This window comes from Varanus komodoensis, unplaced genomic scaffold (assembly GCF_004798865.1).
Source record: "Varanus komodoensis strain SLA01 unplaced genomic scaffold, ASM479886v1 scaffold9, whole genome shotgun sequence".
Lineage (NCBI taxonomy): Eukaryota > Metazoa > Chordata > Lepidosauria > Squamata > Varanidae > Varanus > Varanus komodoensis.
In genome coordinates this window covers 26572783-26644871 of record NW_025336598.1, presented here as the reverse complement: position 1 = coordinate 26644871, position 72089 = coordinate 26572783, and the positions used below count along the sequence as shown (strand labels likewise).

At 43.1% G+C, this 72089-nt stretch overlaps 1 protein-coding gene across 3 annotated transcripts; it reads right to left on the bottom strand.

The window, feature by feature from the left end:
• Positions 1-44114: 44114 nt before the first annotated feature.
• SP3 (Sp3 transcription factor) lies at positions 44115-68474 on the bottom strand. 3 transcript variants are annotated; one of them, XM_044417792.1, is made up of 7 exons: positions 68346-68474; positions 67760-67899; positions 67386-67487; positions 53742-55095; positions 46617-46809; positions 46098-46294; positions 44115-45838 (listed from the first exon to the last, which is right to left on the bottom strand). In XM_044417792.1, the coding sequence occupies exons 1-7, from the start codon at positions 68350-68352 to the stop codon at positions 45522-45524; spliced, it is 2310 nt and encodes a 769-aa protein (XP_044273727.1). In that variant the 5' UTR covers positions 68353-68474; the 3' UTR covers positions 44115-45521. The 3 variants fall into 3 exon arrangements, with proteins under 3 accessions (XP_044273727.1, XP_044273728.1, XP_044273726.1); XM_044417793.1 differs by lacking the exon at positions 67386-67487; XM_044417791.1 differs by lacking the exon at positions 68346-68474 and having other exon boundaries at positions 67760-67909.
• Positions 68475-72089: the final 3615 nt, after the last annotated feature.

The following is a 72089-nucleotide window of genomic DNA, read 5'->3' as shown; positions in this document are numbered from 1 at the left end:
TTTTGAGAGAGAATTGGATTCTGGGCGACTTGAGGTCTTAGTTGAATTGGACTTGGAAGGATGGAAAAGGGTTCACTTTGCTTTTTGAATGCCCCAAATTTGAGCTTAGACCCCACAAAAGACCCTCAGTTCTGAGCATCACCTCTGCTTAAGCCCCTGATTGGAGCATCACTTTTACTGAACCCCTCAAATGTAAACATTGCCAGAAATATAAGCTCCATGATTTCAGCAGCAGTGCTTGGTGACTGCAAGTCCAGGGTTACAGAAATAATTTGAAAGGATCAAATACAATTCTATGAAGAAGCCATGCAATGTATGTATACTTCTTTTTTCAGGCTTGGTATTTAAAGAGGAGTAGAGCGCCCAGCCTGCTGCACAATGCCTTATCTTGCTAGAGGGAGCCAGCGCTGGTTCCAGGTTTCTGAGGGCCCCTGGCCAACCTGCCCTCCAAGGGGCCCCTCCCTCCATCCCCCCTCCCTCTTCTCACTGCCATGTTCTCCAGCCAATGTTGCTGCTCCTCCTCCTCCCAATTGCTTCCATTTGCTTGATTGACTGGCAGGGAGGGAGGGGCAGAGAGTGGGCCACTGCTCTTATCTGTGCCAGAACAAGCAGGTTGCCATGGTGAAGAGGAGAAGCAATGCCAAGGGGCCCCTACCAGTGGGACTCCCAGGGCATGCCCGGCCACCCCTATCCTTGCAAGGCAGATCTCTGAGTGCTGCCTTAAAGTCTCTCTTTAACTAGACCAGGAAGACTGGAGGTTCTGGATGAGGGCCATCAAGTCCTAAAGGCAAGACTGAATGAAGAAAGCATTTGACCAAGTAAATAAGGCAGTGCCACCCATATAAGCAAGCTGGCACTGCGGGATGGTGGAATTGTGAAAACACACAATTCTGGTTCTTTCCTGATAGGAAATATAATGCCTCATTTCCCCCATTCTAAAATAATAATTAAAAATGGCATGAAAATGCTTAAAGAGAACCATAACAATGAGGCATAAAAATAGCACAATGTTCGGGTAAATGTTTTTCTTTTGACTGGAACTCATTCCAAACTGCAGAAGTTCCAGAAGCCCCTGGCTGAGGAGGTTTCAGACCCCAAAATGGCTCTGGCCACATCATACCAAGGCTTTCTGGATTCTGCAGAGTGGCATGATTTGATCTTTGTCCAGAATAAAGCAAGGAATTTCAATGAGCTACCAGTTCCACCTCTTGTTATACTTAAATGTTATACTTGTTATCCATCTCTAGAATGCGGTTGCTGCATTGTTCTCCAAGATTGGCTCCCCACATGAGTACTTTAGGGTGAATGGAAAAGAGGGCGAAGATAGCTTTTGCTATCTAGGTGACTAAGAAAACATCAGAATGGACATGACTTTAAGCATGCATTGGAATCTCCTACTTGCAGCTGGTGACATCTTTGTGTAAAGGAGCTGTGGAGGAGCTCCAGCTCAGATTAAGACCACGGTCCAGGGAAAGAGCAATTTAATCTTCATCAAAGTTGCTTCTAAGAAGTGATTTTCAATGGAGGAGCCATCTAGGGAAAAGGGTGGCATCCCCTTGCAGGGCTGTTCCGGCTCATCAGAGGCAGAATAAACCAGAGAATGCTCACACAGCCACTTGGATGGACAAGTTGACCTCACTGAAATGGCTGCTAAAAGGGTCAGAAGTTAAAAGAAATGAGAATGGGTATGTGGGTGATTATACCTGATAAGTGTCGTGCCCGAGATGCTTGGCAACCCTGTTTATCTTCGATGCAATCAAGTAAATGTTTTGGATTAGACCCTCCACAATATCAGAAAAATTGCCACTGATGCCACGGTCCAAAGAAGGTTTAAAGGTCATTTCATTCCTGTGGAGGATGAGCTGCACTTCAAATAGAGGAGCAGGCCTTGCTCCTGCCTCGGTGCTTTCAATCAGATACTGGAGAGAACACTTGATAGCTCTAAACAGCCCATCTGAAACCAGGCGATCTATATATGCAGTGTAAGCTTTCCATTCTTCAGAAAGAGGATCCGCCTGAAGGAGGCCTAGATTGTCCTAGAGAAAGCCATTTAGAAAACAAACAGCAGAGTTTAGAGTCGCACTCCCTTATTCCAACTAATTGACTACTTCAAAAAGTACAGAAAACTTTTCTTTGAGAGGAAAAACTCCCCACTTCTTAAAACATAATAGGCACTTGAATGATGCTCAAAGGAAAGCAGGGTAACACCAACCCAGGAGGTCTGATGGGGGCTGCAAAGCTGATGCAAGTTGTACATGCCGAATTAGTATTTTTCATTTTTGCTGCACCCAACAATTCAGAGCCAGCGAAAAATAATTGCTGGCTGAGATGGAGAAGCAAGTGGCACCCCTTCCCATCAACTACACAGAACACAACAACACCAACTTCTTGACACGGGTACACCCCAACGTCTGCCTAGTAACTAAGGGGGGGGGGGAATCTAGCAGTAGCACATGCCTTCCACACACAACAGAAATAAGCAAATGCACTAATAGTTAAATAACTCATAAGACCACAGCCTTATTTGCCCATATTGCTGTTAAGTAATTGTTCTGGACTCTTGTAAGCAAACTTATATAGGCTACCACAGCCAATTGGATTTAAAGGCAGGGAAGGTAAATGAGCCTGAAGAGTGCAAGAGCAAAGAAGAGTTCTGAGTGGAAGTCTAAGAGGGGAGAAATTCAGGAGCAATCCTTTAATGCTGAAAGATGAAAACTCCATGCGCACTGAATCAGTATGTTTCCCAGTTTCTTTCATCCCATTGACTTATTTCCAATGGTGAGGTTTCCTTCCTCTTTCCTTCCACCTGTAGCCTCTGTACCATCCAAAAATCTGCCCTAGAAATTTTCCCAGCTCTCTGGAACAGATTCTGATGGTGTGGGACAAAAGACAAATCTCCTCCTGTTCATGGTTGCATCAACAGAGCTCCTGCCATCAACCAAATAACAACGTTGGACGCAACCCTTCATCCCCAGCCTTGGGCAGATGCCGCTTTTTGTCTGTTGTGCATTTCTGTTATTAATGTGATCAACCACCTTCTTTCCTCTGTGTCTCTTCTATATTTTGTCTGAAATATTCCTATCTGGAGCAGCCAACCAGAATATGGGCAACTGTTTCTCAGCCCTTCAAAGTCTGTAGTTACTCCTAGGGCCGAAGGCCTACTGGAAGTATTATTTTTAAAAGGGTTACCTGAACTAACTGATGGATTTTTTCACCTGCCTCTTGAACCATGCCATATAGCTGGCCAATTCTTTCACTGTTATCAAGACACAGCAATGAAGAAGTGACACTGGTTTTCCGAGCAAGAAAAGATGTTTCTCCCAGTCTGAGCAGCAGGGTCTGGATCAATTCCACATTGCTCTTGGCCTTCTGGAGCCTGCTGCCTACATATTGAACAAGCTGCCTTGTCTGTGCAATATAATCCCACAGGTTTTCCTCCTGCCAGGTCAGTGGGTCAACAGCAAACTTTAACTGTTGATTAATTCTCCCAATCTCCTCTGTAATGAGCTCCGCTTCCTCAGGCAGAATTGTCCTCCGTAACTGGTTGTACTGATTAGTAATTAAATTTAAATTTCCAAGGTACTAAAGAGAAAGAAAAAATAACAATAACTACAACAAGAACAACAGGTGATAAATTGATGGAAACTTCATCATTCACCATGATTCTCAGAGTTCTCCTCGAATAGAAATATCTCTTGCATTCGGATCCTTTTATCTGACAGTTGATGCTTACCTTCTGGTGGAAGGGGCAGGGTTGTAGGAGACAAGGAATCCACGCATAGATTTGCTTTGAAACACTGATATGATTTGAACACCCATTCTTGGTATGGGGGATCCATGCATGCCACAGAGTCTGCCAGGTCAAGGGAATTATCTCTAGCATGGTGATTCAGGTGCAACACTCATCAGCCTAAAACTACCCAAGGAAAATAATACAGAGGAAGATAAAAGCAAACTTTGTTCCACACCCTTGAGGGTGGGTTATTGTGTTGCCTGAACTCAACCAATACTTTTCTTCCTGAGCCAGGCACTTCAAGAAGAAAGGGATTGTAAAGGGGGCTGGATTCAGTGTTAATCCAGTGCAAACCACAGAGTTGTGCTGATCCCAGTCAGCAGATTAGCTTGGCTACTCCTTGGCAACAACAGTTTTGGCACTAATCTCATCTCAAACATTGTCAGTGCTGGGAAGATGCCCTTGCTGGCACCTTCACTGAGAGAGCTCACCGCCATCTTGCTGCTGGCCGTGGATGCCAATTTGATTACCTTCTTTCTTTGGGCACAATCCACACAGCTGCCCAGAGGGAGGGAGAAGGAGACTGAAGGCTCTGGCCCCGTTTCCTTAGTCTTGTCACTGCTGCCTTGCTTAAAGAAGCCAAAACAAAGACAGCAAGGACCGGAGGACTCCCTGGAGCAGAGGTGTTCCCCTCACACTGAGGCTCACAGGGATGTGGGCATTGGCCAGTGCCCAATAATGCCTGCTCCTTGTTCTGGCCGTGAACCTCTGCTTCCCACCCCTCCCCAGCCTCCACAACTACATTCTATACTGAATGAGAGCCAGTGTGGTGCAGTGGTTAGAGCATGGGACTGGGACTCAGACGATCTGGGTTCTAGTCCCCGCTCAGCCATGGAGCCAACTGGGGGACTTTGGGCCAGTCACAGACTCTCAGCCCAACCTACCTCACAGGGTTGTTGTTGTGGGGATAAGATGGAGGAGGTGATTGATGTAAGCTGTCTTGAGCCCTTTATAGGAAAAAGGCAGGATATAAATCAAAAAATAAATTAAAAAAAACGCATGAGATGCCTTGTGTGAGAAGTGGGGCCCGTACTGGAGAGGAAGAGTGCTCCTTGCTCCTTGCCCTAACCCCAACCCTTTGCCCAATTCTGGGGGACACCCCTCTCCCCACATCAAAGTTCACCCCATCCTGCCCCTCTACATAGAATGTTCAAGGGACTATAAAGGCTACTTTTGGAAGTGGAGGAAGTCCACTTACATCCATGCAGTTGATCCAGCTTAAATCTGGATCCAAGTCCTACTTCAGTGCCAAACTAGATGCCCAGCACTGCAGGGCAGCTGCCAATCTGAACAGAACCCTACTGGGCAACAGTGAGATTTGCAATGAGCGCTGTCTTCCATCAAAAATCCACAGTCCATCAAGGCACTGTCCATTCTCCCACCTTTTGTGAATTCTTGGTTTGAGAAAACTGTTTTCCTTCCTGTGCTTTTATTGGAGGAGTGAGAGAGGAAGGAAAGGGGCACCCCCAACATGTTCTTTTCTCCAGTACCTTTAGAGAAAAGGAAAGTGTGGAGACCCTAAACGCAGTGGAAGTGCTTCATCCTCCCACCCCCTTTGTAATTTGAACACTGCTATTTTGCTGTCAATAGGACTGCAAACTAATTCAACAGAGAGGGGAAGAGGGCCTTTTGTATTCAAAAGAACATGTAAGCTTGCAGTAAGACTGAAATACAAGATTAACTACAAACTACAATATAACCACCATCCAGCTGACAAAATAATTAGAAAAAATAGTTGTGCACTCTTTGCTTTTGGTTTAGGCGAGTTGAAGACTCAAACAGATTATGGCAGTTATGTCAATTTTCTTCCATTTCTTTATATTCGCACACATCTTTCATACCCGAATCACTCCTATTTACCTTGTAAAGCATTTCTCTCTTCGAATACAATTGCACGGCAACCTCGGGTATATTAGGATGCTTTAAAACCTCAAGGTATTTCACTTCCCGGAGGATGGCAGAGAGCTGCAGTGGAGAAGATGTAAATGGCTTTGTTATGCTACAAGAAGCTAATATAAAACTTCTTCACCTTGAGAACAACTTCAAACTTCCTTCTAGAAAAAAATCCTCCAGCTGCTACAATGCCTGGTTTAGTTCTGATGCCGACACAGTTATTCCTCATTCAATTAATTGATTAATTTCAAATGTCTTTTATGCTTCCATAAGGGTGTATGAGATAAGGCAGGGTACAAGTTAAAAATACCAAACAGCCCCACAAAGTACAACTACAAAAGCAAAAAGTAAATACTCAGTGAAATATGATGAAAACACTGTAAAAACAGATAACACCAGTAAAATCTGCAGCCCACAGCTTATGGAAAAGACCAGTGAAAACAAGTGGGTCTTTAGAGTTTTCCTAAAGACCTACAAAGAAAAGGCCTGGTGAACCTCTGGTAATAGTTAATCCTAGAGGTATGAGGCCACCACCAAGAAGGCCCTTCCTTGTATTCACTACTCTTTGGTAGTGGACAGATGAAAAGGACCTTTGCTGATGCCCTGAGAACATGTTCAAGGTGGTGCTTCCAAAAACTTGGGAATCAAATCTTTTAAGGCTCTAAAGGTTAAAGCCAGCACTTTAAATTGGGCTTAAAATGGCACTTAACCCCTCTTTTTTTTAATTACAAGTAAACACATAGAGCCTGGATCTGGATTCTGGATCACCACATGTAGGCAGGAAGGGTTTGAACCTCCTGCCAACTGCTTGTTTTCCTAAATTTGCTTGGCCACCCCCATGCACACACAGGGGCTGTTTTCAGTTTCATTAGACTCACAGTAAGGAGAGGGAGAGTTAGGAAAGCAAGTGGCTGAGAGGGAAAGTTTTAAGCCTCACCTCCACATTACAAAGTCCCCCATGGGACTGGATCTGTTATATTTGACTCGGGGCTGCCACAACTGTGGAAAAGGCCTGTACAGCCTAGCAGTTAAAAGTGGTAGGTTCCCGCTCAGCCATGAAGACTTTAGGCCAGTCACAAGGATGTTGTGGGTACAGAATGGCAGCCTGACACAGAGGCAGCATCAAACCGAGTAAGGCACTTTGACTTCTCTACAGGAAAGGTGGCTTATAAACATAATTGTGCATAAATGAATAAAATAGAAGACGGACCACGATCCCAAAAAGCAATGAAGTGAACACTAGATAACAGATAAAAGGCAAAAGGCAAATCATAGAGGACAGTTGGGTCTGTATTTTTCCCCAAATACATAAAACTGGAGCATGGAGAGAGGCTGTATCATGAAAAGGCACAACTGTGTCAGGATCTGGGCTGCTCTGGTGGCCGGAACCAGAAGTGTATTTGCAGGATCAGTCCCAAGCCCCGCTGGCACTCTCATTGTACATGAGATGAATGCCAGCTGGGAGTCCTGGGGGACAAGTGATATGAGAGTACGCTCTTCCCTCCAAAACTGGCCTCAGGAACATGGCTGCTCTGGCTCCAGAGCAGCACAGGTCCTCTTGCCTGACAGCTTTTGCTCCTAGTGCCTGCTGCGTATTCTGCATCTTGCTGTGTCTCTTGCCTTGCCATGTTGCCTCAGCGGCACAGGTCCTCCTGCATACTGCTGTGCCTGCACCTTGCCCGACTGCTCCTGCCTTGCCTGTACATCCTGCTTGGCCACATTGCCTCAGTAACGCAGGGCTCCCGGTGAGCTGTGGCTCAGCTCCGGCATCTTGCTTGACCCTTGCTGCATCTGGTTCCTGTTGTCTTGTGTATCCTGCCATGCCATGTCTCCTGCCCTGTTATTCTGTCCAAGGTACCTGAGCACTTATTTGTCCTCCTGGTTCTCGTCACTTGGCGTGTTCCTGAGCACGTCCTTGTTCTGCCCCATGCGTTCTTCTGGTGCCTGACCTCAGCCTGTACCATGACTTTGGTCTGGACTTTCCATTGAACCCTACTTTTGGACTCCATCTCTCCTGAAATTCTGCTGCCCTTGTTCTGGTGCCTTTGTTGCTCTTGTCTTGCCTTGTCCCTGGCCACCCACATCCCAGCCCTAGACCCTGACAGATTGCAGGAAAAGTTGAAGCTTGCAGGAACTCTGGCGTTCTTGACAGGGATCATAAACAACAGGGGACAGGGGAACTATAAACTTTCCTGATGTTTAACCTGGCTTCAGAACATAAGAAGGGCTCTGCTGGATCAGACCAAGCATCCATCTAGTCCAGAATGCTATTCACACAGTGGGCAATGAGATGTCTGCGGGAAGCCCACAAATAGGACCCGAGGTCCTGGTCAGGCTGTCAGTGAGACCGATGTTCCCCACTGGGTCCTACTGCAGTGGGCTCTGAACTAGGGCAACCCAAGATACTTTTCTGTCAAAGAAGGAGAAGATGGCACCTCTTGCATTCCAACCGTGAAACCTGCCTGGACTGGCTGTTGGCTCTTCGCTGAACAGTGCTGATGAAATAGCATCCTCCCCTACACCTGAGGGCAACAGGTTAGTTCAGGGAGCGCAAGGAAGGCTTCCTGGGTTGCACAAGCCTGTCCTTCCATGAAGAGGGATGGGCAGTGGGCTGCCACCCCTGCCCTTGTGCGCCACTGAGCATCCATGGCCTGAGGCAGCCGCTTCATCCTGCCTCATAGCAGGGCCAGCCCTGGGGCTGCATCGCAAAGGCAATTCGTTGAGGCCCACCAGACGGAAGCACCTCATCACCTTATGAAGTCGCCACGTTTAGTGCCCCCCCCCCCCCCGGTCTCCTGAAGTCCATCTTGAGTGACTTCATCCATGGTGTGAAAACAACCTTAATGAAACACAGATTAACAGCCGGGTACCTTTTCATTAAAGTTAACTTCAAATGATCCTCCATCATCGTATCTGAGAACCGGTTGACTGAGATGTGATTCACAAAGGAGACTGAGATCCTGTGCCCATGAGGTATAAATGTCAACGTCATGTTTATCCAGTAATTCCAACAACATTCCACATTTTTGGAAGACAAAATTGATTTCCTCTGACTGCGGAATCCTAGAGAAACAGAAAGGTTTCCCCCCTCTCAATGTCATTTCTAAGTACACAGTGGAAGGTGTTGTGGGAAGCGGTTAAACCCTATTGTGCAATTTTTTATAGCAATACTTACAGATGATTGATGTGCCTAAAATGTGTTCTGTGCTTCAGCAGCCTCTCTCGTAACTCCTGAGACCATTTTAAATTGCCTGCAGTCACTGGCATGTTTTTATGAAGTGCGTTGCCTCCATTCCTTAACTTAAATAAACAGAAACTGTTATGATGATGGACTGTCAATACACCACAGTAAAAGCCGCAATAAAAGCTCAAGAATTCTCCCATTGGAGGTGAATGGAAAAGTTATTCACCAAAACAGGCAGAGGTGGCAAATCTGAGCCTACTGACTCAAAATTAAATCCCACAGGAATCAGTGAGACTTACTTCCAAATATAAGCTATTAGTACAGGAATTACAGCAGTAGTAATGTTGGAATTAGGCTGCTATCTTTCCCCAGTAAGCTCTGCTGAACTCAGTGGCTGGGTTCAGACAATGTGAAAAGCTAAGGCACAGTGGGACAATGTGTTGTCTGTGGCCAGCATTGTTCCTGCCGCGGGGCTCGTCAGTCAGCCAGGACTGGGGAAGGGATGTGGGTTGGTTTCCACCCACCAGTACCCCACTGTGGCAGTGGCAGGTGGGAAAGAGACACTTGGCTTTCCTTCCTGGAAAAGGGACGCAGGCAGTGTCATGAGCCAGGGTTCCTCCTTTGAGCATTCAAAAGGCACAGTCTATTTTCCTTGCACTGCTTTCTTTATCGACCCAAAGTACAGGTCACCCTGAATGAAACTCTGAGCATGCACAGAGCAGTTTGTTGAACCCAGTCCAGTAATCACTTTCAGGAGTTCTCCTTATGAGCATGCCTGGGCTCCATCCCTTCGGGGCAGGCCTTCTGAAAGCGAGCATGTCTCCTCTCCACACTCCAATCCTCTAATTGGGCCAACCCTTCTCTGCTCATTCCACATCCTGGAATCAAGAGCCAGGGCAGCCTCATCAGGGTCTGAGAGACTCCCCTGCTTTGGATCCCTTCCTGCTAGCTGTGCATCTGGGTTATTCCCAGGGGCTGGGATTAGCATCTCCACTTCTCTCATCCCAGAGTCTTGGTGTGGCCCGCATTCCCAGGCTTCCCCCAGTTCCACTTCACATCCTGATTCTGATTCTTCTGAAGCCCAGCCAGCAGCCCCCGAGAACGAGTGTCCAGAGCAGCCCTCCCTCCCACTCCCGTCAGGCAGCTTCCAGGCTGCTCAGCTGAGGTGCCTCATGGCCAAGCAGCGGGTTGCCTCGTGCAGCTCTTCTCAGCCCAGCGCAAGGGTCCCCCTTCCCTTCTTGCCCCCACTCCAAGCACAAGGCTCCTGCTGGTGCTGAGGGAGCCAGGTTGCTCACAAGCAGTCCTGCTTTCCCTCCTTAGCAGGAGGACGAGGCCGGGAAGCAGATGGCAAACTATTGGCCTCTGCCATCCTGTTGTCCTCACTGGGATACTGCAGAAGGAGTGAGTGAGGGGCAGAGGGACAACGCCCTGCCATGCCTGGTCATCTGTCAGACAAAGGGGAATTTTACCATAGTGCACAGCTAAAATTCCCTGAGTGAACCAGCCCAATGGGGCTTATACCTGAGAAGGTATGTACAGGGTATGGAGTTCTTTCAAACTCCCATCCTGTTAAAAAGAATAGTAGGTTTCTTTTGAAAAGTTTAGCAAAGTGCTTATCACTAGCTACCGTATTGGAAAATGGCAGCACCATGGTTGATACTTAAATAAGTAATCTTGGAAGGAGGAAAGTGCTGCCCTTGAAACAACATTATTTTAGGGTCCCTGTAACTGGAAAAGTATGGGCAAAAGGCCTAAGAAAAGTACTTTACAAGGGTGCTTCCCTCAAAGAGAAACTTCAGCTGATCTGCTAAGGATCCCCCACAGTCTAAGAATGGAGCAATCGAGTAATTTTGAATTCACCAACATTCTCTGAAATGTGGTCTCCTGCTTTCATTTTCAGTCTGTATTTTGAATGGTAAAAGTGTACTTTTTGAAAGGGCAAAATTTGAATTCCTCTGCTTATTTTTCCAAAGTGCACAGTTTCTCCCACCCTTGCATTGCCTGAAGTATAAAAATTTGCATTTTAAAAAAGTAACATTTTTAACAGTCACAAAATCCATGGATTTGTGAACATTTATCAGAAAGCTTTCTTCTGCCCATGCTCCTATGAAGGATCAAGAATAGCTCTTGGTCTCAGAAAGAGGGGTCTGAGGAATGTGGACCCTGGGAAGCCTTCCAGGGAACATTTGATTGTCCTCTGGATGTATTTGATGACCTATTTGCACTTTTAGGGTTAATATTTTAATGGTGTTATATGTTGTAGCATTTTGCCTCCCTGGGATCCTTGCAACAACAACAACAACAACAACAACAACAGCAATAATAATTCAGATGCCTTTTGAGAGAGTACCCATACTGTCATATGTCTTATGTTATTTTCTCCTCTTTCTTGTTTGTGTGTTTTTAACTTTTGCTAACTGCCCAGTGAGCCTCAGCTATTTAGCAGTATAAAAACAAAACAAATAAATAATATGGACACAGAAGACAAAAAATTTACAGACTGAAAATATGTGTAAGAAAATACATGATGAACTTTTAAAGCTTGCTTTGTTCAGTTTGTCCTAAAAGACAAAGCTGTGATCATCTTGACTTCACACAACAGCTATTCACCAAGGCAAATATAAAATGTATGTCTCCACAAATAAGTAAATAATATGCAATAATAAGAGTGCCAAAGGCTGTTACCCACTTTTTCTATTTGATTGTCAAAGATTTGCTTGCAGCAGGTAATTTCCTCATCAAACATTGAAAGAAGAACAGCAACGTTTGGATAAAAGTGAGAATATATGACAGGCCTCTCCAGAAGTTTTCCAAATATCTGCAAAATCTTTAAATAATTGTTTAAGAAAACTAATGTGAACAGTAGCCTAGGTGTCAATTCTCATCTCATATTTAAGGATGCAAAACTTAGGTAGTTTGATTAAAACAGAAAGGGTAGAATAATTTATCTGTATTGCATCTTCTATTTTGTCTGGGTAATACCATTTTATAACCAAAGGCTCAGTCCTATGCAGGTTTAGCCAGAAGGTAAGCATACAACTCCCAGCATGCACCAGCCAGCAAAGCCCAGTTTGCTTGGTTTCATATATATAAGTGCTGCAGTAAAAGCATTTGTGCCAGATGTAAAAACAAACCTTCTCATGTTATCTGGCTATCCATTGTAAAAAAGAAGTTATCTGAGTTGTCCACAAAACCTTGAATACCGATTCAGGATTAATACAGCTGGTAATATAACAGGGATTCTTGAAAGGGTTCTTTCTGTCCAGCTCCCCAGAAGGCTCTAAAACACAGGCCTGCAGCAGTTTCTCCTAGAAAAAGGCTAGATAAAATGTGGTGGTGTAGATTATGCACAGCTCCCTGGTCCCCTTAAACCTTTGCAAGTGGAAGTCGCAGGGAAGGGAGAGCCTGTTTGAAAGCATGGCATGGGTTGGGGGGGGTTAACCCTTTCAGAGACAAAAATGGATAATTGTTCCATTAGAGAGAGAGGGAAAAAATGGCATGAGAGGGAAGGTTTAACTGCTTCAGTTGCTACTTGCAGAAGTTTAAGCCTTGGAGAAACCAGTGAAGTATTCCTGCATCTCCATTAATCACACACATCCTCGCTCATGCCCAGTGTGGCTCTGATGGCAGTGTGGGCAGCTGGCGGGGAGGGGGTATCTGAAGGCAGTGCTCTGTTTAAGGGGGCAACTACACAGATCGTTGGTGGTGCTTGAATACACCAATTTGGCAGACAGAAGGTCTGTGTTCCTTTGTATACTCTGAAGGACCTTTTATGTGAGATCAACGAATACAGCCCTCAAAATGTAAAATGCAGGTCGTTTACAGACAAACTCAGCAAATAGAACCCCAAAGTGTATAGGGACGATTTTCTTTCAATGACACCATTGCTTTATTTGAATACGAACAGCGGTGGTTTCTGCTGGTGCTTGTGGTTAAATACCCCATGGAAGCTAACTCACTCCCTACCATTGTGAACTCTCTACACGCTCATGCTGACAGCCCAAATTACAGCATTCTATTATATTGCATCTTTGCTGTGTGTTTTATCTCTGTTGTGTCTTCCCATTTTTGGCATCATTTCAAGCCCTTTCACTGTATTCCCCTGCTGTTTGTCCTTCTGGCAAACTGTTGCCTGCCTTTTAGAGTTTGTTTTGCTGGGTCTGTGTGTATTTTAAAATTATTATTATTACTCATTTTTCTCATTTGCTACAGAATTTATCAAGATGGATGCATAGACAAATGTGCTAGATAACGCACCCATTATGTGACTATCTCACTTATCCCAAACCATACCATACCTCTTCCATGTAACCCTATAAAATATTTTTATTGATCTGAAATGCCAGTCTGCTCAAAAGCTCTCGGGATCCATGTTGCATTTCAGATAAACAAGCATTGCCTTCCATGCTGTAGCTTTTGAAGGAACCATATTATTCTGAATGTTTGCATGGGCATTTGCCTGAAATGCCTAATAGTGTTCTCTTCTTGTAGTGCAGGGCCAACAAAGCTGTGCCAGGCAAACCCCTGAAGCATCCAGTGCAGAGCACGATGTTGGAAAGCAGGTTATTGAGGAAGAAGGTAGCAAGGAGTTGATGAAAGGCAGCAAGAGAAATAAAAGCTGCAGAGGAATATGTGGCTTGGTAAGAGCAGGCAGAATCTGCAGGACCAAGGATAGTTCTCAGGTGAAATAGACATCGTGCTAACACAGAGCGGAGCTCAGCGGAGCCATTGTATGTCGAGGCCAGTTGGCTACCCAGATCCTACCCGTGAACGCCGAGAGTTCATTTCACCCTTCTTTAAAAAATCAGGGCAGCAGACAACAAACAAGATAATATGTGAGCTGAGCGAGCCCATCTCCCCTGGACAGCATCTTGCAGGCTATAGGGTCATTGATTCCTAAATCCAAGGTTGAATAAAAGCTCCCACCTCTGGGGATCCGTGCTTGGATAGCCCTCCCCTCAACTTGCAGCCAGTGCAGAAGGAATCACACTGGCTGCTTCTCCAAGGTTGCAAGAATTATCTCAGAGAAGGGAGGGGAGCATACACACGGACAGCACCTCTGCCTCCTCCCCTCCCACTCCAAAGCACCATGGTTAGATGCATAACTACTTTATAGAGAGGGAAAGTACGGAGGTGACCTTCTTCTACATGCTCTTGCCATATGCATAGGATGCCCATAATCCTCCAAATGTAGAAGGCTATGGGCAGCCCCACTGAATTGCACCCTTAAAAATGCATACTAGTTTGATTCTCTAGTTTGTTGAGATGCTCTGACATAATTGCTCATGTGTGCTATTGACAACACCTTAGCACCCTCTTATCTAATAGGTCTTTTGTTCTGGGAAAGGCTGCATTGATAAGAGGCATGTGGATGCTAGGAGCAGAAGGATCCTGGTGGGAGTGTGATACCTACCTGACTTTAAACTCATGGGTTGCTATTGTCCTCTGCTGTAACATAATAAGAGTCACCCTTGTGTGAAAGATAAGCAGTGGGAATGCCGGCTCAATGCAAACACCTCCCTTAGTCCAAGTCATCATCCAAGTCAAGTAAGCCATGAGGTAACTCCAAATTGGCTACTTAGAGATCTACCATCTTCATCATAAGATAAATCAGTAAATTAAAAGATCACTGTGGTATTCTTCATGGAGTCGTATATTCTTGGAACCTCTAACCTGTTTGACCACTTTGTTCCACAGAAGTCTAATTTTTGTAGTTACCAGTTGGCCAGCTAATTCAGCAAGATGTTGGGAGCCTTAAAAAAAGAGAGAATTCTGCACATTCTAGGATCCAAGTCACTGAATCCTTTGTTTAAAACCAATCCTGCCCTCAGTACCTCATATTGCTGCCTACATTAGCTGTGGGTGCATGAGAACAAATGCCCATTATTGGAGGAGTTGCAGTTTGTGTGGCTGGAAGATGTGGACAAGATGTTTGCCTGAGTATGTGTGCTCATTTGCCTGTTGGATCATGGCTGGTGAATTCTGCCCAAGATTCCCAGTAGCCCTGAGCTGCTTGGATAAACAATGCTCTCAGTGGGGTTCCAAGTGACCGTGACCAACCAGGAAGTAACACACTCTGCATTTGGTTCCTCTGAAACATTAAATATATCCAGTCCATTTTCATTTTAGTTTCTTACTCCACTTATCATTCTAAATATGCTGGTCATATCCCTCACATGGGTGACCCCTTCCCACTGAAACTTGGGGTACTCATTGTGCTTGGACCTCCATTTTCCACCTCACTATTTCCCTGGTGCTGTCCCCACTTACAGCTTCCTGCCTCTGTCTGCTGACACTCTATTACGAATGGGAGTCCCAAGGGCATAGTCTGCTGACCCAGTGCTAGTGAGTGGCATATTATGCTAATCAGTATGTTCCTTCTGTAAACATTTATGGAGCAACCAAGATTTGCACCATGTCTCTGCCAGAGAGCCTAATATTCCTGTATCAATTAAGGAGATGTGTATAGATGCAGGTTCACATACGCGTGTGAATGAGGGCACCAGGTAACACTTAGCTGTAGTAGAAACGATGGACTTTGGAAAAGAGGGTTCTCCAGCCTCGGACAATGTATTTCTGGTCTGCTTTGTGCTGTCTGTTCATAAATATCCTTTCCCTCTTACATTCTAAGTATCTTTATCCTCCCATTTGTCCTCTTCCCCTGCTCCTGTAGGGCACCATGGAGATGTAATTTTCTCACTTCTCTTTTCCTACTGTCATCCTATTCACCCTTTGCTCTGCCTCTTCTCCAGTGCATATGTCAAGTCTTTTCGTCCTACCTTCTTGATTTCATGATACATTTATTTCTATGTTTATTGTATTTGCTTGGATGTTTTCTTACAGAGCTGATGGTAAAACTCTCCTGTCTCAGCAGGAAGCTGTTCCTCACAGCAATTACACCTGCTGTCTTCCTTTTCATTTTCCTTCAGCTTTGATGAAATTGTATTTTCTGAAACCCTATGCATTCTTTTTCAGCCTCTTACCTAACTCAGTGATTCAACCATCTCCTTTCCTCCCATCTCTCTTTTCCATCAGCTTTTCCATTTTGTAAGATATTTTCCTAATTTTCTCATGTAATGCTGTTCTCTGATACTTTAAATTTGGTTTCTTCCACTATACAGATTGTCACTTGCCTTTAGATTTTCAGAGGTTTTGCAAAAGACCTAGTCGTACAATTCCCACTGACTTAAATAACCCCCATTGACTATAATGGGATTTGTGCAGCTAAATCCCATGCAACTTGTGAAAAGTATAGGGCACCATAGTTAGGATTTTGTTTTCCCTTTCTTCTTTGTAATGCTCCCAAATCTTTTCTTCAGAGCAAATAAGCATGATGGCTCCATTTGCTTTTGTCTTTATCTATTTGGAACAGTTAAAAGAATGTGGATAGAATCTCTCAATGTGCGCAGAATACATAATTTGGATATGGGAGACTGGACACTAAATCCAGTGCAGCTGTGAATTACTGGGTCATCTTTGGCAGAGCAGCCTCATTCAGCCTTGGCTTCCTGTTTGTCAAATGGAAAACAATGATCAGTTATAGTGATCCAACCACTAGCAGTCCAAAATGTTGTCTTTGGATGCACCAAACATACTTCTGAGGCCAAATAATGCTACAATTTTGGGGTTTCAGTTACCATGTGAAGCATTATACTCCTGACGCCATGCAGTGTGCATAAACGGGAAGTGGAAAGTCAGAAGAGCTGAGGTAAGTGAGGAAAGAAAATGACGTGAAGCTATAAATGGAATGCGCTCCCCAGAAAGGTCCGCCTGGTGCCGTCATTATATGTTTTTCGGTGCCAGGTTAAGACTTTTTTACTGATCAACATTTTAATAAGTTTTAATATTGTATTTTTACCATTATATTTTAACTGCAGCCAGAGTGGGTCAATAATTTATTTATGTTTGGTGATATTTGTATTTTATCTTTGTAAGCTGTCTTGAGGCTTTTGCAAAGGACTGCATATAAATATCCTAAATAAATAAATAAGGTAGTGAATGCAGAATGTGGTGGTCTCCATAATGATTCCATCATTGCTTGCAATGGATGCCACTGAAATCAGTAGTGCTGGCCATAAACATATTTGGAAACAATGAATAGATAACCACTTTACACACACAAGTATCTGAAATGTTCGCAAGTTTAGGGAACACAAGGTAGACATCAATAAGACTGATGGATAGATGGGCACACTTTAGTCCCATTTAAACCAATAGAGCTCACATTAGTTATAACTCATTTGTCCCACTCTCTTGAATGGGACTAAAGCATGGCAAATGTAGTCTGAATCTACTCATTTTAACAAGATTTACCTTGAAAGAAGATTCTAGTCCCTTTGACTGCTGAAAAGCAAGATTCAGTATGGTTCCCAGCCGGTGATCAAAGTCATTAATCTGCCAAATATTTCTTGTGTAGTCAGACAGAAATTCCTGTGTAGGTAATGTAAGATTCTAATATTAGCTCGCAGTCACAACCTTTTGTCTAGAAGGCACAACTAGATCATTTCTTTCAAGCCTACTTCCACCATATCAACATACTTGTCTGTGTGCCTGGCGCAAGCATTGGTTTTGACGTGACGTTTCTATGGACGCCAGAAACACCCTATGTCTGCCCATGTAGACAGTAATTTGGTTGGTGAGAGCTGTTACTTGCAGAAGGTGCTGGCCCTGCTTTGGGAGGAGCATGTGGCTTCCATCTCTGACATATCCATTTACAGGGTTCAGGTTGGAGGGGATATGAAAGGTCAGTTCCTGCTTCCCTGGATGCTGAACCACTGCCAGGCAGAATAGCTCTGGGGTCTCCAGTGTGGGGCTCTTGGGCAGCAGTGGGCAACTTTTTCAGTACCTGTCAGACTCTCTGCCCCTTCTGAATTTTGATTTCATTTTTTAAGGATTTCATTTTTAATTAAGCAGGAGGTTAGAGATTGCGAAGCAATTTGCCAGCTTCTAGTATTTCCAAGAATCTTTGGGGCATTAAGTGGGACTCAGAAGAATATTTTTAAAATAAAAATGGTGGGTGGTAGAGCCTTTTGAAGCATCCCCACTCTTCCAGAAAAAGAAAATAGTAAGCTGAAAGAGTGGTAGGTTGAGTCCCGGGGAGAAAGGGGTGGATATCTTTCTTTTGGTATGTTATGCATCTTGCCTCTCTCCCTTTCTAACTCTTTCTGTATGTGGTACATGTTCAACTGTTCAGTTCTTTTTGGTGTGGAAGCATGAGACGTGTATGTTTTGCCTCTGTGTGCATGTATGCTTCCATGAATACAACCATTTTGCCTTCTTGAAATTTATATGGTGCTTTGTGGGGGCAAATATGTGATCTGGGGATTAGGACTGAAACATCACTTCTGCCTTGCACTTACATTCTTTAAGTGCCTTTCTTATGGTCTTACTAGTTGACTTTCAGGGTTCCACATTTTGTGACTGGAGAAACTTCTCATGGCAGTCATTTCATGAAAGGGCAAACCATCCCAAAACAGCCATTTCCTGAAAGTAAAAGCTTTCCCATGACAATTATTTTGTGAGAGTGGCCACAATTCTTTCTCAGCATTCCAAGCTTTCTACCAACTTGAAAAGATTGGGAAGGAGCCCTGGGAGCTGACAATACTGGGATCTTTGGACAAACAGTCTGACATAGGCAAGTTATCAAATTTGTAAGATCCCTGGATCCAATAAATTAAATGGATTAAATGGGAATAGAATTGAGCATATTCACAAGTTCACATTCAATACTTGTGTGCTTATTCTTCATAAGCCTCAAATAGATATGTGTAATGTGAATGATCTTTATTGAAAAGTATTGTGTTTGAATTGATATTAGGTTATTCATACATGCAACTCACCATTTGGTGGGTACATCAGTGAGTGAGGAAGCGTGTGTGTGTGTGCCTGTGTGTGCGTGCATGTGCATCGTCCCTCAGAGTTTTGTGGTATCAGTTTATACCAATAATGTATCATGAAGTGTAATAGAAAGTTCCTCTCAGTTCATGGAAATGAACCAGTTTTTGCAGGTGGAAAGAGGGAGGAAGGGGGGTTCCCTCCCCCCACTGCTTAGTTTACAGAGTCACCCTGTACACTGCCCCAAACGGTTCCCCAACCTTCAAAAGCACATTTTCATGGAGCGTCACTCTGCCCAGCTCTGGACCTGGCCCACTCTGTTTCTCACCATGTGTGCAGCAAACAGAAATTGCTGCCGCTGCCGCTGCCAAAATGTAGCATCTGAAAAGGCCCCCAGTGGTCTTGCTGGTCACATGTTGCTGTACAATGGCTACCACTGCTCATCCATGATGTATAGGTGAAGCAGTTCACAGGAATATTCAGTGGCTGAAGACCGGGTGTTGCCACCATGACTTTAAATGTCACATAAAGAAAGATTTAGGGCACAGCCCTGTGCATGTTCTGGCCAAACAAAGCTCTACCACTTCCAGAATGCCCCAGTCAGCAAGGCTGCCTGAAGGATGCTGGAAGCTGTAGGACTTTTTTCCCCTAAACATGCATAGGATTGCAATATTGGATTAAAACTCCAAAAGCGCAAATTAATTCAATGAGAAAAACTGATGCTATATATTCATTTATGCCAGTGCTGCTGTAATTCTGTTCCATAGTTTTACATATTTGAGAAAACAAAGCCAATACTACAATCCTGTAAACACCAATCTTGCCTGAAAAACTTGGACTAAAAATATAATTCATTGATCCATAAAGGATAAGAATCTGATGGCTTGCTCAGGCTTATGTCAGTTTGCAGCATCCATGGGCAGCTGCTGGGCCCGGTTCTGTCAGATTACAGGGCGAGTGTCCCCACTTAGGAGAAGACTGCCCACCCAGGAGAGGGCCCAACAAAAGCACTTTACGGAGAGCCTCCCTAAACCTGGATTTCCTTATTTGTTTGGGATTATTTTATAATCCACCCTACCAAATTGAATTCAATTGCATCCTTCCATATTGCAATCATTTATGAGGAGTTCTGGCAATCAAGTTAGAGGAGAAAGCACAGGTGCAGCACCAGTTTGCCTCCCTGGGCCTGCCAAAGCCTAAAGGTGGGCACACCTGCACACATGTGTAAGTTCTGCAGTGGGTCTCTCTGCTCACCAGAGATAGTGATATTTACCTGGTTATTGTAGTCCAATGGGTCATATTTACTTTCTTGTAGGGTCTTCCAGCTCTCATTAAATTCTTCATTCATGCAGTGAATTTCCTTGTTGAGAATCTTTCCTTTTGGGCCACCAATCTCAATTTTTTCTAACATGAGAAAGTCAACGGCTGCTGTAAAAACCTCCTTTAAGTTAAAGATATAGTCAGTCAGGACTCTGGTTCCATATATAACATACTACTCAAATGCCTGTTGATGGGCATGGACATGGGTATGGATATGGGTGATATAGATTTTTTTAACATTCATTTAAGATCTATCGGTAATGTTTAACAAAAATAAACGTGGCATTTAATATACAGCAGACTTCACATTTTATAGCACTGGGAAGAAAACATAAGACTGAACTTTATGGTGGAAATTTTAATTTCAAAAACTAATAAACGGTAGCCATTTAGTAATAAACTGACTAGTTTATGAATTATGTTTTCCTTTTGTAAAGGAACAATATGATCCTAACCCCCAGATCTAGTTTCCTGTAGACCATCAGAATTTCCTGTAGACCACTCCTTTCCTGTGGACCAAAGTAACCCTCTCCTGGCATGGGGTCTACTATGGCAGACATGCTTGACTTACCGGATGGAAAGCTATTAATGCCGGTGTTCCCACCAGCAGGAGGCACTTCAAGGGCAGCGTCTGAAAGCCTTGCAGATGCTCTAGATCACACCTCTCAGCTGGGACAGCCTGGAGCTGCATAGTAAAATTTCCTCTTTCTCCATTGCTTGCAGCAGGAGGAATTTAAGAATCATCCCACATCACCAGAGACAGAAAGGGAGCAGAACTACCTGTCTGCTCTGTGCCCTGGCCTGCAAGAGCCAGCAGAATGGGATGGTGCGGTGGATCCTGTACTCTGCTGTGTGACACCACTCAGGCTTATGCTGTGAGGCTGCAGTTCTATGCATGTTTCCGGGGGACTTTCACTAGGGACGTAGGGCCTCCTATTAATGTTTGCAAGTCATAAAGAAATGCCTTGCTGCACACTTGAACATGAATGCAAAAAGGAGTGTGCCTTCTCCAAAAATGCTAATAAATCCCCAAATTTGTATTCATGCTCAAAAAGACATTATTTTTTAAAAATGCATATTTCTACACCTTTTTGTCACCGGAGGGAAATACTTTTTTTGGAATTCTTTTTAAAACATTCATTTTTGCTATTCAAAATGTACACATTTCCTGTTCACACAAAACAGAAACGGTGCACCAATAAGCATGGCGATGAGGTGAGGTTTGCTTCAGAGTGATATTTGGAGAACCTGAAAAGTGGCAAAAATCAATTATTTGCTCATTCTTAACCTTTCCAGAGACAGAAGAGAGATTAAAGATGAGCATCCAGCTTTTCTGCCCTGACTTGCAGGATCCAGCAGGACTTGGGATTCCATGGAGGATTTGCTGTTCTGCTCTTTTAATCTTTAATCTATGAAACCCTTTTTAAAACTTCAATGTTAAAAAATTTAAATCTCTAAAATGTTTAAACTGGATGTGATGCTGGTAGTTTTTGAAGAAACAAACCTAGTTACGACTCCTGCCCCCCAATGTAGGCTGGATTCTAGGAGGCACTTTTTGCTGTGGATCTTTCTCACTGATAGCATAGTCTGCTCACAAGTATCAATAGGATCACTGAGAAGCAATGGGGAAGTATCAGCATCCTTAGAGATACTCCAAGGATTTCAGAACTCAAAACAATTTTAGTTTAGAAGAAAGAAAGAAAGAAAGAAAGAAAGAAAGAAAGAAAGAAAGAAAGAAAGAAAGAAAGCAAGCAAGCAAGCAAGCAAGCAAGCAAGCATTCCAGCCCCACCCCCAGCCTAATGAGGACTGACAATGTTCATGGGTGTTTGTTTAGGGGAAGGGCAGGAAATGGGTGTGGAAAATTAAATAGAGTATCTTGGAAGAGGCCATGCATGGCAGACCAATTTACACAGTAGAACTTTAAATAAATGCATCCTATGCTGCTAAATTATGTCACAGGATGCACTTGTTCAAACGTATTGATTAGAAGTTTGACAAAGATGCCACATCTGCAGGTTTTAATAGAAATTATCTGGTCAGATCAGGTGAGGTTCATTCAGTCCCTGGGACCAAAGGATCAACTCTCATTCATACTACTACAATCACTTCTCTACATGAATTTCAAAATACATTTAGTCCAGTGCCAACAGTTGAAGATTGTAATCCTTCTTCTTTTATATTGTTATTTATTTTATATTGTTAGTTTTATATTGCTATTTTTGTATTATATTTTATGTTGTGAGCCGCCCCGAGGCTTTGGCGAATGGGGCGGCATAGAAATGTTTTAATAAATAAATAAATAAAATAATCCTATCCATGTCTACTCCTCAGAAGGAATCTCATTGATTCCAGTGTTTCTTACTTTCAGTAAGTAGATACAGAATTGTACAACCCTATGGCTGAGGGACTGCAGGTGACACAGTGGTTTAAACCGCTGTGCTGCTGGGCTGGTTGATCGAAAGGTTGCTGGTTCAAATCTTCAAATGGGGTGAGTGCCCATTGCTCCGTCCCATGCAAATGCAAGTAGATAAAAAGGTACCACTTCGGTGGGCAGGTAAAAGCGTTCTGTGCACTTCGGTGTTTAGTCATGCCGGCCACATGACCACGGAGACCGTCTGCAGGCAAACGCTGGTTCCCTCGTCTAGGAAACGGAGATGAGCACCGCCCCCTGGAGTCAGGCATGACTGGACTTCATGTCAAGGGGAGACCTTTACCTTTATACATGGCTGAAGCAAATTCTACAGCTCCCAGCATTCCCCAGTCAGTATGGGAAATAATGAAATTTATTAGACTTTTTCTGTCTAAACATACATAGGATTGTGCCCTAAATGGTTGTTAAAAGTTAAGACTAAGATACTTTACCTCAATCTGCAGTAACCTCTGAAAGGTTGTATCGAATCTGGAAAACACCAAATGAGAAGGGAAGTCCCATGGTTTCCCCCTGTGCTCTTTAGCATGACCACAAGTGAGCTTTTCTTGATATGTAGAGAATGTAGTCTTGAATGTTTTGAAAGTCTGTATGGTTTGTTTTATTTTTTCTATCCCTTCTTCTAGGTCCATCATGAAAATTTCCTCAGGGATTAGAAATGAGGAAGCCTGTTTTGACAGACAAGAGCCAACAAAATGACATATATTTTTAAACTGTATTTTGAAATAGTAATCTAGTACATATTTTCAATGGAGTACAATAATCTATTCCACCACCCCCATCATACTTTAAGCTGAATCCACCAGGCCAGATTCCTGTGGACTGGAATTTATTTATAATTCTACTTTCTACAAGTCATCAATTTCTTCCTAAAAGGCATCTGTGGAAATGTGCCCATATTCAAGGAAATCTTTTGCATTTAGTTTCTCTATTCCCTTGAGTTTCCAAGCTGACAGGGGAGACAAAAGAGATTTCAGAGGAGGTTGAACAATGTTCACACTGTGGCCCACCTATGAAAGCACTGTCATCCTTTCAGTGCCAGGCTGAGGCAGCTGTCTGTGCTGAGGCATTTAAAGATATCTAAGGTCATCTAATGGCTGATGCGGCCACCTATGTCTGGTTCCTTTTAACTGGTCTACTTTGTTTTAAATACTGTTTTAAATGTTGATTTGTATTTTTTAAAAAATAAAAATAATTTTAAAAATTAGCAGCACAACTTGGCTGATTCAGTACCCTTCTGTGAATTGCAGGAATTGTTTGAGAGAGGCAAATCCTCAATCTTCTAAAGTAGCTACTCTGTCTGCATACAGCCCATGCTCGCCAGGAGTATATTCCTTGATGGTAATAGAAGTGGTGGACTACATGCACAGGGGACTTTCAGCCCAAGGGCTGGATTCAACTTTGGAGAAACTTCTGGTGAGTTGGGTGGAATTCAAAACATGGTGGAGCAGTGACAAGAGGGGCAGAGCAAAAGTACCGAAAATGCCAAGGTATTTTAGCTTCCTGTTCTTACTGCCAGTAACTAAGCCTGAGGGATGATATCGCTACCTTTTAAAATGGGGAGGAAATGCACAAAAGTCAGAAAACCACCAAACAGTTGATAACTGAAGGGGAATGGGAAGTTGGGAGAAAAGGAGAAATGCCATCTAAAATCCCCAGAAGCCAGATTGGGACTTCAGGCAGGCTGGATTTGACCCACAGACCAGAGTTCTTCCACGTCCACCATTGCAGCTCATACTTACTGGGTTCGGCCTGGGAATAAGTAGGGCTCTCTGTTGGTTTGCATTCAGGGGGAGGGATCTTGTGCCTGAAGTAATGCCACAGCGATGAGACGGTGGGGGTCAGTATTTCTGGCTGCTTCTATGTCTACCACCACGGTGGCACATTTTCAAGCTGCCCTTTCAGCCAGATGGATTGCAGCAACCGTGAGCCAGATAAAGCCCCTTGCAAAGGTTCCCAGGCATGCTAAGGGGAGTTTTGCAGTGGGTGGCAGTGTGGTGCAGACCTCGGTGTTGTGAGACAGGCAGTGCTCTGAGTTCTGCCGCATCTACGGGGTGCCATGCCCCATGCACTTCAGTGGCAGGTCAGTGCGCTCAGGGCATGATTGAACTGACTGGTCCTCCATGCCCACTCTGGAATACACATGGGGTAAAGGCTTTGGGGAATTATGTTCAGACAGTAGTGCTAACATTTTCTATTTTAAAAACAGCATTTAGTTTTGGTCTCCATTGTCACCAGTAGTACATAACTGTAAGTAAGTAATTCTTTCTTTCTTCTTTGCCAAATTTATAGTGTGGCCTGCTGCAAAGATGAAGGATGTGAGGCTTGCAGAATTGACTCATGGAATCATAGAATAGTAGAGTTGGAAGGTGCCATGAAGGCCACTGGGTCCACCCTCCTGCTGTTGCAGGACACCAAGTTACACCATCTCACTCAGATGGCTGGCCAGAAGCCTCATGGATGTCCCTAGTGTGGGAGAACCCACCACCTCTCCAGGCAGCTGGTTCCACTGTCATATTGCTCTGACAGTGAGGAAGTTTTTCCTGATATCTAGCCTGAGTCTGGGTTGTCACAGCTTGACTTGATTATTCTGTGTCCTACACTCTGGGATGAGTGAGAAGAGATCTTGACCTTCCTCTTTGTGACAGCCTCTGAGGTGCTTATAGAGGGATATCATGTCCCCCCTCAGCCACCTCTTCTCAAGGCTGAACATGCCCAGTTCTCTCAGTCCCTTCTCATAGGGCAGTGTTTCCAAATGCTGTTGCCCTCCTCTGGACCCTTCCTAATTTTTCTGCATCTTTCTTAAATCTTGGTGCCCAAAACTGAATACAGGACTCCAGGTGAGGTCTGACTAGTGAGGACTATAGGGGAACTACTACTACTTGTGATTTGGAAGTAATAATTCTATTAATGCATCCCAACATAGCATTTGCCATTTTGGAGGCTGTATCACATTGTTGGCTCATATTTACCCTGTTGTCCACAATTACTCTGAAGTCATGTTCTTTTTTTATTTCTTTTTACCAGAAACTTGTGGCCCACCAACCGGAACAGGATGGTTCTGGTGATGCATCACAACAACCCAGATTGTTCATTTTTAATCCTGGGTTGTTATTAATGTGTCAGAGCAAGTGACTGTGCTGGCTTCTGGCAGTCCAGTCACTAACAACCTAGGGAGCTTCCATGGATGGATTGTTCCTCATGACTTCTTATCCATCAGGGTTTTGGGGAGAGACACAACCCAAAGTTTAACCATAGGTTCCAATTTTGGGTTGTCTCTCTCCCAACAAGCTTGGTTCAGTTTGGATACTATGATTTAAAAAAAAACCATGGGTAGTGTATCGGTGGGTTGTTTAGCTCCTCCCTCTTGCAGCAGGAGTGACTGAGCTGCTGGGAGTCAGCATCTTGCTTGCTTTTTATCCACAATCACTGAATGAAGTGCAATTGCAGTCAGTGCCTCTGAGCCCAGACTTAGCCCAGGAATTGGTGTTTGCTATCGGTGCCAAGTTTACAAGTCCATTTGCAAACAGAATCTACTCCTACTTTTCCCCCAAGCAGTCCTTTTCAGCAACCTAAATTAAGGAGAGGAGAACACTTTTGGGTTGTTGCTAATTTTAGACAATTTGGAGGCAGAAATTTTACCTATCTGTTGTAAATCATCCACAGATTAACCAGTAGAACCAGTTTTACTGTCTACCCTTTGTGGCCTACTGAAGGAAGCTCATTCCAGCACAAATCACTTTGTTTTTAATCAGTTACTGTGCTCTTTATCTCCTTGGCACACTGTTTATTCAGAATTTCAAGAGCCTGATTGGAAACAGGATGATTGCAAAACATTTGCACCAGGAATACCTCTGAGCAAAATTTTATTTTTGTACATGATGTTCATGACATCCCCCTTGTAATTTTTTTAAATAACTCTCTCAAGAACTTTTATTGTTCTTTGTTGCTACAATGATTTGCCACTAAGAATAGTAAATGAGTTAAATTGTTTCCCAAAAGAAAAATACAGCAATCAGCAACAATTCTTATTCTGAATACTATTTGATGTCAGCTTCAGCTGTCTGGCATCAACAACGCTGCACGGCCGTTGAGAGTTAAACCTGAATGGCTGCTCCGTTCTGGCCCCGGCCCCGTGGTGCCAAACGGCAGCAGGGATGGGATGCCGGGCACGGGACGGCTTTGCATCCCCGTGCGTGCCGCATTTCCAGCTCGTGCGGTGCCTCGAGGGTGGTTTCGGACTCACGGCCAGCCTGCCCTCCCTGCCTTTTGTCCATTTGCACCTGCCCCCTCCTGTTGTTTATTAGGTGCTTTGAGGTGTTTCCAACGGAATGTGTAATAATTGTTTAGAAGACAAAGCCCAAAAGTCAGGAGAGGGAAGACCTGAGGGTGGTCCCATGTTTCGTGAGCATGAGTGTGTGTGTGTGAGTCGGCTGGGGGGTATTTTCTCTCTGGTCTTTCCCAGCCTACTCTCTTCAAATATTTCTCACTATTCCTGACTGTTAGCCATGCTCACTGGAGCTAAAGGGAGTTGACAACACAGACAACTGGAAAGCAACAGGCTAGGGTGTGTCTTCCAATGGCCAAACTAAGCACAGCATCAAATACATTACCGGCAATCGTGTTCACGGGCAATAAAATTAATGGTGGGTGGGGGAGGTGTTCTTTGGACCCTCAGCATGAGGGTGGGAGTGGCCTACTGCCTTCCTGTTCCTCCTGCACTGCCATCCTTCCTAGGAAGGATGCCTCATCCGGTGCCCATGGAGGCTTTCCCTCACAGAAATAGCAGCAGGTGCTGTTAAGAGTCAGTAGTTCAGGGAGGAAAGGGTTACACCTCCCCTCCTTATGCACAGTGCTTCTGATGAAAGTCATTCACTTCTGGTTATTGTTATTACTCTTTTAGTGGACTGCAAAGTGCTTAGGCCGGGTGCCATGGGGATAGCCTTGCGTCAGTGGCCCTGCTTTAGTGATTTATGCGCTGGTAACTCTTCATCTGAACCACGGCGACGCATTGCACGTGGGGTGTCTCTGGAAATGCTCTGGAAACTTTAGTTGGAGGGAAATGTGGCTGCAAGAGCCCTAAGGGGGTGCAAGGGGGTGCACAGCCGGAGGTCACAGGTGGGCCTTGGTTGCTTTCCGTGCCATCTGTGAAGCCAGAGGCCTCTCACCCCCGACGGCTCAGCTGATCCACCTACCAGCTTCGTTCCAGAGCTCTACCTTGTCTCCCATCTGGTAAAATCTGTGAACTCCAGTCAGCTGCTTGCTCAGAGATAGGAATGCTTCTATGCCAGGGAGAGGAGGCAGAGCCTAGGGAAGGAAGCCGCAGAGGGATCCAGGCTTGTGTACTTCCGTGAAGATGTGTTGGGGATTACTCTGCTTGCTTTTGCACAGGTACGAGATTCACGCTTGCTTCTGCATAGATATGCAATGGCTTTAGATGTTTTCTGAAGGTGTTGCTGAGGGAGTCAGCCCTGCTTACTCTGGAGTAGAAAAAGGCTCCCCATCCTATGGCATCCTATGCAGGTGTGGCATGAGAAACGGCTAGGCCCACTAGTGGCAGCCTCTGTGCATGCGTGTGCACACATGGACACCTATGTGCCTCACAACCACCGAGCGGGTACAGAATGTGGACTTCAGGGAAGAAAAGCTTGCACACCCCTGACTTAAAGAATGATCTCCTTGCACATTGATCTACTCAGACACTGAAAGCTTCATCACTAACCCTTCTCCCGATGCCCTCCTGTGAGACTGGGCAGGGGGGCTGGGCAGCTGACTGGGAGAGAAAGGACCTTTCAGTAGAAGTATCCAATTGTGGAAGGGGCTCCCAGACAGGTTCGCTGGGGCTGCTTTAATGTCTCTTTTCCTACCGAGCAAAGCCCTTTCCATTTTGGCAAGCCTTTTAAATCATGCAGCAGCTTATAAGATTGGTTTAGGCCTGCCATACTTTATTCTTTGCTCTGTGTTCTTTTATCTCCCCCCGCCCCCCGCACCTCCTTTTTTATTTGGAATGTTTAATGCTGCGTGTTGGTTTTTGCTGTATTGCTGTAATTTCTTCTTCTTCTATTTCTGTGAGCTATCCAGAGAACATGCTATGGGACAAGCCTACAAAGAAAGTAAATAAATACAGTATATGTATAATTAAAGCATGTAGCCTTGTTTTACTCTTCTCTAGCCCTTATAATTTGATTGCATGGGACTCATTCTTCCACATAGGTTTGAATAGGAAAATGCTATTATAACCTATTTAGTCTGTGACCAGGGCTGACTAAGACATTTTATCACATTGGGAGTTATTGTCCCAACACATCTGGCAAGCTCCAGGTTGAGGAAGGACGGTCTATGGTTCGAACCTGGCATTACTGAGCTCTTCTGTAATGTACTTAAAGCGATCCTACAGATTTTTCATTGGAGCTCTTTTGGCACTTGCAGAGATGCTTAAGTGCTTTGCAGTAGCAAGGCCAAAATGTTTATTATTGTTTGGTGCAATTAAGCACTCTATGCGAATGGATGCCCACGCATGCCAGGTATTGCAGGCATGACTTAATTCTTACAGGAAGGCATTATGACTGGTGTGGGTTGCCAGCTTTGGTGGCACCCATGTGAAGAGCTAAGCCCACAACACGAGGGCTGGAATTGCCGTGTGCCGCAGAACAGACGTGCCTTCCATTTGCTTTGTTTGTGTTTTGCTTTTATGGAACTGACAGCCCTCCAGACACACGTCTACCTTGACTCAGTGCTCTCACAGGCCTCTGCTCCCCATGTGCATGATGAGCCCTCTCTGCCCATGTTGCACGTGGTCCTTCTATCACAGCCTGGCCACCCATTCATGCCACATAACCAGAGGACCTCCAGAGCTTCTTGAATTGGATGTGTTGTCTCCTGTCGTGGCTTAAAGCCAGCCTTCCCCCAACCAGTGTCCTCCAGAAGTTTTGGCCTCTAAATCGCATCAGCCCCAGCCAGCATGGCTACAACATCTGTAGGCTGCAGAAAACTGACTCAAGCTCCTTGAGCAGGAAGCCCCATGCTTCCGTCTTGATTTGAGCTGGAAATCTCCAAAGCAGAGCTGGGGAAAGCATTGCCCCTGAGTGCCACACAGCATGATGAGTGGTTCGCGCCCACATGCATGGGCAAACTCATGGTACCACATGTGTGCACATGTGGAAATCCTCTATAAATCTTCATGCCAATGGTGAAATAGGCTACGCATGCCATTATTTTGGTTACTGAGTCTCATGATGGTGACGGTGGAGGAGGAGGAAGACGAGGAGGAGTTGCTTTAACCCTTACAACCAGAAACAGTTTGGGACTTGGAGACTGGGAAGGTCGTCTCCCTCTCTGCAGCCTTGTGCAGATACCGAAATGGCTAATGGAAGCCCTTCTGGGAAGCAAGCAGGGGCCTGGAAAAGGGCTGATTCTGTGGTGCTTTTTCCCAGGGAGTCACCCAGTGACCTCTGTTTTGCTTTTGATGCCAGGCAAAGACCTTTTGTTTGTTTATCCAGGCCCTTATTATGATTCATCCCTTCTCGGAAGGTCTAGGGATAGGGTATACATTTACAAACATTTATAAAACTTTCTCATTTTCCCTGCATGCATTTTAATAGATGTCTTGTTTCTGCTTTCAAAGACTGTCTATACCTGGAAAATGCTATATCAGTATTTGAAATAATTACTGAAGAAACCATCTCTCTCTCTCTCTCTCTCTCTCTCTCTCTCTCTCTCTCTCTCTCTTTCTCTCTCTCTCTCTCTCTCTCTCTCTTCCCCCTTATCCTCTTGTGGCCTGTCTTTTATTTCAGCCCTGTCTGTTTTAGATTGTAATCATACAGACAGAATTTGCTATTTTAATATCAACATTTAACATAACCACATACCTTCTGAGGTACCTTATTTATACATACATACATACATACATACATATAATCATAATTACCAATTATATGATTAGACTGTTACACAGCAGGGCCTGGTGCCTGTAACCAACACAGCCATTGTTGCATGGAAAAAAGACTTAGTGAAAATGCATTATATTGCTGCATTACTGTAGTATACTCGGGTTTCCTCTGGATTTCTGCTAGCTCTGCTGCAGTGACCAAACAGAGTGCTAGTGCAACAGGAGCGGGTGCTTCCTGACATAAACATGACGATGAGCAGAAATGCTCAGTCCCTGGATGGTGCGGGTCAGCTGTGCTTCCTTCCCAGAGCTCCACTGCCCTGATCCACTTCAGAAACAAGTGTTGCTGCTCATTTCCAGCTCTTTCAGGAAGTGCCAAGTTCCTGTTGCTCTGGAGAGTTGCTCCATTTCAGCAGAGTCCATATAGGATAGTGCTCATATTTCCCTTTCTCTGTGGTTTTGTTTAATATGGAAGATTCATAATTCTGAATGCTACCTGAATACCAACAGTAAAGGAGCTGCATTTAATTTTTGGATTCCATTTGAAAATACAAAATTGTTCTGCCAACACCCCCCCAATGGGGAGGGGAAGTAATGATTTTATTAAATAGAGGTGTACAAAACCATTTGATATCCTTGAAATTCTGGATCATAAATCTCACCACTGAGTTAGCATGTTTACACCTGTGCCATTCTTTGCATGATCTGGAACTTTGTTTCTAAAATTTCAGATCAAACTACAGAATTTCTAACCAATAATTGCTAGCAATTACAGCATTCCTTTGCGAAATACACCAAAGTACTAGGTAGCACACATATTTTTAAAAACACAATGAATGTTGACTTTTCAGCAAGGAAGTGTTCAACTTGGACCAATAGGGAGGTTATACTTGAATAATTTGTGCATACTAAGTGGGATCCATTAACTGCAACCTAATGTGGCAAATGCTGGCATTTAAATTCTTTTGTCAAAAGCATGTAACTTGCTAAATGAAAGGCATAAAGTACGTTTTCTTACCCTGTCAATTAGAAGATTGCAAAACTCTTGTAGCAGGACAACAATTCTGTTGGGGAAGCAGTAGTATTTAGAATGGGTCCAGATCAGACAGATGGTGTAGAAGAGGGGTGCAATGAGACATTCAATGTCTGAGAAGCTGGATTCTTCCAAGTAAGCAATATAGCGCTTCAAGGGGGCTAGGTACAAGCAGATATCTTGAGCTTCGGAAACCGCTGAAAATGGTTGACAAGAAAACAAAGTTTCAGGTGCTCCTAACGCAAGCAGAGCATCAGACTCACAGTCTGCATTCAGCTAATGTAAACTCTTGCTTTAGGCCTGCCCCTGTTCTTGCCCCACCTTCCACAATCCCATTTGGATTATGAAATCTACAAGTGAGCTAACTGGACTCTCCTGCATTGGCCAACGGAGACATCCTGGTGGACCAAAGGGTGGATCTCAGGTAGGGTGGGAAAGAGAGGGTTTTGCTGGAATTCTGCTGTGCTGTTGGGCTAGACAGAGTGAGGGAGGCAACAGAGCTGAGTCAGCCTAAGAAAGAAGACGCAGACAAAATGGTGGGGAATAAGTCTGTTTCTTGGTGTTCCTCATAATAGCCCCAAGTGGATCTTCTATTGCACACATGTGCGCACTTTCTGCCCAAAACTTGTCACTCCCCTCCCACCCTTTTTCCACCAAAAGGAACCCCTCTGTGAGTCTTAGTCCCTTCCATGGAAGGACTTCCACTTCAACTCAAGACAGTTGGGTGGCATAGAAAATAAACAAACAAATATATAAAGGAGACAAATGTCTTCTGAATGGCCAGTTTGTGGTCTGCCTATCACTGTTTCTGACAGTATAATAAATGAGATGAATCTATGATTTAATCCATCAAGCCAATTATAATGTGGAAGATACACACATACAGCCTTCACTCCAGTTATTAAATTCTGCATTACAGAAAAAAATCACAGGAAAGGAAGGAAGGAAGGAAGGAAGGAAGGAAGGAAGGAAGGAAGGAAGGAAGGAGGAATTTAAGAGCTTTGTGTGCATTCCCCATATGCATAAATCCTCATACCTTCTTCCACTTGAAAGATAAGTTGATTGAACCCAGGGTAGTAGCTACTCCTCAACTTATTTAGAATCTCCTTTATTTTGTACACGTTTGGGTGCTGCAGCTAAAAAAGAAGGCAGTTGACATTCAGCCCAGACACCTTCTTGATTTCTTTTGCTTATTTCTTTCCATAAGCTTCCGCCAGCTTCTTCAGGATCAGAGTCATGAGCTCATGCAAAGATTCCCTGGCTGCCCTGTTTTTTCGCAATCTGCAGTGAGCTGAATGCTCAGAGCAGGAGCCAGAGGTACAGGCTGGATCGATGTTTGCCCCATCTGAAAGCATTTGCCTCGCTTGCATTCTGCCCATTCTTACGTGAAGAGAGTTTAGGAGGCTTAGGCTATGCAGGGGGATCTTTCCATTGGCTTTGCCCGCTTGTTTTTGGGGAGAAGGCTCCAAGCAGGGTGAGATCAGATTGACCTTGCAGAGGTATAATTAATTGGTCCTGCTAACTTTCTCACGTCTGCTTTTATACTATAGGATACTCAGTGCAATGTGCTGTCTGTATCAATGTATGTGCTTCTGTCTGTTCACCAGCACCATTGTGTCAAGACCGTGAAACCTAGATGCCTGACATTTTGCATGCATGGTGAAGGGACCTCAGGAGTGTTTGTACTTTAAAAATGGTAAGGAAATTGGCACAAATCTCACTAGAGCCACATAGCTTCCTGTTCCCAATCCATGCAAATAGCATGGTTTGCACAATTTCCCTTTTTTACAAATGTGGTCTCTCTTAGAGACAGACATCCATTAACTGGCTTTGTTTGCAGTCAGTGTCAGTACAGAACTGAAGAACCAGAATCTGCCAGAGAAATTTGTCCCACATACCTATTAGTGTGGGGTGAGGAAAGGAAAACTGTTACCCAGCCCACAGACAAGCTAGTAAGAACCTCTGCAATAGTAACACCTCTGTGATGAGCATTTCATAAGTCATAATACAAACTCCACAATGATTGCAAGTTCATCATCTCTTGTTCGGGCTGACCTACCTGCTCATAAATTCCTAGCAGGTTTTCCTTTTGCCTCTGCCAAAACTGAATTTCTGCAGAAGGTCCAGGATTTCCCCCCTGTAAAGTCAGTTCAGCAGAATCCAATCTTAAAACATCAGCTATCAGGTGTGTCCACTGAATTACCATGGTTTCAATTGTATACAGTGAACTGGCTTCTATGTAACGTATTCTGTGCCCAAAAAGAAAAGAAAAGAAAAAGCATCGGAAATTGAATACCCATTCTGAAAACATGGAACCATTTTACCTGGGCTTCTATTATTTATACTCAGTGAGAGTTCAGATTTCATTCCTCAGATTACACTGGCATGAAAAAGTGAGACATTTATATTAACTATTAACAGAGTAAAGGCACACTATGGCATACAATACATTATATAGAAAATTGATGATAGATAGATTGCAACTATATCGCTAATTACAATTTGGAAGTGTGCAATCAGTATCTCAAAGGGTCAAAGCGAGTTGAGTTCCAGTTCTCCAGCTAACTCCAGCTCCCATCAATGGCATGCGTTGTAGCTATGGGCACATCCCATCCACTGGCTGTTCAGCACCTATGTGGAGATTTTCCCTTGCCAGGATGCGTCCCACACACATCCACAGGCAAATTTTGAAGTACATGTGCTGATCAAGACAGTTCTTATAGTCAGATCCCCAAGGAGTGGCCAAAACTACAGCCAACAGAGCCAACAGATGCCAACAATCCATTCTGAGCAGTCCGCATGTCCTCCAGGGGCAGGTCTTTTGTAAAGCTACTGTGAGCTTTACTGGCCACCTTAGAGCAAGCTGGCCCCAAATACTTTGCATTTCAACTCAGAATTCACTGTGGCTGAAAAAATCCACGTTCCCTTCCATTACCATGAGGATTGTAGGCAAGTCCCGAGGGTGCAGAGAGAAGTCCAGGTGGGGCAGTGGTGGTAGGTGGAAGCACCCCTACTAATCAAAACATACAAACACACTTGCCTCCTTGAGGAATGTCCTTAAGGTTCCTTTGCCACAGCTGCCAAAGGACCATGTGTGTGCGGAGGGGCTACACATCCCAAGCCTGCTCCTGTGCACTTCTGACTTGTGGAAGAGTGTGTGTGACTCCCCCTGCCCCCGTCCCCCAGCCTGGCCTTCTACCCTGTGAATACTTACACTGCTGCTTTACCCAAATGCTCAGCAGACACTGGAAGCGGGAGGTGAGTCGTTCTTGTGAGGTGCCCATGCAGAACACAAATGGTGCTTTTGAGCATCTCAACATGTCTTCCTACGTCCTCCAGGACTACTTTGGGCCAGCCGCTGTAATTTTTGGGGTTGGAAAGAATGATCAACAGAACCTGTGAGGGAGTAAATATATTTTAGATGTGGAAAGCAACTTAAAACTTGAGTGGGGAAGGAATATTTCCAGAGGGAGAAAGTCCTTGTGAATAGTGGTGCTGCATGAAGCAAACAAGGAAGAAAACTATAACATAGCACACCCTTATCTAGCTCTTTTCTTTTTCATATAAGCATTAAATTTGCTGAGCCACTTAATCAAACAAATCTTATTTTAGATGCTCAGCAAAATATTTGCTGGCTGATGACATATATTTGCACATAGAGCAAGTTTTGGCAAGGAAGCTGGAGGGACAAGAGGGTCCTCTCAGCATTCTTGATAATGAGCTCTTTTTCATTTCACCAAAGACACCTCAAAATAATTGAAGAATTATTGGAGAGAACATTGAAACACCAACAGACCCCGTTGCCTCCCTGCCCTTTCCCTGCCGCCTCTCCCATTGTATGCAAATATGTAGGCAGAACAAAAGTCATACAGACAATGTCAAATAAAATCAGAGAGATGCAGCCACATATTTGATGTTACCTGGCTGATGAGAACGCAAACATGATCCAGGAGTCGATACGAGACCTCTACAAATTCAGTCTCCTGCTTGTAGTCTGATTGGGAGACTTTTGTAACAGCCATTTTTCGCAAGACATACAAAAGTTTTGTTTTCCAAGAAATAGGCATCTGGGTGGCAAACAATATGAGAATTACCAGCATGAACAGGTATGCAAACATTTTTGGAAACATTTCAAGATGCTGCATTCACATTATGAGACTGCCCATGCCACCTCAGTTGTGAAATGCGGTGTATACAGATGTGAGCAAGCTCCACAAATTGTATCCAATTTTCCTGAGTTGAGTAGAAATTAATGTGCATGTCAATTAACCATCATAATAGTGTGTCTTGCAGTCCACTGCAACAGAATAAGAATCCTAGCATACCTTTTACTCTAATAACACCTCTATCAAACACCAGAAATGCATTTGCCTTGTGTGCAACAGTTTTGTATCAGAAAAGAGGAACACGAGAATAACCATTTTTCTCCATTTTGCTGCATTTAGTTAGTGGGTTGATGCACAAATTCTTAAAACATACACAAAAATCTCAGCAGCTTTTCCTATACATTACTTGTCAGCATATTTTTCTTTCTTTCTGCCCAGCTCCTGTGGGCCAAATGACCATGGTGATCTCTTGGATCAACAGAACAGGTGTGTGTGTTTGCTCATTTTACACATGCATAAGCACCCTTCGAAGTAGCAAAGAAAAGTATTTAGCCTTCCTCTTTGAATATGATGAACATGTCAAATCATTCTGTTTGGGTATCCATATTCCTTTTTGGCTTTTAACAACATGCCTTTTAGGTTTCTAACACAAGGTTAGCTAATCTGATGTCTTCCAGATGTTTTGGTCATGCTGGCTGACACTGATGGGAGTCGGAGTCCAAAACCTCTGAAGGTCAGCTACCCCTGATTCAATGCATATGTTAAAGTTGATGGACCAAAGTCATCCACAAATTTGGAAGTCCTTCTTTTCCAGAATCATTTGCTACATCTCTGCCCACATTTCTGAATTCAGGGCAATCATTGTTCAAGACAATACAATACTTCCGTGTAAAGCATGCACAGTCTCCCTGTAGTTGCCCACTTGCCTCACTGGACCCTATTCCAGGAATGATGGATGACACCCCACGGTCTTGGAAGGTCCTGATGGAATTCATTCCTTTCTCCTCTAGCAATGTATAGCTTATGTTTTGGCTCATTACCATGGCCATCCAATTCTTTTTTCCATTGTACCAGACAAGGTGTGCATGTGGATTGCCAAGATTTTGCTAAGAGGATCCTTGAGGCTAGTAACTAGCCATCACCACTAGATACTTAGGTATCCAGTCTTTCATATCACCCAGGAATGGCTGGTGACTCCTATGCCAGTGGGGCTCCTCATACATTCCAACTTTTCCTTTGAGCTTTGTAGGATTATCCCCAAAAATAGGTTCATCATCACAGAGTCCCATGAATAGTTCCTATAAAGCTGAAGAGGAAAGGTGCAATAGATGAGGAGCCCCACTGACATAGGAGCCATCAGCCTCCCTTGGTTGTTGGGGTTAATTGCAACTCATAGCCTGTAATTTCTCTGGTACTGTTTATTATCCTCTTCCAACGTTCGTTGAGAGAATTCTTCTTCCTCTTCTTCTTCATGACTCTTCCCTGCACCCCTGCTGACATTTCATCATTCAAGGCAATCACCTCCTTCTTGATAGCTCTCAGTTCCGAGCATGCAAAGACTGCATCATTAAGCAGGTGAAGCCCCTCCCCAGTTTCACACTTCTGAAGGCGACAGCAACAAAAACTAACTCTTGCTGATGAATGATGGTTACATGTTGACTGATTAGCCAGACTTTGGCTCACAAAAGCTGGCCATCAGAAGTTTCCCATGCCAGTGGCTTGTGCTGATTAGTGTTGGACTGGGACGGAGAAGACCTGGGTTCGAGTATCTGCTCAGCCATGGAGCTGACTGGGTGACTTTGGGCCAGCCACTGAGTCTCAGCCTAACCTGCCTCTCAGGGCTGCTGTGAGGATAATCCTTGGAGAAAGGGCAGGATATAAAGGTGTCATAATCACCATCACTGCACTTATATCCCACCTTTTCCCCTCTTGTGAGGAGCCCAAGACAGCCCACACAGACCTTCCCCATGCCATTTTCTCCCACAACAGCTCTGTGAGATAGAATAGGCTACGTGTCTGTGGCTGGCCCAGAGTCACCCAGGGAGCTCCATGGCTGCGTGGTGGCTGCACCCTGGATCTCCCAGGTCCCCAGTCCAGCACTCTCACCACCACAGCAAACTGACTCTTCACTAATGTGATAATGTGATAAACAAACCAATAAATGCAAATATGCCAACACCTGGTATAGGTCGCTCCTACCTGCCCATCACCAACGAAGAGATTGCCTCCAGGGTCAGTAAAAAAGATCAGACGCTGAGGATGGCCTTGATCCAAGAAATCCAGCAAAATCGTTTGATTCTCCTCTGTGGAAATGAAGCGATTCCATTTCTCAGTCTTCACTTTAAAGGACCTGAAGACCTGCTCCTTGAAATGCTCAATGCGCTCATCTTGGGCCGATGTGGAATTCAAGCTGATTGGAGCTGGGCCCAGGGCAGCACTGGGGAGGGACTCGGGGCTGTTCAGTCCTGCTGACCCAAGCATGTTGGACCGTCCTTGCTGATGGCTCTAAGAGGAGAAGGAAACAGTTGAAGGATGGAAGTACCGCAAGGAATAGCTCGGTCTTTGCTTAGCAAATTCATGAAAGAAGGTGCTGTAGTAGCTCCTGCTGTGGTAAGTGGATCCTGCCTGTGATTAAGGCAGTGACAGCTGAGTAGCATAAGCCCTCTCTGCAACTGCAACTTGAGCAAAGCTGCTGCCTTGGGTTGCACCGTCTCTTTTATAGGCAGTGCGTCGTTACTTGCAAAGACAATGGAGAGGTCTTTGGAAGACAGCCTGTAATTGTTGCAGGATCCTCTGCAAATACAAAGCCAGGACGACAGAGTATTGAGGATCTCTGTCTGAACCCGTCTCTTGAAGAGCTCAAGGAAGAGTTTGAAAAACCTTCCTCTGATTAGGGGAAAGGCAGGCTCATCGGTTGAAAAGGGCAAGGAAGGTTTGGGCTTCACTAATGAGGTATGCATGTCACTCAGGTCAGAATCTGAGCTCTTCACCTTAGCTATTAAGCCACCAGGTGAACAGCTGGAAAGCACTAGAGACATAAATATCTGCATAGGAAAAAGGCAACACAGCGCCCATGTCAAAACCATTATCCATCTCATGCCCTTTGCATTCTTAATAGCCAAAAGGCCAACGCAAGTTGCCAACTGTCAGCAAAAACAAAACACATTTCCAAGGTTGAGGATTTGCTCCATAGTTGATGGCTGAATACCAGCCTAGAATCCCAGAGACATAACCTGAGAGTAAGCACAGCTGAAAATGATGAGACAGGCTTCTAAACCAACATGCTCAGGAAGGTATGAGCTTGCATGGAAACCTCTCCCACCTTTATAGCCTATGGAATAGCACAGGCCTTTGAAAAACACACACTAGCCACATGCAGGAAAAGACAAAACAAAACCTTACACTGTTCAGTTGAAATGGATTAAAAACTGCTTTTGCTGCATGTGATAGAATCAGATCATTCCCTAGCCTTGCAAAGAGAAAATGCTGTTTTATTTCCAGCAGCTAAGGTAATCTGGGAAAGGAACTGGAAGCAAGAAGGGTCCTGACTCAGAAAGAACAGATGTCTACAGCAGGCTTCTTCAACCAGGTGCCCTAGAGCTGAGCTAAGCTAACAAATCCCTAGATCCCTAGTCCAGTTGCCATGCTGAAATGGGAATATTATAGCTGACTTGCCGGATGCATAATGTACAATGCAGGAAAACCACACCTCTTTTCAGGAAGCCTTGTATCACTGCTTAATGGCTATGAGAGAGCACTTTTTCTCAGGCCCCTTAAGAAGATGTATCATATTTTCTCTATTCCTTCTTTATGTTTCGATCAGATTTCCACTTTTGGTCAACCTTATTATTTTTTGAATCAGTTCTACTGAATGCACAGGCTGATTTCAGTTTCAGTTTGCATTTATTGGGTTGGGTCCAGACCTAGTCACGGATGTACAAAAATATGAACCAGCCCATGGCTATAATAAAAATGTCTAAGTTGGTTCTTCTGTTATAGTTGCTCTGCATCTTCTCTGCTTGGTTTGGACCTGACCTCTTTCAAGGATTGCTTCAGTTTGTAAAGGCGCTGTTTTAATGTGAGAGCCTCCTCCTCTGAAGACTCATCACAATTATCAGTAATTATTGTTTACGAAACCTCAGCAAAGAAATCAGCACAATATAGCAACCTAGCTTTCAAAGCAACCTTAATAAAAACCAAACTGCCATGACTCAACTTTCAAGAGTTACATGGAGAATTAGCCTCTAAGACCCACACAGGTGATGGACTGTCTGTGTTAAACTGCATTTATCCTTCTTTTCACTGGATAGTGATGCTGTATATGCTTTATATGGAAATAAACATATGGCTTTGGCCATTTGAATGACATGTCATATAAAAGAGATGCTAAGCAGGCTGTGGCATCTCCTCACCCACATTCTTTTGGGTGCTCTGATGAAAACAGATCAATGGTCCATGGAACGCCTCATGGCCAGGTCAGGCAGCCTTGGCAGTGTCTCAGACAAACGACTATCCCAGCCAAACTCTCAGAGATCCTTCCACTGAAGTTGCCAGCGGACAAATATGGAAAGGGTTCTGTAACTGAGCTATCACCTCTTTCTCTTGTGCTCCAATAGCTATTGTTAAAAGCTGAGGAAAGCCCCAAGCCTCGCCAAATGGATAGCTGACAGAGCAAGCTTTTAGGTAGGCCTTTCACTGAGTGTACAGAACTACCTTCAGCCTGAGGGCTGGGTTCAATTTCAGATCAACTCTTGAGGGCTGGAGGCTTACTCCAGTAGTGAATGGGACCAAAGGCAAAAGAGACAAGCAAAGCAAAGCAAAGCAAAATGCTTTAGTTTAGTATAAGGGTAGGGGATGAGGTTAAGCTGTACCAAAACTAGGAAAGTGCCAAGAAAGGGTGTGTGGCCCTTAGCAAGCAAAAATGGCCGAACAGCCACATTTGGCCTGTAGGCCTCAGTTTCTTCATGCCAGCTCTACAGTACGGTTACTCCTCAAGATGGCGTCCCTCACCCTGCTGTGTATAGAAGTGGACCTGACCAGCCATTCATGGGATGCAACTTCATTGGGTCAGCTTCTTCCACAGCCCTTGAGGGCATCAGAAGAACTCAGAAGGCCTGGTGGGAAGACGTGGCCACGTCCTCCGGCACCTCACTGCTGCCCCACCCCCATCATCCGGGGCAGGCACTTCGTCCTTCCAATGGCAGGGACAACCCCTTGCCCATTTGCGGCTAGAGGTGTGACTGCTCAGAATAAACTGCAAAATTAGAAAAATGAAAAAGTCAGCTCCCCTAATGGAAGTTATTGATGGGGTAGCTCTAAGATTTAACATCCTAAATAAATCTATGTAATACTGTCATATATACAACTCCAAGTGAGTAAGTACATAATAACACAGTAATTAAAAAATTAGAATTAATTAACCTTTTCAAAAATGGCCCATTTTGGTACCCCAGGTAAATATTCAACAAATTAAAGAAAAATCACAGCCAGGAACAAAGCTATTCTTTTAAAATATATATTTTGTGTAATGGAGGCTCCTTTGGTGCCATTCCAAGCTGTTAAATAATTATATATTTAGGACACATAACTTACATAAAAATCAGTATGAAAACATGGAAAACTGTACAATGTACCACACTGCGGTTAATTATTAATCACAGCACCTTAGCAATTTCACTCTCTTCAAAAAAATAAAAAACAATTATATTATGGACTAATCACCAGCCCTATTCTTTTATCAGATAGTTGCAAGGAACACATTAACACATTTAAAGATTGTTCACACCATTCAGCAAAGCAAATTCCATAGCACCTGGGGCTGTCACAAACACCCAGTTTCTCCTTCACCTCCCAGATCACAAGTGCTCAGCCTATTCAAGGTGTTAGAAAATTCTAACAAAATCCCCATCCTGACAGGAGGCAAAGTTGAGATGACGTGTATATTGCAAGGAAAAATTGCACCCACTCCCCAACAGTGGGTTCCACAATGCTGAAACCCCCATCACAACCATGTCCTCCAGCACAGCACTAGTTAAGAGGAAAGAAAAGGGATGGGGGCCCGTGATCCCCAGTGATTTTAAGGGGAAAAGGAAGGTGCCTCCTCTCATCTTGCAATTAAATCCCTTTACTTTGCAAGAACAGTGGAACAGCCTTGCTGGATCAGACCAAAGTCCTGCCTCTCTTGACATCCTGTTTCCCACAGTAGCCAGGACTGAACAAAACTGGCAAACATCCAAAATGCACAGTGGAATAAAGAGACCAAGTCTTGGGATGTTGAAACAACATGTAGCTTTATTCCAAAGGGTTTTGGCCCAGACTAGTATCTAGGGCCTTTCCCTAGGAGTCTGTATTTCTAAACCTACCTGCAGAGATTTCTGAAAAAAAGAGAATCTCCTTGGAATAAAACTGCACTCAGAGCTGTGTTTTTAAATCCCCCCGTGGCCAACCTGATGTCTACAAGAAACCCCCGAGCAGAGCAAGGGCACACCGTTCCTCTCCCACAGTTGTTCTCTGTTAAGAAGAGCCATGCTGGATCAGATCAGCGTTTTGTTCATAGTGGCCAACCATCTCCCCACAGGAAACCCACAAGCAGGAGTGCAGCATCCCCCTCTTGCCCATGTCCCCCAGCAACTGGGGTAGTTGGGCATAGCTTACATTATTATTAACTACATTTGTACACCTCCCATAGCCGAAGCTCTCTGGGCTGTTCAGGACATTAACTCACCCATCCAGATTTCAACCAGGCCGGACCCTGCTTAGCTTCCAAGATTAGGCAGTATCAGACACGTATCAGCATAAGGACTAGTAGCCATCAATAGCCTTCTCTACAAAATTGCCCAATTCCCTTTTAATTGTCCAAATTGATGGCCATCACTGCATCTTGTAGAGTAGGGAATGGGAGCTATTAACACGCACCACTTGGAGTTTACTTCCCTGCAATCTCTTTGCCCTGCCATTCGCTCAAGTGTCTCTTCCTCCTCAGATGAACTTCAGTGCCAGAGTGAGTTTGACTACCATGTAACATAGTATTTATGTGTTAACATACCTCTACTGTATCTCTATATTTAATCTAAGTAATCTGGCCTGCAACAGTAGAGAGGGGGGCAAGGTAGGACAGAAGGAATGCTTTCAGAAAGACAGGTAAGCAGAGTTCACTCTCCTTAACCCACATGTTCCTTTTACCACCACCCCTCCCAATTTTGTAGCTGAGACAGGTCCACATTTGAACAAACAGGTCTGATAACATAATGTCTCATTGATCCTGAAGAAGCAAAAGTAGGGAACAAACAGAAGATGCTTGGGATTTCAAGTTAACCGCATCTGAAGAAATGGGGCTCAAAGGTCTGCTGGCAGAGAAGACAAGAGGGTGTAAAAAAGAACAAAAGTGGTGAGATCAGGGGTGAACAGACTGAGTAAAAACTTGAGATTTGGGAAGTGTGCTCTTTCCTACAAAGTAGGGGTGGTCAGGCTTGCTCAATGGAAGAGCCACATATTGTAAATGTCAGGTGTGTGGGGGCCCTAAGCAGGTGGTGAGCAGCAAGGGGTGCCCACAACAGCAAGCTGCAAAACAAACTCAAAGTACTGCATATACCTCTGGAACCCTGTTTTGGTCACTCCTGCTACAGAGTGGATTTTTATCACATTTTCTCTGCTGTGTTGCTTCTTAGGCTCGCACTGGGAATTTTGGTGGGATAAAATGATACATATGCCTAACCTAGGGGTTAATCTGAGATGGAATTAGTCCACCTAAAGACTCCACATATTGGGCCTCCAAAGTATCACCCCAGCTCGGAAGTGAGCAATAAAGCCATATTCCAACCAAATATATGCAGAAGTTGCTTACTGAATTAGCTCATATTCCACAGCTTGTGTTTTGCTCAGCATTAGAGCAGCTTGGCCTGCCAGGGACCACGCAGCAGTGTCAACTGCATCAGCGGGTGCCTCCAAAGGGATCTCTTCTGGGACAAAAGCCGCCAGGTGTCACTTAATGCTTGCATAGATCACACTGGGACTGCAGTGTTTCTGCAAGAGGCATCTGTGCTTGACAAGAAAAAATAAAAAACTCCTTGCAAACACACGTTTTGGAGCGCCCCTGGGCAAGACACCCTCAACAGGGATGGTCCTTCAGGAAGCCTTACTACTCCCCACCATGATCACCAGCTGCTCTTGCTCTTCTCCTTCTTTCTCATAATTGCTACGTCTTGCTTGCTGAACTTGGCTTGGCCAGGAAAGCCAAGGAAGTCCATGTCCCCTGCTCCTCCTCTGCCCCACCGGTGTTGCCTGGGCCAGAGAGAGGGGCAGGTGAACACACAGGCTGCCGTGGTCCAGAGGACTGTTGAAGTGTGTGGCCTTAACTCTGCCTAACTACAGCTACTCTTTAGGCCACACCTGTATGCCAGCCCTCTTTACATCACTCTAAATGAAACAAGTAAAAATTACATTTCTGATATGTTTGGCAACACCGCTTATTTCTGAATAAGCTGAGGGGAGAACGCTACAGGTTTATTAGCCAATAGTAACATTTCAAAACTATTGGAAAATGGCAACAAATATACCCCCCATCTATCGTGCATTGCAAGAAGTCAGGTGTCACTCTCTTCAGGAAAAAGGAAAAAGAAAACCAGAAACCCCAAGTCAAAAGGAAAAAAAAATAGTGTTTTATTAACTACCACACTGTTATAATACACTTTAAACGTACAATAAGGTAGCCTTTAAATTTGAGGTGAATTGAACAAATGAACAGATTTCCAAATGTTTGTAAATCGTGAACTGCTGTAATGATTGTACTTTTTTCTTTTCGTAAAATGGGCAGAGCACTTACAGACTGGCTATGTGAATTAAGTGTGTACATTTTTCTATAATTGAAAATATAAACAGTAATTAAAAAATAAAAAAGAATTCAGCATAATAAAAACATATATGTTTATCGTTAAATGTACTGGATACATACAATTTAAGGGAAGCATAAAGGAAAGATGTGGACAATTAAATGCAGCTTAGCTAACCAAAAGCTTGGCAGAAGGAAGCGATGTAAAATCCTTATTTCACTATGACTAACATTAATATGGAGTATTTTCCCTATGGAACTGTTTTATATTATTTGCATATGTGGGTGTGTGTTTCGGGCTTTTTCTGTTAATTTACATGATGGCTTTTAAGGCCCTGGCAGATACATGTTTTGGAGACAAAATTAAGAAAAACACTGTTGAAATGGATACCCCTTAGTTTTTGGTCCTCCAATATTCAAGAAAAGGGTATCTTTTAAATTTTTGTTTCACCATTGAAAATGCTGCAACCTATCTTTTTTGAGTCATTGAATAATTTTAAACATTGGTTACATATATTGCCCAAATTAGTTATTGAAAGAATATTAACAATACATTATTTTGGCAAAATCAAACGTTAAACATGGCTTTTCAACAGGATTTAAAAGGTGACTATCCCTAGAGTTCCATGTTAAAATGACATTTTCAAAATCTTACAAGAGTAATGCTTAAAATATTGTACATAGTTAACCTAATTAAAATAATTAGCTTCAAAATGACAACTTGATGAGCTAAGTAAAGCCTATACAATGAAACATTTGCTTGGAAACTTGATTTGTCAGTTATGCATAATAAAAATTCCAGTCATCAAGAAAATTACAAAATTTCTTTTATCATAACATGATTTCTTTTCACCAATCAACTTTTATCTTACAATAGATAAATACCAACATGTTCTCATTTTTACACTAAACCACAAAGGATTGATGCATTTGATTAGACTACCATTTCCATCGTTAAATTTTTTTTTATACAAGTTGGTAAAATTTAATCTCTTCTAGATTCCAAAAGTACCTACAAAACCCATGCAATTTTACCATTTTAATATACTATGGAATATCATACAAAGTAAGGCATTTCAGTGTCATGTATAACCAAGTTACTATCAATCCAAAAATTTTTGCACATCAATAAAAAGATATCTAAGAACTTAGGAACAATATTCTTCTCACTACTGTATAAAAATAACCACAATTAATAGGTATCTTGTGTATATTTATTCCATTGTCTCATTTCCAGAAACAGTAACAAGCTGTAAAGGTATTTCAGCATTGGTAAGAATATCTTGATTGCTGGTGCCAGATGTATTAACAGTTCCTATCCCTGAAACAGAACCTTGTTGAATATTAGCAAGGATAAGTGTTGTTCCACCTGCAGTAATCAAAGTATCCTCTGGGGTGGCTTCTACTGATGCCAGCACTGTACTGCTTGCATGAATAGCCTTTTTATTTTGATGCGTTTTAATATGTTTGGCAAGGTGGTCACTTCTCATGAAGCGCTTTGAACATTCTGGACAGACAAACTTCTTCTCACCTGTTGAAAATATAAAGCAGAAGATTTTTTCATACCAACACATGCACCCCAAACTTTATCAAACACAACATAACTGAAACCTAAGTCTCAGGGCCAAATAGATTCTTGAGTAGAAGATCAAATAAAAGTGTGCTGATGCACAAGCACGTGACTGGTAAGTTTTTACAAGCACTGAGATATGAACAGTAGGCAAGAAGATACCGTAAACCTCTTCCTCCCTCACCAAAGACAAGCAGGCAAAAAAAGAAATGCTGGTAACCTGTATGTGTTCTCCTATGCCGCTGTAGCTCGTCACTGCGGGTAAACCTTTTGCCACAAAACATCCAGGTACAAATAAATGGACGTTCTCCAGAATGCCAGCGGAGGTGAGCTCTCAGATGTGACGTCTTTCCATACACTTTCCCACAACCTGGTATATGACAGATGTGCTGCTTCTTTTTCCCCAAATTGGTTCCTCTGTTAAAGTGTGCATTAAAGCAAAAGTTATTCAACACATCATATTCAAAGCATGCTGTAATTTTGCTTAACTGCAGAGAGATATGGTCAATCATCTCAGTATCCTTTCAGAGGCATCAATGACAGTCACTTACTCGTGAGCTGTCAGTGCTGAACCTCAGAATCACAACACAGGCTACATCCCTCAGTCAAGCAGCTGCACATTTGCACTAAAAAGTACCAGAAAGACAGCTTCCCCAGAGCTGCAGGTGTGGAACTTAATGAACTGCCTCCCTTTGGTCTCATTTATTTTAAGGACATTTGGTACACAGGAAGTGCATACCTTCCACCACCTTCTTTACAATTAGGACAGGTGCAAGCCACTCTTCGCAATCTTTTCCCTTCTTGGTGCGGCTGGTCCCCTTCCTCATCTACCACCTGCACTCTCAAATGTGTCAGATCATTGGTATTCAGTGTAGAATCACCACCAAGTTGCCACTCTTCTGGATCAGGCTCCTCTTCCTTAATCCTAATATCTGAGAAGAAGAGACACCAATCAGTATCTAGCCTATTGGAGGGAAGCAAACCGTAATGATCTTACCACTTTAATGTACCACATGTAATGCTGTGCTCCAGTTGAAAAGCCAGGTGCTTTTATTGCCTACCCATGTTATAGCTAGATCCTTTAGCACCTGTTTTGTATTTAAAAGGCAGGCCTAACCACACATTTCAAACATCAGGAAGTATTTTCTAAGCGGCACCCACAATTAAAACTGTCACAAATATTAACATTTTTTTTCCTCTGGATGGACGCAGAAAAAATTCATGCTGTATAATGGCATAGATCAGAACAGTGTAGTTAATTTTACAACAAAGTTTTTCAACCTTCCAATATGAATTATCAAAAACTCCCTCTTAATTAAATATGTAAATTTGTTCCATTGAAACCAGAGAGAAAACTTGAAAAGGTTGAAAGAAAGTTTCAAGAATGCTTATTAAATTTCCTGTAAATTACTCTTTGCAACTGCTATGGGATGTGAACACAACTGAAGTGAAACTGTCACTGTCTAAACAGCTCAAACAGCTGCTTGATACAATGTAACAATACAAAAGCTTTTAATTGACTGACATATGCTAACAAAATCACAAATTGCAAATTAGAACAAAGAATGAGTTGTTAGTTGTACTACACAGCATCTGCCTTCTAAAATATTGAACGTGTTGGCAGCTATTTTAGATCTGCTAAAATGAGCATGGGTGTTGAACTTCTTTCAGCCCAAGGGCCAAGAGGTTCTTGGGAGACATGTTCCAATGGGTAGGGCCAAAAACAAACAGCACAGGGCAAAAATACCAGCGTATTATAGGTCCAAGCTCTTATTTTTAGCAGCAAAGCTACACTTAGGAAAGTGGCTGAAAACTTTTTAAATGGAGAAAAACACACACACAAACCCATCAAACAGCAGGTGCCTGGGGGAAAGGAGCCCGGCTACAAAAGGGCTAGACTGGAACCTTAGCAGGGTCACATTTGCCTATTGCCCCTGATATTTTGCACCCCTTCACTATAGCTAAGTATCTGTAAAACAAATTCCAAGAAGATACAGCAAAGAGATGGAAAATTAATCCAAGAACTAGGAGAAAGAGACAGTAACACTGCCATAGACATTTCTGTAGGTAACACAGAGCTAACTCTTCTGTTCAATTAAAAAAGGGGGAAACCTGACATTTGGAGATGGAGGCAATTTATTTGAGGTTTTCTTTCCCAAACCAAAATAATAAAAACCGAAAAGGGTTGGCCAAAGTTTGTACCAAATTTGTCACTAAACATTTTCTACATGTGAAACTTGTCCTAAAAAACCTGCTGTTTCCAAAACATACTTCAAATGAAATATGTTTTCATATTACAATGGTAGGCAGGCATATAAATATATATAGAAATATCCACCATGACTACAGCAGCATCCTCCATCCCAAATTGTATTTTAAGTTTCCTGAAATAGGTATAAGAGGACTCCTGAACTATAAAGTAAAGGAAAAAAAACCTGTAAATGGCCTTTGTTTGCCTACAACTATTGAGCACCATTAAGTCCTACTGATTTCATGAATCATTTCACACAATGTGACTAGTATCAGAATGTCACCCATCTCTCTTTATGATTTCTAAGACAAACTATCCACTTTAGCTGGTGCTTATTCTAAAGAATGAATGTTTCAGTAATTGACTGCACAGGCAGAACTTTGGCAGCACAATCCTGCACAAATTTACTAAGAAGTAAGTGGAACTGTGTTCAATGGAACCTACTCCCAGGTAAGCGTGCATAGGACTGCAGCTCAGACCACCCTGCCATTCCGATTTCCCATCTGTTCCAAATACATGTTTCCCGGGAAGACTGTCAGGAGCAAAATAAATAAATAAATAAAGTCCATGTGTGTTCCTAAGATGCTTCCACATGTTTTGAGAAAAGTTATCTTCCAACTGCAGCTGTTTGTGTTGATTCAAATAAAAAGCAGGAGGACTTGCTGAACTTTCACAAGTTATTTTCATATGTCAAAGGGACTGTGAGGGGAGTTGTGCTTCCTGTGTGGCTTTTTTCTGAAATTACATACATACCAACTGTACATTTATTTATTAGGGTTCACAGGGCTATTCTCATTTATTTTGCCAATGCAACTGCACGAGACAGAACGACCATTCTTGAAGCCCTTTTTTCTTTGGCAAGGATTCCAATGATGAATGCACTTGGAATGGAAGGGGCATTTCCTAGCACCAAATCATCATATAACCTGGTAAGACAACCTGGGACTGGAATGGAAAAGTCAGGAAATATTCTGGACACATGTGAAAGCACCTTGCACAGTTGCCAACAATACTCCAATGCTGCTGCTGCTGATGACGACGATGATGCGCCAGAAAAACCAATGCATGCTAAGGCAATGAAGAAGGCAACAATCTGTCATCAAAATTTGATGACAAACTGCTCCCCACTCCCATTGCCCTAACAAGCCCTATTTACCTTGCACATGTGTTGGCTTGTGGTAGTGCAATGCCTTCAGCATTAGGGTACAGTTGGATACAACTCCCTAAGAATGTGCACAGACCTTATTTTACATTCTGATATGCTAGCAAAAGCAATCTCTCTTTGAAGGCTGACCTGATGTGGAGGAAGTCTAAGTGTACACTAGAACAACTGCCTGTGCCCATCAAAGTGGTCCCTTGTATTTTACTCCTGACATTTTGACCAGACTCATTTGCTTTATGACTGATTTTTTCTGCTAAACTGTTATCTTCTGGCATCACTGTCCCTTAAAATTTCATTTGCCAGATTTTTCAAATATACACAGAGAAGAGAACTTCACCAGTTCTGTTTTCTTCAGAGCTGCCAAAAGTTTGACATTCAAAAGATTCCCTCTAGGCTACTCTTAAAGTACTAGAATCTTCATAGGTTAGATCTGACAACACTATACTGCATTGACTTCCTGGCTTGCATTCTTCATTTGCTCACCCACTATGGGACACCAGCAAAAAGCCTCTCTGCTATTGAGGTCCAAAGTGCTCTACTTTCACCTCTTCTTTTTCAACCGTATTTCTAATATATCTGTCTCTTGTTCATTCAAAAACACACACACACGCACACACAGATGGGGGGGAGGGGGGTGATATGTGAAAGAGCTACTCCAAAGTGCCCAATCCACTTCATACCTTGCTTCCTGCCTTTTAAGCACTGGATGGCAACTTGATTTCTTCTGGAGATTTAACATTCACTTACAAATCAAATCTGTTTACTAACACTATGCAGGACAAGGGGCTATATCCAATTTAAATTCAATTATAAAAGATATGCTTTTAAAAGCTGTCTTATTTAAAAGCTGTCTTAATCCTGGAACTAAGGGCCACACTTCCCTGAGTCACAGTTCATGTTCAAATCTGGAACTGTGGGTCAAGAGGACAAATGGTCAATTTCCATTACATATGGCTCTGGTAATGGAAGAATGCACACAATATGCACACACAGAAAACCAATCCTATAGTACAAAAGAAAAAAAATCTTGGGATCCTAGCACCCCATTCCTTTCAAGAGAGAAAGGCTACAAAGATTGAACAGAATGGCTACCTGCCTCTTGTGGTCTGGATCTCTCCCCACCTAAGAAACTGAGGATTACAAGAGCCCTGGTTGAAAAGAAAATTAGAGAAGCTTTTTCAGAGATAATTCTTCCATGCTTATGACAACTGACTTGAAATAAGCATTCCATTCATTTGTTTTGAAAGGGCAGAATTATTAATTTATACTTTTTGCAGAGTTAGTCTTGCAAAGGATTAGGCAATTCCCTTAGGTATTTAACCATGATCAGACAGCCATTAACTAAGCATGATGAGGATGAGATGGTGGAAAATTGTTGCTTAGATGGCAGATGATATATGCACATACCAAGAAACTAGTTCTTCCAGCTCCCCAAAAGTATGTTTGCCTTTTTAAATTGAAATGCCATGTCAACTGGCTAAACCACAACAGTCATGGCTGATGTAGGTCTTGCTCATCACAAACGCACTTCCAACTAATTTCTGCCCACTTTAGCAATCCTTACTATTAGAACTACTTCCTGCTAACAATTAGCATCTCCTAACATCACATTACTTCATCCCTTTGCTGACAGAGACTTCACTTCAAACTGTTGTTCTGTGTCGGGTATACTGTTCAGTGCTGACGCAAAGGAACCTATGGTTGCCGCTAGTGGAACAGCCGGAACAAGCAGACATGTGCACACTCCTGCCAATGCTTGGTGCTGCAGAACAGCAAGGTGACACACTGTCAGTCTAAGGGAAGTATCCAAGTGGGAATGACTTGTGCACTGAAAAGCACTATATCCAATGCTGGCACCATTGCATAAGCGGGAATGACCATGAGCACAATGGGAGCTAGTACTTCATACTGCAACCCCAGAAATCAGCTGCAAGTAGAGCTTCTGGAATGGGACAAACTGGGGGCGCTTCTTTCCTTAGTGCTTGTTCTGGAAGCACTAAATAGGACTAGTTTTCACCTTTATGCTATCAAGCACTAGCTTCACGTTGCACTAATGCAAGGGAATCACTGGATCCTGCTCAAATACCTGAATACCATCTTTGCTGCTTATTTATATGGCAAATAAATATAAATTGTTAACTCAGGGTTGTCCTTTCATCAGTAACTAATTCAAGTGCTTAACTCCTATGTGTTCCCTGTACATCTATAATAAACTCTAAACTTAACCTCTCTCTGCATATCCAAGTAATAATTATGCTATTAGCTGTGATTCCCCCCCCCCCCCCCGTTTTGACTTCTTTTCTATAAAGGCAGATTGCTTACCAGTAGCTGTCATTCTTCAAGTGGTCACCTGTGCATTCACACACCCCGACATCCATATAAAAGGGAGAAGCTCCCATCAAAACACTCTTAACTATTGAATCTTCACAGTTAACAGGCTCCATGCAGGTGCACAGCCCATATGTGTGATGCATAGAGACCATAAAGAAGAAACCTATATATTGTAACTTTGTAAAGTCTCCTAATTTTCAAAACTGGTTTTACAGGACACTGGCAGGGATGAGAGCTGCCATTCTATTCTAGAAACACAAGGCCAAAAATGCATCTTCCATGTGGATTAGACATTCTATACTTTGGATTCCAGCTATTTATATATACAAGATTAAACACAGTCAAGAGCCATTATTACCTAGGGTGTCTTTTCCTCATATTTAACTAGTATTCATCTCTGAATTCTTAAGAGAGGAGAATCCAGGATACTTAGCTATGCAAGATCACTAAGAATTCTTACAGTTTTATTTTTTCAATAACAAGGACACTGTTCACAATGGTTATCAGTCTGAGTATCAATGGCATTGGTAATTGTAACCAGTGATGTTTTCTATCAAACTTACTAAAAATGTAGTTCGTAAGTGTTTTGTAAAACTGAGCAGTAAGATAAAAAAATACTTCAAAATTTGACTGAAATTATTATAGCAACCCTTCTTTGTCATACACCTAACAACAGACTCACTCTCAAACATGTGAATATTAAGACTTGCTGCTTGAAACTTGGAAAAATATCCGCATATGATCAAAAAGGTTTGTGAGCCATCTTTACACAATGCCTGACACAAACTGAGATTTCTCCACTCAATTCCTCTCAAGTACATGGAGGATCTAAAACAACAGTTCACATAAGTGAACTGCCCCAAATTTAAGCATATGTTTTAATATCATGATTTATATCAGGGGTCTCAAACTCGCGGCCCGCAGGCCAATTGCCAGGACAGGTGGGGCACGAGGGAGGGGCCCTGCGGCCTTCAAAGCGCCGGCGGCGCCTGGGCCGGCCACGGGATGAGCGGCCCATCACCACCACGGTGGTGGAATACTTGATGCAGCCCAGCCTCACCCAGACTACTTCCAGCGGCCCCCAGGTGAGTTTGAGACCCCTGATTTATATGAATGCCTTCAATACAAAGCTCTCAAATTGGACTTACTGGATAAACGTTTCCTGTCCTAGAACAGTTCTTCTCTCCACAATGCTAAATAATTCATCTGCTATACACTTTGCTATTCATATAAAATTGTTCCTGAATTCCAAGTTTGTCACACTCTCACATCATGTTCTGATGTGAAAAGAAACCAAAACCAGCGAAGGAGTTAAAGAAAATCCAATTACCAATGAAAAACAACAGTGGAAGAGGGAAGTTGCATTCATGTTCCATTTGGGATGTCTCAGAGACATCTGGCTGGCTGTTGTGAGAAATAAGGTACTGGACAAGATAGGACTTTGGTCTTACCCATGAAGGCTGTGCACCTGCAGACAAACTCCCTTTAATATACTTCTAAATAATGAATCTATGTCAAACACAGCCTCTGTTCTAGGACAGTGGCTGTTAACCCAGCAAGTCAAATTTGAAAGTTTTACTTCTGAAGTACTAATATAAACCATGGTGCCAAAGAGTTTTTGAACTCCCCTCAGTTTCAAAAGCAGTTTGCCAATGGGACACATGTACACTATGTTTGAGAAAAACAAGTCTAAAGCCCCTTCAGCTTACAAATCTAAACTACTACTTCTTTGGATCATGGTCTCTGTACTTCTGGGAGTTACTAGTCAACTCAAGAACAAACTGCCCCACTGGTGTCATTGCCTTTGCTATGAATGAGTTAAAAGCTACTTTATTAACAGGTTAGATGATGCAAAAGGTATTTCTAAACCAGTTGCCTAGAAACTTAAAGAAATTTGCAATGTATTACAATTCAGAATATAGGAACTTCAGACATCATGAACACAGAACAAAAGCAATGGAATTTTACACGATAGAAAGTGCTGTGCCTATTTGACAGTTGAAATAAAGTATTCTTATTAAAGTGCATGTTTCAATGCAAAGAAAAGTATGATTAGCTTTGATCAATACTGAATTCACGAGAGGCCAATTCTACACAGACAATAATTATAATATAAATACCTGCAGGACTGTCCGCATTTTCTCCTGAGTGTAGCTGAATGCCACCAGATTCTATGGAATTTATTGTAACGGTTTGCAGATTTGGCAACTGAGCAGTACTTAGACTAACAGGAGTTGAAGTCAAGCCCCCACCTGCTGCAACTTGACCAAGAGTGAGTGTCTGCACAGGTGTCAATGTTATCTGTTGACCTGGGGCGTTTTGCAGCTGCAAGTTCTGCAAGTTCTGGACTCCTTGCACTTGAAAAGTTTGCCATGTTATTTGCCCAGACGGGGTCACTGTCTGTGCCTGGATTAAAAAAGTTCCAGGATTCAACTGAAGCTGAAGATTCTGCAAAGCCTGTTGCGATATACCTTGGCTGGCTTGCACACCATGGATTGTCTGTTGCGCAATACCTTGTACAATTTGGGCTTGACTGGTTGTTTGTTGAGACTCTTGAAGCTGTATATGTTGTACAATAGGCTGTGCTGTGGAGACCTGAATATTCTGAGCCTGTGTCTCATCCGAGACTGATGTTTGGATGTAATTTCCCTGAAGATCAGAACTATGTACTTGCCCAGTTGTAGTAGGCAAGCTGTTCGCATTCTGTTCCAATATACTAGTACTGTCTATGGTAACAGGCAGCTGTGATGAAGATGATGTTGGCACAAATAAGTCTGTATCAGTGGTGGTTTCTGTCATTTCAGGAGAAACCTGTTCAGCAGTTCTGTCAGAAGTATCTGAACTATCCATTGCCTGTGCAGTGCTTATCAAGTGTCCATCAGCATTAATGCCTGCAGTCATGGTTTGAGAACCACTTAGTCCCAGAGAATCTAGATCAACACTGTTGATGGGAACAAAAGCAATGTTTCCTGGTAATCCAAGAGGAACATTAGCAACTACCTGTGCTTGCCCCGGAAAAGATGAACCACCAATTGTAACCCCTTGGACTTGGCCAGTCTGCGATAAAATATTTTGGATATTACTGGAAGATGTTCCAGAGGCAATGATGGTTTGATTGGAGCCAGGAATGATTTGAATTTGACCAGTTTCTTGATTTACACTACCATTATCTGAGGAGGCTGCAAAACCAAGCTGAACTTGCTGACCATCAGCTGTCTGAATCTGGGGTATTACTTGATATTGGACATTAGACACGGTACCATTTGATGAATCTGATCCAGGTGCAACAGAAAATATCTGCTGATTCTGCAAACTTTGAAGGGGAAGAACGTATTGCCCACTTGAAGTTACTGTGGCAGCCCCTGGTATCTGTACTATATTGCCAGCTTCATCTTTGATAGTTGTAGGTGTAGCAGACAACACCTCCCATCGATTTGGAGTTCCTGCTAACTGTACAGAGCCCAAATCTCCTGTCTGAACAAAAGAAAAAACAGAAACAAACGTTAAAAAATCTCAACTGCAAATGTTAGGTTACTTATGAAATGCAATACAATCCAATATACATATACATGCAAGACGCTTTAGATTCTGATGCACAATTTAACTGTACTTGACGCCAACAAGCCTCAGTACATAAAATTCTGTGCTGGACTTTGGCCTTTTTGTACATTAACATATCCACCCAAATTTATTCAGTAGTAAGTCCCTTATTAAACCAGGATTCATGTGACTGCACATGGTTACTGACACTGAGTTACAAGAAAACAAAACAAAGCTATTGGAGTTAGGCTAGATCTTCCACATAAGTAAAACTAGGATTCAAAGCATTTGGTTGGTATGGTCAAGCACTTCTGTGCATGCAAATTAATACATTTGTAGCAAAAAGTCAATTGTACTAATTGTTCTTTAGTCAAAATGTATTAAATACTGAAACTTTGACATTTCAACTCATTTTCATTTTAAAGCATTTAATGCCTAATTGATTTAGTAAAACATGTTGATCATCACTAGAAGGAGGTAGTGATTTATTTTGAAGTTAATGAATAAGATTAGTATTTCATGAACTTAGGATAGAAATGATGCACTACATTCTATCTTTTCAGCATGAATGATATGAAACTATTGTGTCTGAGCAGCAGTAGCAAGATTATAGCACTGACACCTTTCCACCTATTGCAGAGTGTTGCTCTGAATTGGTCATGCAAAGTCAGATATCTCAGTCTCATTAATTTGACTTCAAATCTTAATCACCTTAGCCTTTTTTCATGTTTTCCCAGGCTGTTTTACACATTAATTAGGATTCAAATAGTATAACCACATTGTTTTCTTGCAAAGTCAGACATTTTAGGCAGAGTCATAATGAAGAAAACTGTATAAATTTGGCACAATAGATCTAAAGCAGGGGTCTCAAACTCGCGGCCCGCGGGCCAATTGCCGGGACGGGCGGGGTACGGGGGAGGGGCCCTGCGGCCTTCAAAGCGCCTCCGGGAGCGACACAGGATGAGCAGCCCACCACCACCACGGGGGTGGAATACTTGATGCGGCCCAGCCTCCCCCAGACTCTACTTCCAGCGGCCCCCAGCTCAGTTGAGTTTGAGACCCCTGATCTAAAGCTTTGCTACACTAGTACAACATTTTAAAACAAATGTGCTTCTGTACCTGAACTACTAAATAGTGTAGAAGGCTGGCATAGAATATACACACAAGTTTCCAGAGATATAGGTCTTCCTACAAAAACCTGGTAGAATCCACATTTAAACTATTCTTCATTCAGATCATTTTTCAAAAACAATTTAGCAATGCTAATTGTAATTTCCAATGTTTACTGTAAAAAGATACAACATTTATCCTTTTCAGCATCCCACTCTTGTCAAAAGACAGGGTTGTTTCTATAAGAGTACAAGGACCCCTTAGATTACTGCAAAATCATTTTTAAAATATTTGATGTACAGTTAAAGACAGCAAAGAACAAGCCACCAAGAAACCTATTGTTTAACTTTTCTGCAGAATGTAAAACATCCAAGTGACAGGACTGAAGCCTCTCCTCCAAAGACCAGAATGGTTCACCCTTGTACTAGCTAGAAGCTTTAAGAGTCTCCTCTTATATTTGGCAGCAAAAAGCAAAGCTGTATAGCATTGCAATTCTAAAGGATTTCAGATTTCAGTGATATTCTATGATTCCTAGGATCTTCCCAAGTTCAAATAATTTAATCACACCTAGCAATACTGACATTTTAAGGATATATATCTTCAGCATCTTCTAATCACTTCCCCAATCCTTTTTGAATATGAGAAGGAAAAATCTACCAGAAGTTATTATCGTACCACTATATCCAAGGGCATTTAATTTCTCAATATGCTCATGTAACAGATAAACAAAACAGAATGGAATTCACTCTTGCGTGAAAATACACACTCTCAATCGTCCCAAGAAGTTAGTTACTGGCATGAAGCATCTAGGTTACCAGCCTCATGTCCTAAAGAATTTTCTTCCAAATCACAAAATATAAAATAAAGGAAAAGAAAAAATGACTCTGTCAATGACAGGTAGTTACAAGTGCAGCATTTTGACATGCCACACATTCACAGGTAAATAAGAATATGAGAGAAATGCATAATTTATAGCCATTTTTCCTAGAACAAAAATTTCATGCAATAATACCATGAATATGGATGCACATTGGATCAGATCCTGCAACAGGAGGATGCCTTACTTTCATAAAAGGAGCCAGATGCAGTGAAAGGGTCCCGCTGGCAGGTTTTTGGCACACGCCCCGCCATGCACCTTTGTTGTTGCACCTTTCCCAAAGCGCACCAGGATGTACCTTTCCCCCCAGACCTCTGATGCAGTCCACAGAAAAAGAGCAGCAAAAGCCCATTTTTACAGCATACTATGAAACTAAATTAAGAAATTATTATAGAAACAAAAGGAGTCCATGACCTGTTTTATTTCATGGAAACAATGAAGAATATAGGCATATGTAAGAATTATGTATATCATAGCTGTACATATTAAGCAGCACCATGAAATAGCCTCACTCATTTTTTCTGAAAATGGCAGAACTTGAACTTCTGTTTTCAGCCCGTTTGTATTCACAATTAAGGCATGGGTAAAGCATCCTTGGTCGTGAAAATATGGGAGGCCATTCTGAGTAATACAAGGAAAGACTAAATACAGGAAGACCAAATATGAGAAGGACTGACTCCATAAAGAAGCCACAGTCCTCGAATGTACAAGAACTAACCAGGACGGCTATGGATAGGACAATCTGGAGGTCCTTCATTCATATGTAGCATAGCCCTAAGTTGGAAATGATTTGATGGCACATAACAACAGACAGTTAAGTACTCTGAAATCTGAGTTTCAATGTTCTCTTTTCTGCTGTTTCTGTAAGCCTTCCTCATGCTTCCAAAAGCCAGATAAGGTGATGTGAGAACAACAGCGGTAGAGTAACTGAAGGTCTGGGTTGTTTACTATTGTGTATGAAAAAAAAGCGAGAAATTGTATAAAAAGAATTCAATCTGTTACCCCAACTAATTTTACAGTAACTCATACCTGTCCTAATTACATTGGGTTTACATGATCACAAACCAACCACACTGACCTTCCAAGTCTGTATGCTCCTCTGAACCCCTCTGCACAGTTAGGAGAGGGTGAAACACCCTGCTTCCAATTTGACTAAATCAGTTGCCTGTTACTTATGAACTCAGGAAAATGTCAGTTGTTGAAACTCTGGTTTGACAAACTGGGATCAAACTGTGATTATATCCTGGTTTGCAGATTCCTAGCTCTGCAGAAACACAACAGGAAACTGGTTATGTCATGAGTGAAACAGAAGGCTTTGCTCGCCTCTCTTGGGCAAAGAAGCACATCAATGGAAGGAAAGCATGTGAGCCTGTGACTTATCAGATAATACCCAGCATTCCAGTGGGTATTCCAGTGCTGGGTGGGTCTGAAATAAAAAGGATAGGGTCAAAATACCAGCATATTTTAGCTAAAAGGACCTGCTGCCTGTAACTCAGGCTTGGGGACAGTTTGTAAAAATCTGCACAAAAGCTGGGAAACCACTAAACCATTAGGAACATGATCATCTGGGGAACCCAGAAGGGCTGCACTGGGCTACCTTGAGGTTCAGATGTTACCACCAGGCCCGAGGTTGTGCACCTCGTTTGAATCAAAGGTAAACAACTCAGTATCTCCCAGATGCTTTGCACTTAATTCCCAGAAGCCCCAGCTGCAGTCCAAAACACTTGAAGGGCAACAGGTTGCCTACCCCTGGTTTAGAAGATTATCTGAACTGTAAGTTTCCTCTGCTTATACTAAATGCTTTAGCTCAGCTGTTTTAAAAGATAAAAAATGCACTCTAGCTTTGCTCATGCACCTCCTTATGCATTGGGAGAAGAAAAACCAGCCTACAAATGAAGGAAACTTAGCAAGCAAACTGGTTCTACAGTATTATGAAAAACCTTAAAATAACTTCTATTTCATAATAATAATCATTGGGACTTAAAGAACTATTTCTAACCAAATACTGTGTCAACTATATTAAGCACATGAAAATCATATAAAACATGAAAATGTGCATTGGTTTTTGATTAAGTTTGAGCAGAACTGGGTCACTCTGGCCTGATTCTATTGCATCCTGTGTAAAAGCTTTCTTCTGAATGCAGCAGAATAGTAAACTTGCTCCATTAGGGACACTGGGACTTATTTTTGCTCTTGAAATATATAGCATTTGAGTTTTCTTTCTCTAAAGCAGAGTGGGGAGAAAGGGGAGAGAGGAAATATCTGATTGCCAGGTCCATAAGGGCAAAATCATCATCATCATCATCATCATCATCATCATCATCATCGGAGGAGGAGGTTGTCTTGCAGTTGTGTGCGCTTTATTATTCAACTACCCCTTGCTGCACCTTCATCCATCAAAGTCACCTAACAACAGAACTTGTAAAATCTCATCTCATAAGACTGGAGCTGCTATACTTTTATAAAGTTAGACAAAGTGGTACAGTTAGGAGGGGATGGCTGTATAGAACAGTTGGTGTAGAGCGAGTATTTGACCATGACATGGCAATTCTTCCAATGCTACCAGGCCTTAATACTTTCTAAAATTGTTTTTAATAGCCTTAAACTGTTTTTAAATATCATAGTTTGCTAGCCCCTTTACCTATCTTTCTGAAACTCTGCAGAATTCTTGATTGAAGATACCTCTGTCTGCCATTTTCATGCAAATCACCAAGGAGGGGAGCACAAAGAAAGGGAAGAAAATAAATTCCCCTCACAAAACAGTAACAATGAATTGTGAGCTACCTTCCACGTGAACTGCAGCATCTAGGCTTCTGAAACTATACTGGTCTCTTACCATCTCTGTGGGCTCTCTGTCATTTTCAGAACAATGTTTGACAAGGAAAATACCCATGAGCATATCCTGTCTTGGTGATGCTCAAAATGTGAAGGCTAGTCTTGCACAAAATCTGCTGCAGCAGCTGTTCTAAAATTTGGTGAGCTTGGAATAGGCAAATATCCCTGTGATTTTGAGTCAGTTCTGCCAACAGACATTATTAACATTATTACTTCTCTTCAGGGAAAAGATCAAAATAAAGGTGCGGAGCACAAAATGGTAAATCAATTTTTCTGGTATTTGGAAGATATAATCTCTTCCTAGGGTCCTATAGTGCATCAAACTATTATCCAAATCTGATGGGGGAGAGTTACTGTCATATGTCCCATGATAGTAAATAGAAAGCATGAAGCCTTGGATTTTCAAATCTCAACACAAATTCACTAAGCCACGCCAAAACGGATGACCTCCAAATCTGAGTCTGAGCTAAACTGAACTATTTTTCAAAGCACCAATTCCGAGCATTGGTGAACATCAATAATATTGAGACCTACAAGAATATGTTCCAAGGATTAATTTAGTGACTCAACTTACCAGAGATGTAAGTACTCACTGAATCTGCACAGTGACTATTTGGCGTATGTTTACACCAAATTCTTGATCCCAAAAGCATACCACAGACTCAAGCAGTCACTGTTTAGTGACCCACAGCCTCATTACAAAAATACTTAATTAAAATCGCTACATATTACCACTATATAATTGGGACATGTACATACAATTAAAGCATGCTGTACACATGATTAGGTTTAACCTCGATACTAATTGTATTTAATTTAAATGTATTCACTTTAAGTTCAATAGAACTTACCTTCCCAGTTGTTTTAAAATCACAACCACAGGAGTTACTTATGCAAATACATCTGTTTCTCTGCTAGGTTTAACATGTAATACTACTAAGTGGTTATATTCAAAATTCACAGAAACACAGCTATATTTCCTTACTTGCAATATGAACAAGTCCTACTTCAAATCTTCTAGGGTTTAGTCTGTTCTGGAAGTGTGGAGTTGAATATTTACTCAATAATTAAACTTGGTTGAGCGACCATTTTATACAAAACTGTGCATTAAATCTGGATCTCCATGTTTTTTGTTTTTTTTTTTTTTGTTGTGGCCATTCTTTATGTTTGCTCTTATTACACATTTTGCTTATTGCACATGACTTTTGCAAAAAAACAAAAAACAAAAAACCCATAGCTAATATGGTAGCAGAAAAATGTTATGCATGCTTACTCAGAAGCAAGTTCCATTAAGTCTGAAGGGTTTTACTCTTAAGTGTGCCTTGGAGATTTCGAAGCCCTCACAATGTCATAAATATTGGGAACTCCTTTTCAAAATGATAGCAAGGAAATGTTTTTACTGGATCAGTCTATATATTTCTGATTTCCTTCAAGGAAAAAGTGTCAGGTCTCTAATGCTAGCTGACAAAGGATGAGATGAAAAGGGACAAAAATAAATCTAGATGAAAGCCTACAAATGGTGTCCCAAATGGTATCATTTGTACTCAAGCTATAAAATAACCCACACCTCACAAGTGATATAATGCTTCAAAGTGTAAAGAAATACAAAGTACCACCTCAGTTCAGGCAAGGGCCGTTGGAATGGTTAAACCATTGGCATGGATGTGAGGAGAACCACTAATGGAAGCAGATAATGAGAGGAATGGAGATGAGAGCTTTGTGCAAGTATGACAAAAACCAAGATCTCATACACACACACATATATACACACACTCAATAAAAAGAACAGAAACAGAGAAAGTGGTTGGGTAAATAAAAGTTTGAACACAGGAGTTTACTGAACTCAAAATCAATAAAGAGAACCTATGCAACTAATGCTAAAAGCTTTCTGCAGATTTTAATGTAGCTTAATAAGAGCTTGTACTTATTACCACCACCCTGAGACACTGTAAAGGGCAGGATACAAAAATTTTAAATAAATACACAAACATATGTATATCTAAAAGGTGGTTCCCACAAAGGGAAAGATACATACAGATATACAAACTCAATATTAAACTATTCTATAAATGGGGGTTCTACAAAGAAATGTGAAAAGATAAACTACTGAAAAATCCCTTCACTGACCAAGGGCAGAAAACTGGTGAGCTCCAGGACTACATAAACACCTCTTCTGCTCCACCTCAGCACTCTAGCAATGCAGTACTATTGCTTTATGGCACTGTCTACTGAGGTTTGGGGCTCAGGGATTTCAAAGCTCAACTTTCTCTGAACTGAACAGCACAGTATACAAGACATAATATATCTTGCTCTTTCTCTCACAACAGTGTGTGGAATTTCATCCTTCTTTCAGAATATTTTAACCTGTTGATTGATTAATTAGAAGATCTTTTCCTCCCATTTTCATTAACACACATACTGATAACTTTCCCTAATTTCATTGGCAGAGTGAGACTTAGGATTTTGGGATTTACACTTCACAATACATATTCTGCAACCTAATCCTCAAGTGTTAAGGGTTTGACTGGCTCACTTTCATTTTGTTCCACACCCTACCTTTACATTCCATGACTCTTGCAGGGCAGTAAGAAGGCTCAATTTGCTACCGATTGTTGCTGGCATTTTTTCTTAAATCTCTGTAAATTAAAAGACAAACTTTCTTCTGCATACACAGAAATTTTCTGCAAAACTGCCTAGCTTATTGGTTGGTAGCCTTTTTTCTGTCCTAAGAGCTCACACAGGATACACACAGTATACTATCAGAAAGAATAACCTGGTGTTCTCCTGAAAAATTGGGAGATTTTCTCTCAAACAGCGCAAGACATTACCTGAAGACTTTAGTGAGCAGCAAGTCATGCTAAATGGAAGAATGTGACATAAGGCATTTGTGCATTCTCGTTTTCTTCCCCTCACCACCACCCATATATACTGCAATTTGTCAGGAGCACTGGAAAGAAAACTTTCCTCCCATTCCCTCCCTCCAAGCTTATGCTCTTTTGCTCCCAGGAACCACTGAGCATGCTCAGTCTTCATTGGGTTGTTTAGTGTTATGGGATCTCCCTCATAGTTTACAAATGAATGTTTCTGCATATCTCACACGCCAATCAAGTATGCTGAAACCACTACCTTGTTTGTGAGTGGTTAAAATTAAAAGGCAGAGGACCCTGTTTAGTATTATTCAAAACAAGTGGAGACAAAATGCTGCAGTCTATCATCCCTCTCTGAACAGAAATGTGCCAACCTGAAACCATTTTTGGGCACTGTGGGAGGAGAAAAAGGACCTGTTTCTTTACAAGCCTTCCTAAATAACTTTCCTTTGCTGTTCTACATAAAGTTCCATTTAAGGAAGACTGTTATGGGGCCATCCCCAAAACCAAGAACTTTCTTTTTATGCAGTAGGTGAGTGGGTTCCTGGAGAGTGCAAGAAGAGAGTGCAAGAAATCCTTTTTAATTATCTGTTTGATAATCTGTGTAGTTCATGGAAGAACACTTTTTAACCTCATAGGATACAGAGCACCCACTACTGAGTCCAACTTCCAAGATAAATTCTTTGGGACTTGAGCATCACAGTTCTCCCTCTCCCAATTTCCTTTTCTTTTTAAAGATATGAACACCTTCACTATGACACCTGGAGCATAGCTAAGCATGCTCAGACCCTGGGATGCCTTTCTGCTCTGTTAAAAATGTAATCTTATGCATGTTTTTACCCTCCAAAAAAGTCCTAAAGTTCCCAAGCCTTTCCCAGACTGCCAATCTGGGTGAGGAATACTAGGAGCTATGAGACTTTTTCTGTTTAAGCATACATGGGCTTGCACATTTACAAGCTAAAGTTTTTCTAAATAGCCAGAGAGTTTGCCAAATATGCAGAAACCATGACCTTGTCAGTGGATAGCTGACACACAGACAGGTACCGAACCACATTTGGTATATATATAAAAAATCCTCCTTATGGTGATAACCTAGGAAACATCATGAGAGAATAGGGTAGAAAAAAATGCTATTTGTAGATGAGGCAGACAGGCCCAGAAGTAAATGCTTTTCTTCAACAATTCTTGCATTGTGCACACACCTATGGAATAAGGATCTTGTTGACTTGGGAGTGCTATTTTTAATACTCTATAATCAGGATATGGGTTAGCTTCCAGGGATTTTCTAAAGGATTGAACATGGATTGGTGTTAATTGATATGCTGAAAATCTTCCATTAAAATATATGCTGGATTTGGATTTTCAGATCTCATATAAGCTACTTTGTATAGATTTATATTCACCAAATGAGTGTACAATAAATACTAGTGTATCAAAAGCAAATCAAATTATTCTCTTTTGCCACGTCAAATATAATAGCCAAACGCTGGTTATCCTATTAGGTCTGCTTCAATTAACCATCATTTCCCATTCAATCTGAACCTGGAAAACTATTCTTTATGTAAGTCTGCCACCAAGGTAAAAGCGAAATAAGATATAGGAGCACATGAGGTGAAGAGGGAGCACACAAATTCAAAGATTATTCACAGAATGCAAATCATTATGCCATCTTAATTGGGGCTTAATGTAAAGTATGTGCTATAATACAAATGTTTATTAAATAAACTATAAGGTCAAAGACAATGGCTACCGACACTATGTTTATGCTAAAGTACTTCCTTTAGTTAGAAAAGTACCTCATTTTTGGACACCTCCTTCATTAAAAATGTAAAATATAGGCCATAGTGGTATTCTGATCTAGAAATGAACATTGCACTAGCCAGGAACCTCTGACTTCTAACAATAGAAGTCATCCACGTAACAAGATAAATTTAAGAATATAATTACTGCAACTTGATTCTAACTGTATTATCAAGTCTGAAAGATTTCAAAGATTCACAAAACTTTGTTTCTTTTGCCCTATTATCATAAATACTTTTACTTACATCCTAACATGCTAGATGAAGAAATTGGTGCAGAAGACTTGATTCACTTTATTTCTTATCTATGGCTTAGGTAAGCTTTAAATTTTTCTTCCCATTCACAGAATGTTGCTGCTATCTTGCTAACAATCCAAAGTACACTAATTCCTTTCCTCAAGGAAGACTCCACCAAATATTATTAAGAAAATATCTACCCTAGAATATATAAAATGTTGAAGAAGACTGATACCAATTGCTTTTCTTTCCAGCTATTTTCATCTACTGACATTAACATCTGTCATGGTACTTGTATACAGAAAAAAGCACTGAGGCTCCGAAGCGCGAGAGAATGCCAAGCATGAATCAGTTACTTTCTTAATCAGCTGCAAGCACACTGAGCTGGGGCAAAGCACTGGAACACATGAAGCTGTCTTATTCTGAATTGGACCATCCGTCTGCCTAGCTCAGTATATTCTACACTGACTGGCAGTCAGCATGCAGAGTTCTTCACACAACCTGGATATACCAGGCAGTGTAAATGCCAGAGATTGAACCTTGCCATGTTGGGGAGACAGCTACAGGAATTCTTCTGTTTAAACAATTTACCCCAACATTCTGTATTTCACAAAATGCTTACAGAGAACCACAGAAGCAACTATTTTGTGGGAAAGCCTTTCTATTTTTGCTCTGTTTTTTACTGCTTCTGTTTCACAAACCTATTTCATGCCTGCCTGCTTCCCCACCCATATTTCCTTTGGCAAATGCCTCATGGCCTCCTTTCTTGAATCTCACTCAATATAAGTCTAGATCACTACAAAGATGTGCATGCAATGTTACTAAAGTGCATTTTAGTTTCTATTTTAATCAGAATGAAAGAACAGAGCATTTCACCAATATAAAAACTTCCTTCAGGCTCTATCAGAATCAGAGACCACACTGCTGCATTGTTTTTCCTTTGCGTCACATTTGGAAGAACACATATGAGCAAGTTAAAACTTGGCTGTAATCCAGACTCTGACATTAACTCACTGAGGCTGTGGACAAGTGATTAACTTGAACTGCATCTTAGCCTCCTAGTGTGCTAGAAAGATAATAGTTTCTTTTTACCATGTGACACCACAAAGCATAGTCCACTAGCGTAGTTTCTAGGCTCCAATGAAGTTGGTATAACTTATGAACACCCAGGTGAGAGCAGAAGCACTTACTATAAATACCCAAATGCTAAACAATAATGGAGTTCAAACACAGCAAATTTTCTAAGTTGACTTTGGACTGGTATGATTCAATGCAGGCTTACTCAGAAGTCCCAAGGAATTAAATAGGGTTTATGCAGAGCTGTGGTCAGGATTGTAGCTAGTCTCACTGAAGCTAATGCACTACCTCTCACTCCACACATGTATATTCTGTATTCCACTCTGCCACAACGTTCATCCAATAATTTTAAAAATCTGGTAAAATTCTGAAAGGAACCAGAAAGAAACACTATCTGTCCTATTAGTTATTACAAGCAGATTTAAAAAGAGGAACTTGTGCCAATTATCACTGTCCTTCTTAAACATTCTATGCATGTTTGAACAGAAAAATCTCCTACAGTTCCCAGTATCCCCTGGTGGAGGAATACTGGGAAATGTAGGAGACTTTTTTTCTGTCAAATGAATACCATTGTGTCTTAAATCCTTCTAAGCAATCCAGACATTTGCCTAAACACTCCATCAATCCACATAGAAACCATCAGATACATAACTTAAAACTTGAATCTTAATTTCCTTTTATGCCTTAGAACCTGCCCAAACAATAGAATATCTGCTGAAAACAGTTCTGATTACATCATATCCCTACCAAATTCCTCCTAAAGCGACTGAGGAAGAATTGCAACTATATTTATAGGGGAGAGGCCCCACCAAGAAAAAAAAAGTCAAAACTTTTTTTTTTTTTAACAATCCGCAGTGCACAGCTAACTGCACCCAGAGACCGCGTTCAAAACAGCTTGCTTCCGCTAGGGAGTATCGGCCGCTTTTTCAAACAGCCATTTTACCCTTAAAGTGCATCCTCTCTTTCAGCCAGCCTTCATTTTGTCTTATTGTGGGGTTCCGGGGTGACAGCTGACATTCAGGAGGAGGAGGGAAAAGGGAGTCGTTCACGTTTCAGGAATGAAAAACCAAGATACCTCCCTGTTGCTGGGGGAGGGATGAGCGGGAGCGTGAAAGCTTCCCGCCTCTCTCCCCTCCTCGCCCCCGTTTGAAAGCAGGCGAAGGCGCCGCCACGAGCGGCGAGGGGAAGTGCCAGCGCCGGAGCCGCCACCTCCTCCCTCAGGGAGCCCGGCTCCTCCTGGAGAGGCAGGGGAGCCTGGGGACCCCTCTTTGGCAGGTCGGCCTTGCGATCGTCCCTCCCCCGGGCGGGCGGGCAGTGCTATGCGGTGTCTCCCCGTCCCTCCCCCCGGGCGGGCGGGCGGGCGATCTGCGCTGTCTCTCTCCCCCCGGCAGGCCGTGCGAGCGCGGCGGGGCGGGCACTTACCGCTCCGGCAGATGGAGAAGCTTCGCCGTCGTCCTCCGGTGACGGCGGCCCGATCTTGCTGCAGGTAGCCGCCAACAGCGCCAGCGGCGACGGCTGGGTGTCCTGCTCGACAGGCGGCCCGGGAGAGGGGGAGGAGGAGGGCGGCGGTTAGTGCGGGGCGCTCGGCAGCCTTTTCGGTTTCCCTCCCTCGCCCCCTCCCTCAGGGCAGCGCGCAGGAGGCGGCGGCGGCGGCGGCGCCACCGAGTCCCGCGCTTCTCAGCGTGTCACCGGGGCCGCTGCGGGGAGGGGGCGCGGTGGCGTCTCGGGGAATGGGGGAGGCCGGGCGCGCCGCCCGCCCGCCAGCCCGCCCGCTCGGCCTGCTTGCCCGCGCTTACCTGCGGGGTGCCAGCCTCGTCAGAGGCGTCGGCCGAAGTGGCTGCCGAGGCGCCGTTTCCGTGCTGCAGATACTCGCCGTGGCTGCCGCTGTCCACGTCCAAGGCAGCCATTTCCTCTTGTTTCACGGGCTTCTCGGGAGCTGCGGGCATAACGGGAACGGGGGGTGGGGGTGGCGGGGGGAGAAGGAGGAGGAGGGAAGCGGGGAGGGGGGGGGTGGGGGCGGCAGTAGTAGTTGGGTGGGTGGGTGTTTGGGGGAGGGGAGTCACTGACGGGAGCGCTCGCCCCCTCCCTTCCCCATAACCCCAGCGCTCCCTCCCGCGCAGAGGAGCCCGCCCTGCTTTCCTTCCTCCCTCCCTCCCACCCGCCCGCGCAGCAGAGGAGCCCTCCTCCTCCTCCTCTTTCCTCCTCCCTCCGCGCTGTTGCTGCCGCCGCCGCCGCTGCTGCCCCTGCCCCTCTTCTCCCTCCTCCCCCTGGCTCTGCTCCTCCTGCTGCTCAGCCAGTGCCGCTCGAGCCACACTCGCAGGCAGACACTCTTGCCCGCCGGACCCAGGAGGAGCAGGAGAAGCGGCGGAGGCCCGTACGTACCGGTCATGATGCGAGAGCGAGCGGCAGCGGGAGCTTCTGCCTACTTGGCAGGCAGGCAGGGAGAGGGAGGAAGGAAGGAAAGCGCTGGCTGGCAGGCTGTCTCTCGCTCGCGCGCAGGCCCCGCTCGCCGCCGCCGCCGCTGCTGCCACTAGGGCTAGGCGGCCGCCGCTGGGGACATGCTTATGGTGCGCGCGGGCGGCGGCGGCGGCAGCAGAGGAGGTGATGATGATGATGGTGGTGGTGGTGGTAGTGGCGGCGGTGGCGGCCTTGAGCCCACTCCGGGGTTTTCCCCTATTTTGATTGACGGTGCGAGGAAGCCGAAAGGTGGGGCTTGCAGCAGGGAAGAGGGGGCCCGGCCGACACCACCGCCGCCTTGCCCGCCAGCCCGGAACTCCCGCCTCCCCTGGCGCTTCCGCCAGCTCATTGGCTGCGCCGCTCCGTGGCTCGGGCTCTCACTGGCTTGCCTGGCTTGTCGCTCATCCGCTGTAGGTCCCCCTCCCTTGCCGAGGTGGCTTCCTGTTTGCCAGGGTTTGTGTGAGAGACAATGAGCGAGGCCTGCTCGGAGGGGTTTGGGCCGAGCGGGGAAAGCGAGGCCGGGGCCTTGACCGCCTACCGGGCCGGTGCCGCGGGTCGACAGGCGGCAGGGGCTAGGGTAGCCCGCACAGCCGGGCTTCAGGGCGAGTTTCCCAGCACTGCCAGGGCTTTGTGAGCACGGAGCGCCAGTCCTTGCCGTGTCCTCCGCCTGCAGTGTCTCCCCCCGCACGTACACACGCACGCACATTCAGTCGCTGGGTGGAAGGAGCCCGGAGCGCTTCTCCCTCTCCGCGGAGACGGGCCGTGCCAGGGCTCGATTTCCACGGGAAACCCAAGAGCTCTCAGCGGGGTTTTGAAATCTCCCTCGTTCCGGCTGTCACTCAGCGGTTGTGACAGCGGCTCACGGGAGGAGGCGGGCGGGAGGAGAAGTGGGAGGCTGCGCTCATTCGCCCAAAACAGCCGAGTTAAAATGTCGGACGGCACGTTCTTGGCCAGAGGAGGCCTCTGCGCTGCGCTTTGGCAGGAGCCCCAGGGTGGCCCACCCGGTGCCGCTGCGTGGCTAGCCTTCAGTTGTCGGCCGCTTCAGTTCCCGCCCCCCTCCCAGGACTGGAAGGCTCCGTTCTCGCACGTTCAGAAGGTGCCTCCAGTAGGCGGACACCGATTTCCAGAGCGAGCCTCTCCTTGGGGAGATGCAGACTTCCATATTGACACAGAGTGTAGTAGAGTGCTTTGGATACTGAAATGACAGCATTTAAGCGTCGTAAATCTCTTTGGTTGTTACTTTAAAAAACCCTTTTTATATTTCCTGTGGGGGCTCAGAACAACCATATGGAGACAAAATGAACTTCAAAAACAAAAGGCATAAATCACATCTTTTAAGTGGCAAAACACTCACTGAGTTAAATGGTTTTGCTTCTTTGTATTAATAAAGCAGACTTCCTGCCCACTGATTTCAGTGGAGAAGCTTGTTAATTCTAAAAGATCTGGCCCTAATCCTCAAGCATTTATAGATTTAAAATGATCAGTGTTACAAATTCTTTCTCAAAATTACATATACAATGAACTTGAGTTTTTCATGTTTTGGATTTTAAAAAATGATATGGAACACCCCAAATTACACGCAACAAAGTATATTTTATCTCTTGCAGTTCTTTAGTAAATCTTGCTAACCTTAGCTTCAAGGTGATGTTGAACTTCAAACATGAGGTCTGATAGTGTGTGCACTAAGAATTAAGCTGCACTGAGTTCAACAGCACACACAGCCCAGTTCTAGGCATGTTTACTTGGAAGTAATTCCCACTTTGTTGGTGGAACTGACTCTTTAAAAAAGTTTACGTAGCATTGTATGCTAGAATCTCATAGATGGGCATAGGATTGCAGCCATTGTGCTTCCATTTCAGAAGACTTCACCATATCATTTGCTTTCACTTTTTTAAACATTTCTATTAAGACAGTGAGTCAGACTCGAATAACAGATACAACATGTGGTGGAAATAAATGAATTTTATATGTTGTCGTGAAAGCAGGAGTTCTGCTTATTGGGAATGGCAAGAGATTATGCTCTTAAGTGTAGGGGTAGGGGGCCAGCATACATTCTTGTTTCCATTTGTTGCTGTCCAAAATTGACTTCCTGATGATGCAATCCATTATTAGTTCATACTTACAAACTTCTATGCCGCTATAAAACTCCTAATTGAAGCCTATGATTTTTCTGCTTTTCTTTTGGCTGACTTTCAGTGGCAAGGGCTAAGATATGAAAGAGGTAATAGATGTTCATTCACCCATGTTTAATATATACTTCAGATATTTTCATTTTAACACTTATTTTTCTGCTACAGGCAACATGAATAATTAGAGGTTTCTTGGACCACTCAACATAAATGACTTTAGTAATGTATGACAGTGGCTTAATAGTATGCCAGTAGGGAAATTAATTATTGGTTCATTACATGTTTGGGACAACTGATATGAAAGTAGATCTTTGGCTCTGATTTCATAATCCCAGTCTAGCAGTGAAAGGGAACCATGTGCACAGCTTCAAGTGCTGAATGTAGTAACTACCCACACAGCTCACACATTCTGTACATGTTGCTATTCCTCATTCAGAAAGGGATCTGTGGGTAAAGGTAATACCAAATCTGGATAATCTTTTTGAGGTCATGGCACAATATAATAGCAGGTATCTTAGCACCAGTATTTGAAGAAATTTATGCTTATTTTGCGGTAAAGTCAACCAAGTACAGGAGTTGAGAAACTGGTTCTGTATGTGAGTTTAGAATTCATCATAATAAATGAAAGAGCTTGCAATGGAAAAAGGACACAGTTGAATTCTTGCACAGTTGAAAAGTGCAGAGTCAGGATTTAGTTTCATCTGAAGCCAAACACAACTCACTGCTCACCTTTTAAAAATTCACAAGATCACAACTGAGTAAGCCAATAAGTGAAACCAAGATGAGCAAGATGATTTATGCTATGTTAAAGAATAGGAAGCATATAAACAATTGTATATTGAACAAGATATGTTCAACAAACTTGGAGTTGTACCTTTGGTGGAATTGGCAGATCACATACTAGCAACAATGACTTTGGTATCTGCAACATTTTGAGTTTCACAAAAAAAACCCCATAGAATGTAATCAGAATTTTACACTGTTCATCTTTCAGATGATAAAGACAGACTGGGTTTTTTCCCCATCTGAACTTGCCTAGCTACAGTTAAAACTTAAGTATTAAAAACATTTTTATAAGGAGAGGAATTTCTAAACCTTCAAAAATTTATTTTTACTTTTACAGGTTGCTATACATTCTGTATCTTTTCATGGAAAGGTTTGCATTCACTTTTGCACTTTTTAACACTGGCACTTATAAGTGTTTCCACTCATCAGCCAAATCATCAGTCAAATCAGAGAGCAGTTCATGGAGGTCAGCGGAGTGGGACCTTCTTTAGATGTGGTGCATCTAAATTAGCTCCCAGACTGTTGTCCAGCTGATAGTATGGCTTCTGTTTATAGACAAGAGAGATGACTCTTCTGTGCCCCACATACACATCTTCAAAATCCGCTCCAGAAAGTTGAGGACCCTTGGAAGGAGTAGAAAGTTCCATTGCACAACCAGAAGCCCATCCACTAATGTTCAAGGTCTTCCATGGTGATTGGTATGTGTATTACATAGCAAACACTGTGAGAATGAACATTAGCAGAAGGGCCTATC

Bases quoted from the DNA above. Each gene is read 5' to 3' on its own strand.
- SP3 (XM_044417791.1), bottom strand. From the start codon at position 67,909: ATGCCCGCAGCTCCCGAGAAGCCCGTGAAACAAGAGGAAATGGCTGCC. The intron at 55,096-67,385 runs GTAAGTGCCCGC...TCTTTTGTTCAG, and splicing joins CTTCTCCATCTGCCGGAGCG to ACAGGAGATTTGGGCTCTGT. The intron at 45,839-46,097 runs GTTACCAGCATT...TATTTTCAACAG, and splicing joins GCATAGGAGAACACATACAG to GTGAGAAGAAGTTTGTCTGT.